At 42.9% G+C, this 72,089-nt stretch overlaps 1 protein-coding gene across 1 annotated transcript; it reads left to right on the top strand.

Moving 5' to 3' along the window:
• Positions 1–37,772: 37,772 nt before the first annotated feature.
• On the top strand, positions 37,773–39,848 carry MARCKS (myristoylated alanine rich protein kinase C substrate). Its single transcript, XM_086461288.1, has 2 exons — positions 37,773–37,871; positions 39,052–39,848. The coding sequence occupies exons 1-2, from the start codon at positions 37,773–37,775 to the stop codon at positions 39,820–39,822; spliced, it is 870 nt and encodes a 289-aa protein (XP_086317414.1). The 3' UTR covers positions 39,823–39,848.
• The last annotated feature ends 32,241 nt before the right edge of the window (positions 39,849–72,089 follow it).

The raw sequence follows: 72,089 nt of genomic DNA, 5'->3' as shown, positions 1-72,089 counted from the left end.
TAACCACTGCTGCTTCAGAAGTTCGGTGTACGTCTGTTTATTGGTGTCACTCACAAGGTTGAACTTATGTCAACATAAATCCTACTCACTCCAGAGGACTCCATATCCTCACCCACATGGGGAACATGCTCAGATGTTTAAATCAGGTGCCCATGAAAATACAGCAGTAAACCACATGTTCATAAATGCGCTACTAGGTCTCTGGTACTGATGTAGCTTGTATGATGCAATTTCATTTGTATAGAAATGGGGATTTTCTTTAAAATAGGTGATAATAACTCATAAAAACAGTGATAGGGTGCTGGAAATGCAGCTCTGGAAATGTTTTGTGTTTGCAGTTTACTTACTTCAGTCTCTGTTAAATGTTAAGCTCTTTTTAAATCCTTTTGACTCCATCTCTCCATGTAGTTCTCACAGACTGTATGTCTCTGGGGCTGAATCAACACATTCAGCTCAGAGAACTTCCCTGTAAGGTTTTGACACTGATGAGAAAGAAGCAATTGCATCCTGTTGTTTATGTAGATACTCAAATTTTCCAGGCACTGTAGTCAGCAGTGGGCAGGGGAATTATGCCATGCTCTCTAAACTTGTAGGAAACACAAGACTATTCAACATCCAAATCAACACCTAAGCTCTACAAATGTGTCTCAGATGGACAAATAAGGACTTTTTTTTTGTGGCTTGTTTTGGTTTTTTTTTAAAAAAAAAAAACGGTAAAAACATTGCAGCTGATGTGTTCTTTATCAGACTACAAAGGGCAATATGAATATTTTAATCTCAAAAACTCAATAGCCCTTCAAGATCCTCCTGGCCTATCAGCTAAAATGATGATTCAAGATGTAACCAAAATGGATTTGGTTCAGTGTACCTTGCATAACAAAACTCAGCTTGCTATATGTACTTTAAATGACACAGATGCAGACTTCACTCTGGGATCTGTGCTGGGGAATACTGATACTGCCCTGACAAAATTGCTAGAAACAGTCATTAAGCAGTGGGAGTTAAGGGACAGGAGTTAAGTGGTATTCGAGAGGCTTCCGTATCACCTGCAAATGCAAAGCTGAGTAACACAGACCCAAACACTGACCTTAACAGGTTAAGAAAGGGGCATCTGACCCAACCCATCTTCCTGGTAATCGCTGCTGCCAGTGTGTGTAAAGTCACAAAGAGAGACTGAAGTTGTAGTGGTACTGCTGCAGTCCCTGTTAACCATCCCTCAGGTATAGATATCTGCATCAGAAGCCATAAACTCATGCCAGCAGAAGCAAAGGCTCTGGATAGGCCATGTTTTGCTTTTTTTGGCATATTTTGAATTGGAACTGTTAAAATTCTCCTTGTTCTCCTAAGTAGCAAAGCATTAGAGACGTAGGGTGTCCTTGTGATGCACATAAAAGCTGATCCAGCTAAACAAAACACTGTTTCAATAAGAATGACAGGTATTCTGGAATGTAATGATAAGATGCCTTAATTCAGACCATATACCCACTGTAATCAGAGAAGTACCCTGGGCTGGCAAGCATGCCCATGCCCATCACCACGGCTGCAGTCTTACAAGGAGAATGAAGAGTTGCAAAGTTCATTTGCACTGCTGGGGCATTTTTAATCTGCGTAATCATATGACTGGGGCAAATAATTTGTTTAAAATATTGAAAAGAGGTATAAAAATCATCAGGTTTTTCTTACTTTAAAGAGGGCTTTTTGTTGCTATGGCTTACAGCACTGAATTAGCAGAGAATACGAATAAAAGTTATGTAGGAATATATGCAGTATATTTTGGCCTTGGAAAAGGCAACAGAAAATCGTAAAAAATTCTATCCATAACTGAGAGGGTTTTACTCTGTTTCTTGTGGAAACTATTTTGCAGCTGCTGACCATTTGTCTGAATTAACAACAGACCTTTATTTCTTCTTGGTCTGACAGATTGTGTATGCTGGACTGCTCCATAGGATTTTTCCTATGCATCGTGGCAGTGCATGTGCACATTAAATTTTTTAAGGGGGAGGGGGAAAGCCGGTCAGATATCATTTGTTGAATACTATATTCAGGGAATTTTGAAGAGTTCCAGCATTACAGAACATTTGTAAAGCAACTCCGCTGACTGCAAATTTTATTTTTCATTTAACTGTTCCATGAACATCCCAAGGAAACAACTGGCAGCCTGCGGAGTGTCAGATTAAATGACTGGTATTTAAGCTTTAAAAATGGTCATTAGACTTTCCCATTAGCATTCTCTATTAGTTCAGCTGCACCAGGCCTAGCAGCATAGGGAATCCTAGGGTAGGCATGTTGCCATAGTACCATATTTAACATTAACCATTAATATACTAATTAAATCTGCCAAAAGTAAGAGATTCTACCAATTGATACAATACTGAGAGTGAAAGATGAAGCAGGCCTCCCAACACTGGTAACTGTGATTCCGAAGAAGTGGACATTTTACTGTGTATGTGGTGTAGATAAAGAATCTGTCACACCACCACCCTGACTCATCCCCAGGATATATAAGTGGTAGGCTCCTCATCTGTACTGGACAAAACAAAAAACTGTATTCAGTATTGAATTTATGTGCTGAAGTAAAACAACTAGTCCATTTCACACATCTCACAACGGCACAGATACTACAGTGCACGAGTATTGCCATAATCTACTAAAGCTCTAACTTCTGTAAAATAGCACAAACCATTCCTCACAGCCTTTGCTCAGCTCTGCACTGCAGTGTTTCTTCACTTGCACAGACTCCTCGTCTCCTTGGTCTTTCTACTCTTCCCATTCTTTCACACACATCCTTTGGCAGAGCTATTAGAGACCGTTGTTAACAAACTCGTACCCCGCCTGTTTTACTGTGCCTTTTTGAATAGCCCAGCCTGGATTCCAGTTTGTGTCCCACACCATTGTCTCCAGCACAAAAAAATATTGCAAGGCAATGGAGATTTGTCCTTAGACTTCTAGCCCTGAATGAGGAGTAGGGCATTAAACCCCGACTCACAACAAATTACTCAGTTCACTTGTGTTGTCAGAGGATGACTTCTGCTTATCCTTATTCGGAGCTGGAAACATGTGTCTACCTCTTCCCCAGATGATACACGCCAAGGTTTTGGCTGGGTTAAAAAGAGACAGTGTAGTGCCTCTCCTAGCCAGAGGATAAGAAACACTGAACAAGTTCACATCTACTTGCAGAAAACCTCATGGCTACTACCTCACTCTGTTTTACACTTGCTGTCTTAATTTTTCTTTCTTTCATACCCCGCTCACTTATGCTGGTCTCTAGTATCCTTTTCTCATGCTGATCCTTTCCCATTTCACATATATTGTAGTTGGTCAAGATACCAAAAGTCCCAGTGACAATTTATTTAGTACATTAAGCAATCATCTTGTGCTTTTTGTCATAAAACTAAGTGACCCTGCAAAACATCTAAAGGTTCTCACTCACATGTGGTAGGGGATTAAAGTCAGATGGTTGAAAGATGCGTGATGCTGTCATCTGTCTCATCCTTTCTTGGAGGGGTGCTGCCCTCAGAGGGATAGCTGAGTAACTCTCGGAGCAGACCTGGAGCTGTTGTAGTGTTTATAGCCAATTTATCAAAGCAAACTAATTTCTGCTATGGGTAGCAACCTCCAACATACAAGATGGGCAGATGAGCTCACCGCTTTGTCAATCACATTTATAACCCACCACAATGTGCAAGCTAAAATCCTCAGTTGAGTACTATGGAAAAATGTAACCTGGCACCAGTCACACGTGCAGGTAAAAAGCAGCAGAATAACACCTCTCTGAGTACAGGTAATACCAGCAATGACATGAAGAGCGCATATACATTGCAAATTAAGGGGATGATGGTATTTCCAGACTGTAAATCACGTCTTACATAAAAGCAGGCAAGAACTCTATGTCAGAGTGGAAGATTTAATTACACAAACAAATAACTAGAAGGAGATGGGACACAGAGACCCACATCCTGCCCATATGGGAACACATGCTGGAGCCCAGAAGAGAGGTGTGGTTGCCTCATGCCAGCTACACGAACCATTCTGCTGGGGCAGCAAAATGTTTCAAAGCAGGAAATTCAGAGCCAGTCTCAGAGGTTTCAGCAGGCAACTGTAGAGCATGCTCCACAGAGCCATTTCCCTCTGCTTCTTTGATGAAAACTGAGCAGCATGTGCCCCCGGCTGAGACATATTGCTGGCAGTAGCATATGCATTTGATAACAGCAGCTTTATCGTCCAAGCAGGGAGAAAGGGATTTTTCCAATCCAGGAAAATGAATGCAATGTTTGTTTCTCTCCCGTTTGGGATGAACACAGAACTTTTCTAGATCTTTAAAAGGAGTGGAAAGGATGAGAAGAAAAAAAAAAAACTCCTCTCCTGAAACGGTCAAAAATTAACAGTTAGGACACTCACCTGGAATGCTACCTTAGCTGTCAAGGCCCCGAATACATACGGCACCTAAATCCTAGGTGAGAGCCTATCAATCAATCAATATAAGGAAAGCAGGTATCCTATGGGACATGTTGCATTGTGTACACCACATGAGAGACAGTGGAAAAACATAGCTTGGTGTTCAAGGCGTGGTGGGGGAATGTGAGAGAAGCAAGATTTTATGTGTAAAGGTCCCAAAAAGAGACATATAAAAAAAGATGAAAAGCGTGGCAGCATGGCCCTTTCTAGCTCCCTCTCCCATCATGTTTTGTATCCTTCCCCCAGGACAGAGTCTGGCACAAGGACTCTGAATGCCTGACTCTATGTTCTGCAGAAATACAGCTAATTACTTAGACATGAGCAGCCTCATTTTTGAGGCTGAGCAGGGAACACTTCTGGGTCCGCATGCATTAATACTGCTGCACGTACTTCTGCAAGACAGGAAGCCAAGGTGGCTGAGCTCGTCACATTCCTGAGTACCAAAAATTTCTGAGCAGAATCCCAACGGGCCTGAAAGGCCATGTCCTTCTTTTAGACCGAGAATTGTCAAAGCAAACCAGTCCTTGTGCCACCAGTGACTCCAACAATCCATCAGTAAACTAAATGACAAAACCAAGACATGAATTTAAGGCTGCTAACACTGCTTCAGAAGCTTGTGCCAGGGATCCAGATGTTGCGGGAAAAGAATCTGGAATTTTTGATTGCCTTTAAGAACGAGTATGAGGAGAATTGTGATGTGGTATGAAAAATAGCCTGCTGCATAGTTTTTGGATTAATGACAAAATTATCTCCTTTAAAATACTGTAAAATGTAAGAATTTTCACTCATATAGGATGGCTTAACAGTAAAAAAAATATACATTGTATAGAAGTATGGAAAACCCTGAAAAGTTTCCAAATATGACATACATCAAACATAGAACCTGAAAGAGTTTCATAAGGATATTTCAAGAAGAAAAGTTTCCTTTCTATCCATAAGCAAAGAACATGCTTTTATAGGAAGGAATGGGCGGAGGGAGGAAGGGAAAATAGGGACAACTCAAATGAAGCAGCCCTTTGCAGTTAGAAGCAAACTTTAATGTATACATTGGGTGTCCCCTTGATGTTGGTCCTGAAAGTGTAAATCAGGAGTAGGCCTGGCCATAGGTCATTTCTGCTGCTCTAAGATTTGTTTTGTAGATGCCCAAAATGCCCTATTATATGTACACCAGGACAAAACAGAGACGTCTGAAGAAAAAGGCAGTAAAAATTTCCTCTCCACCCTTCCACAAAGCTGGTGCTAATGAAAGCATGTGTACTGTGGGGAAAGGCGGCAAAAAATGAACCAAAGCTTTCTATGGTCCTCCCACCACCCTCGGCTGTTCTGAAGGAAGGGCTTTGCCCCCAGTGACAGCTAGAAATCCTAGCCTGTCCAAAACAAGTACCAGGAATCACATTTAGAAATATGCTGTGCCTTGTAATTTAAGTTAGTGGGAGCTGCACTTTGAACATAAAAAGTTTTGTAAGGCACTGTCAAAAATCAGTTCCTCAGGAACTCTATCTAGACACCAAAAATCAGTGGATACTTTCAGTTTAATTTTTCTGTGTTTTAGCAAAAATAAACCATCCGACTCCACAAGCCTGTGCTGAAAAAACAGTCTCACAGAGCAGTAAGGGAAACCCAGATGGAAATTAGTAATTCTGCCTTTAGAGGAGGGTTACAAAGCATGCAGCCACACACGGAACAGCCACCCAAAAACAAGCCACAGGCTGTCTGCCTGCGCCGTGAGCGCATCCTGCTCCAGGACTGCCGAAGAAGCCCTTCGATGAAAAACAGAGGCTGTAAGCCATTAATTACTCTGCAATAATGTTTGTGCATAAGGGAACTGGCTCCAGTAACAAAGCAGTTGCAGTGGCAGTACGACCTAACTTTCAAATTTTAAGAATATTCTTTCAGCATGGCCTGTTTTGTCATCCACATGTTCTGTACACTATCTTCAAAGAGCTACACAGAGTAGAAAATAGTAGCTTCAAGTAACCTTTTCAACTGTGGGAAAGACTTCTTCCTTCAAGAAATGAACTATAGCACATTTTGCCTTTCTAAACAGTTTTTACTTCTTCCACCTACTTGGTGCAGTTAATATTCAGTAAAGCATGTCTTACCCACCACACTCAAACTGAAAACATCTTTTTAATAATAAGAATCACATTTCTTAAGCAATGAGCATCTACTGTATTTTTCTAGTGTTCTGGGAGCAGCTCTCCTTGCCATGGCCAAATTCCTTTCTTCTCTACAAAAATTTTTAACAAAAATTTAAATAAATACATTTTCTCACTTATTTTTCTTGTCCAGTCTGTGGTTATAGATCTGCCCCAGCTACTGCCTTGTCTAGCATTTGTCTGGTGGGAACACGCTGCTCTTCAAGATTTTGAAACACATTTCAATACCTAAAGATGCGGACAGGAATCCAGGCAGATTTTATATGTCCTACTACATTTGTACATACTATTTCTACTCACAACAATTATTTGTCATCTTCAGGCAAGACAGAAAGCACTTTAAGATCATACAACAGAACTTTGCTGCTTTTTTCACCCCAGCAGTACCTTAATTATTTTTTGAAACCCTGTAATGTACTTCTCTTCATCTTAGACATCTAAATACTTCTGTAACTCTGACTCCAAGTGACTCTTCTGACTGTGTGAGATTGAGGCTGATCTTGCTTAATATTTTCACTTAGTATGGGAAACAGAAGGATGATGATGAAATTTGCTAGTAACACACAAAATTAGGGACAATCTCAAAACAGAAGAGGATGAAGAGATCAAGCAGAAGTAACTGGATGATTTAAAGAACTACAGTAATAAAACAGGGTACGTGTAAAAGGCACTAAATGCAAGGCCATGGATCTAAGAGCAAGTAACAGAAACATGCTGTAAATTGGGAGGACTTCTGAAAAGAGGAGGAAAACCTGGGAATACTCACTAAACAAAAGGCTCCCCAAGAGCTGCCAGTGGCCCAGCTATGAACAAGACAATTATGAAACCTATTACATATACCTGTGGTCAGAAAAATGCTCATGTCAGTGTACAGATGGTCTACTGATATGTTATGCACACCTCAGGTCAGATTTGCTCAAGGGAAGGGTATGACACCGAGAACTTGTTGCATGGAGAAGACTTCCAAGATAGTCAGAAGACTAGAAAGCTTGTCTTCTGACATGGACCCAGAAAGGTTTGGCCTGCTTAGTCCGGTGAAGGAAGGCTGAGAGTGATGATGGCTGATTTCTATAAATATAGAGAAGGGAAAAGATAAATTATTATGCAATTTAAAAACCATGTTGTCACAAAAGCAAATGGATAAGCAGTGTCTCACAACAAATCTGAGCAGAAAGTTAGGTTCTAATCACAAGCAGTCTGAGCTCCTTAAAGAGCCTCCCAAAAAGAGTATCAGATGCAAAAATTATAACAATTTTAAATGGAATTTGAATGGTTTCGAAAGAATCATATGCTGTAATTTGCAATTGCTTGCAACCGCAGAAGACCACACTTGCTAGGTGGACCTTTGGTGGAGCTTCTCTCATGATATATTTCAGTTGCTTAAAAAAATAAAGAAGAGCCAGACCCTTACCTGTGATCAGTGTAATTCTGTTAATTCCACTAAATCTGTGCCAGTTTATGACAACTGAGCATCTAGCCTTTTCTGTGGATTGTCTCCATCTGTATTTTAACAACAGATATACTGGTAAAAGAAAGAATTTTGGTTAGTGTTATGCTCCCTGTTACAATATAATTTGTTTAAACTTGTTTCAGTAACTTAAAGCAGAGCAAGATTTAGCAGACCATATAGAATACTGCTTTATTCCATGCAGAAAGATGGGGTTAGCTGGTGTCTTAACAAAGCAGCTACATCTTACCAGAAAGGAAAGGAAAAGAAAAAAAAAGATGCTACATTTAGTTGCTTACATAGTGCAGACAGGACCTAGCTGTCTCTTCAGATAGTGCCTGTGCTCAAAGAGTAAAAATCTAGACGACAAACTCCCAGTGAATAAAATTCAATGTCACAAAAATGTATTCCTCGAGCAGCCACTGTCCTGCCCTCACTGGAACACGGGTGCTGGCAGCATCGCACCTCCCCGGCGGACCTGATGCAGTGTTGTGCACACCTCTGCCTGCTCGCATTGTGTGAGACCGCTGTTTATCAGCTGTCCAGTTCGCAACAAGAGAGGTTGGAGAGCTCCTTGTGAGCTTGTTCATATTTACTTGTGGAAACACAGATGTAGCAACAGTACAAGACATAAAGCAAACCCTCCTGTCTACAATGGGAAAAGTTTGAGCAGCTGCTAGATAAGCATTACTCCTCCCTTTACACCTAACTTGAAGGAAGAGTGTATTTCTATTTTCAAATACAGTTGCACTATACAGGGTAAGTAGACATCATCACTCATCAACAGCTGAAAGTGTGAGGGTATGTCGTAACCTTACAGCCAGGCACAGACTCCTGTCTCTTTCCTTGTGCTGGCTTTGGTGCCTATTGGTCCTTTCTGCGAGTTGACCTAACCATGCTGAAAAGTAACCTATCAAATATATGTAGTATTATATGGCAGGGACTAAGAAAGGCAGAAAGAAAAAGGATGAAAGTGGGAGGAAGAATAAGAAGCATGACTCATATTTCAGCAGGAGTGAGCAAAATACTACAGACCTCAGCTGAAGGATAGAACCGTAGCCTTCGAGAGACTGCCTGGACCTTGGCTCATGAGGAGGTGTTAAAGGTCCTGGTGAGTTTTGCCATTCTGATAACTGTCATTTAGGAAAGTCCCAAAACAGTTAGCCATAAAAAAAAACCCACAAAACAAACACTTAATAATAACAAGCTTGGTAACCAATCAGTTGCAGCTTCTTAGATCCAAAACAGATCTGTAAAAAAAAAAATGCTCTGTGTATGTTCAGGTCACCATTTCCCAAGGCTTTGGTACTACTACTACTACTCCTACTACTACTCCTCCTCCTTTGATCCAAGGGTCTAGCTATTTGTAGGTGTTTCCAGCTAGGCAGACAAACTGTTGATGAACTGGGGTTGTCTTTGATGCAACCTTATTTATAAGAAACAGCATGGAAAATCTTCCAGATCAGAACATGATGGCACTGTATCTCCACGCTTTTGGCCAGAGCCTTACGCAAAGTGCTCATATTTGCCCCGGTCCCCCTCAGCTTACCTGTCTCTCATGACTTGACACCTCTTGCTTCTCCAGGTAAGCTGTTATTTCCACAGACATACCCCAGCAAAGACTCCCCAGGGCCTCCCCCAGTCATTTGAACTCCTAAGCAGCTTTTCATTTCGCTTCATTTGGAACACAAAGTATGGGCTTAACTGACTCCTGTAACTCCTCAGAGTGAACCACAATGATTAAAACTCCTGATGCTTCAGGACAGAGTTCTGAAAACAGCAGTGTCACCTCAGATAAAAATGTTGTTTTGCCATTTGCGGGCAGGGGAAGTGATGACTCGTTTTTAAACATTTGTGAAAGTGGAGGCAAGCCTGTTGACATCTTGAGACTTCCTGGTTCATATTCAGTAGCATGGCTAAGGCAACGTGTTCCTGTAATGCTTGGGACACTGGAGTGCTCATTAAAGGGAAAGCATTTAAGAGACTCAAATGGCTGTTGTGCTCTCAGAAAACAGAACTTCGGTAAATCTGTTATTTATTAACGTATATGTCAGAACTGAAACGAGTAATGAAGGTCTTGATGTTTCCAGTTTTAAGTCTTTGCTGTTTTCCCACATCATGATTTCTATTAACACTAAACATCTGGAAAACCCTCCTTAACCAAACCTTAGAATTGATTTCCATTTTCCAGCCTAATAATAACTCTTCTGCCAATCCTGTTTACCCTACAAACTCACCTCAAATTGTGTTATAGTTTCTATCCTGCCCTCTCCTGCCAAAACCTTGTACTCCTCCATACATCTAATAACCCCATCTCTCTGACTCGGCATCTTGATCTATCAAACTATACTGATGTTAATAACATCTCTAAAAGAGTTATAATCAGACTTCTTCTGCAGCAGTTAGCTTCACAGACACCTTTGGCCAGTAAGAAAAGGCCCATGAGAAGTTTTGGGAGGAAGCAGAACACAAGATCATAGGAAAGTCACAGCACCTCCTCTCTGCATTTAGGGTGTAAAGCATCCTATGCCATAGGATGTTAGCAGGAAAATTACTTTTTGCTCCTGCAATAAGTATTTTATGGTTTCTTGGGAAGTCACACAATCAGCATTCATTTCCCTGTTTGCACTCAAGCAAAGCACAGAAGCATCTGCTCTCAGTGAGGTCGTCTCACATCAGTCCTGAGGGCTGGTTCCCCCAAGGGGTGAGGTACATTGGCCCTCACCAGAACAATACCTCCATGTCAGTTCCTAGGACAATTAGGCTCTGAATACAAGACTAGTAAAGCTAGTTTATAAAAAGTCAATGGCCTCATAAGAACATTCACGTTCACTTGTTAGCAGAGCAAGAAACAGCCAAATCTAGTCAACAGGAACTCACAAGGGAAGGATTTGTCTCAAATCCTACCTTTCCGAGGGTTTTATAGACCCTTAGTCCTGAGCATCATCCAGGGCCCATGGACGACTGAAATTAACAGCCCTGCACTCTCTCCTTTTTAATACAAAGTGCAGTAAAATGGGTATTACCATCTATCTTAGCCCAGGCAAGGGAGGAGTGGAGAAGAAACTTATGTCTCTTTTTATAGAAGATCCTGTGTATACATGGGGCTGTAGCTATTCAGGGGCCAAGCAGAGGAGCAGGGTGAATGTTTCTAACTCCTGTTTAAACTGTAGCCCTCTGGAAAAAAAAAAAAAAAAAAAAAGAACACCAAAAAAACACCCAAAGAAACAACCAAAACAACCACAAAATAAACACCCGCAGATAAATCAGGATAGAGAGAAGGCAGGAAAAAGAGTGAGACCTTCTGTGCAAGTGATTAGGGCACTTATGTGAGGCATGTAGCATCAGGCCATTTCTACTCCAAAAAGTGTTAAACAGTGGGTGGATAAAATGCGTAAGTAGCTCACCGAACGCATAGTATGTCTAGAACCCTTTGCAGTATAGAAACCTGTGAGCAAAACTCTGAACACCCTTTTTCACTGTTTGAGCAATTAACTTTCCTTTGCTACAGGCAAGATGCACAGCCACCTGGATCCATTGGTATCTCATTAACCCACAGTAACATCTCCTTGTAACTTCGCCTTCAGTCATTCACACAGTTTTGAAAACAGGTCTCCTAATGGCTCATACAAAAGTCAGTCTCTTTCTGTAGAGCCAAATTCTGTTCCTGGTCATAGCAGTAATCCTCTTACTTAGCTTCACTAGCAGTGTTCATACACACAGTATCCAGCCCATAAGTGTTAGTACTTAAGCAGTGAAAGGCAGTCACTGCAACAGCCTTACATAATTATCTAAAGGAAAACAAAAAAAAATATTGCTTACAGCAAAGGGGAGAATGTGCTTGCAACAGTTGTACTTGTGTGCTGTGAATATGAGAAGTCTGAATAACATATTTGATGAATAAGAACTATATTTAAAAAACAGTCTATTCCAGTTTACTAATCTGTGTGAGAGTGAAATTGTGGGAACAAAAAATATTATGCTAATATGAAACCACTTCAAGAAAGAAATCAGAAAATATGTGTAGTTAATCTTCCACCCAGGAAAATGAAAGCATGAGAACAAACACTAACTTTTCGCAGAGACAGCTGATGGTGTAAATCACTCATGCATTAGTATGTTATTTTCATTTAGAATTATGTACTGAGCTGTTTATATAGCCTATGATTCCTGTTCAAATCTATTTAACAGTAATAGTCATGAGCTTTGCTACTCTTCAGAAACACAGTACAATGGAATTATTCTAGTGCTGCAAGATGGCTCATTCTTGCTATGTAAACGACTTCTACATGCACTAAATCAGGCTGCATTAAAAAGAATTGATGAGAAGGGCAACATCTCTTCCTCTTCTTCTCCGTCTCTGCCCCAAAATGAAGAGGAGGAGAGAGAAGGGAAGGGGAGGAGATGTGGAGTAAAGCTGTGGTTTTCAAGACTTACACCTGCAATTCAGGTCATGTATTCTACCCACCTGAACTTAGGCAGGAGTGACTGTACCTGTCTGATCGCGAAAAAAGAAGTCAGAAATTTTTAAGGGGACTTCAAGTGTTCTAGAGTTCATTCCATTCCTTTGATGGACTCCAATAAAGTTCCCAGGGACTTAGGAGGCAAATTCTGGACTACCAGAAAAAAATTTGGTCTTGAAGTTTGTACAATTCTCTTGAGATAATGAACTTTACCCAAATTTACAGAAGTAATAGTTACATCAATCTGAGTCAAAATGCTTGCTATAAATAAAGATATTTTCCACTTTTACAGGCTTTTGTGAGTTGCTGTTAAATTCAACAAGGTACTGCAGATATCAGACAGAGGAGATGGAGAGCATGGGAGGAAAAGGTGGTTTTTTTAATCCTCTTAATCTAGTTTATTAATCTTCATTTAAATATTTTTAGGTGAATGGGTTACCAAGAAAATGGGGTTTTAAACTCTCACCTATCCTAGCCCTTGGAGCCAGAAAAGATGTCTCCAGAAGTTCCCGCAGTGCTGGAGGGCAGGGAAGAGATCAGGCAGACTGAGCAGAGGAGCACACACCTGTCGAGTCACTGGTCCCACTACAGGCTCCCTTCCTTCCTTCAGCATCTGGACCAAACTGAGCTGTGCTCTCTCTCCCAGCTGTGTCCAGCGCATGATATCATGAAGAGGAAAAGAGACTGCATGGCTAAAAAAAAAAAACACATTAAAGCTGCAGATTGGCAGCACTTTGCCCTCTGTATGCCCTGCACACAGTAGCCTCCCTGGTTGTGTGACCCAGTCTGTCACTGTCGCTAGGACCAGAGAGGTGGCTGCTTCAGAGGTGGAAATGGGCAGTGTTGATGGGCCATTTAGGTGTAGACACACTTCTCAGCTTCTGTGGCTACTTCTTGGAAGAAAATACAAGCCAAGTGTCTTCTTCTTCTTTGTTGGCACTATGATGTACAAAGCAGGGTTAAGCAGAGTGGTTTGATGGTGATCAGGGGACTCAGCTGCTGAACACAGCAGCCTGACAGCTCCTAGCTTCTGGAGGATAGCACAGAGCAGCACAAAGGTTTTCCTAAGTCTTACCATGGGCCAAGCCAAATGCATGGGGAAGGTACATGAGGGATTCAGAGATATGAATCAGGTATTTCTGGGATGTGATCCATGTAACTTGTGTTAAATATGTACCACAGGATGGGAAAAGCTGTACATAAAACTAGCCTGTTTTTCTCAGTTGATAACTAATACCACAAAAAAGTCACTTGACATTAAGCCCAGCCACAAAATGTCATTCTAAATAACTTTCTGGAACTGGGAACTGGAAGTAACTAAGATGAGATATTCAAAGTCTCAGAAGCAATTTTTTAACCCTGCTTCATATCCACTCCCTTTGGTAATGTGATCTCTTTAGCCCATCTGGAAACACCAGTGTCTCAGCACTCCCTTTTGTCTCCCTGCAGAGATGGTCTGAGACGAAGGAGGTGCTGAGGGCATGCACCAACCTGGAGGAAACCATGAGTGGCCATGGCGAGGGGCAATGGCAACCAGGGTGCTCCTCCATGCTGGGGAACTCCAAGATGCCTGACATGGATCTAGAGGATTTCCCCAGAAAAGGAGGTATAACGCGTGACGGTTATTACCGTAGAGGAGTGATTCACAGGGGCCATGCTGAGGAAAATTGTCCTATAATTGATCATTTGAAGACCAGACATATCCCCTCTTACAGAAGCAGACCACAAAGAATGACCATGGAGCAAAATAAGTAGTAAGGAATTTCTTCAAGGATCATATTCCATGAAGAAAAAGATCATATAGTTTCATATTCCATGAAGAAAAAGATCATATAGTTTCAGTCTCCCTGACAAAAAATAAATTAAATAAATAAATATGCACATGCGTATATATGTTTATATGTATTTATATATATATATTAAAGCAGGCACAGTAATGTCAGGTACTTACAACTTTTTGAGTAAGTAGTAAGGAAATTTTTCAGGAGCAGCAAACAAGTAGATAACAAGAAAGGCAAGGGCCTGCCCGTGAACAGGTAAGGCAAATGGGGCTATATATGAACTTTATACTCTCTCCCTGCAGCCCTTCCTTGTATCTTTGCTACCCCCAGTTACCATGCTGGGGAAACTGTGAGTCAGAATGTTTACTACTGCGTAATCTAACCTTCTCCAAGTAAACTTGCTAGGTACTTTGTAGAACAAAGCGGCAGTTTATTACTAAAGCCGGTGCTACCACCTGCCTATAAGTTTAGTCTAATTAAGATACAATTTTGTAGCATATAAATTAAGGGGGTTTTGCACTTGAAAAGAAAAAGCTTTTACAAACTTTAGTGATTATTAACCTGTTTCTGATCTTTTACATCAGTTTGCCATTCTGCATTACTGTTTCTCAAGCAGCAAAAGTGTTTCCCACTGTCCTTCAGTTCTCACTTTCCTCCCAAACTCACTTCTATCCCAAAACAACGTTTCACTGTCCCTTCATCTGTGGCATGTTCCAGGGCTACACTGACAGAATGTCCTATGAAAAAATCTGAGCTAGGTATTTTTCTTAAGCATCCACAGAGGATGATTTTGTTGCCGTGGTTGTTCTGTTCTGTTCCTTTGTTAATCAAATTGTTTCATTAAGAGATTCCCACTTTCCCCTGTCCTTCAACACAGCAGTTGTTGTTTGCTTCCTTACAAATGGAATCATTTCACTAATGTGGTTTATTGCACAGCCCTATAAACAGAACAGTAAGAGCAATGAAGTGAAGACTAGAAATAGGAATAAGCATTTAGGGCTGGGGAGTTCTTCGATCGGGGAATTTCTTATATTTGCTCTGTTGCCTGAGAGAACGTTGCATGGAACAACTGCCTTGCTTTTTTTGTATGTCTTGTGGCTGAGATGATCATGAAGGTAAACTTCAGCTCTGGATGTGTCTGAACTTTGTGAAAAGTCGGACTCAAATCAGTATTTCCAGCAAGTTTAACCAGAATGGTGCTTCAAGTGCTAGGAGTCCTGCACCGTTAGGAGTTTCAAGATATTCCTTTGGCAAACGCTCTGTTCTGGAGGCTGGATTTCAAAACCAAGTTGCAAATGTGGCTTACAGTTTGGACTGAAATTCCATAAACACTTTGAAGTTGGAATAAGTGGTCACGATCACCGAAACTACATTTTCACAGCCTGGTTGAGCTGATCCAATTGCTGAGGTTGAGCTGTGGCCACGCGCATGTCGCTCCTCTGCTGCCCTGCTTGGAGAGGCAGTCCTGCTCCTTCATGTGCACCGGCTCTGCCGTACACCTGACCCTACAGTAAGCCCACGCTTTAGGGACTGAAGCAGGGAATGACCTGTTTGCTCTGCCACATGGGTCAGCTTTCTGTAAATTTAGGTTTCCAAACTGACTCACTGTAGAGTCACGTGAGTGATGCCAAAGCCAATGTGAGTCTTGCAGAAAGACTTTGAGGCTTGACTGGGAGACATCACAAAGCAGAAATCCATCTTCTCTTTGACTGTCTCTTCTGGTGGTCAATGGCCCTACCTGAAGAATTGTGCCATATTTCCAGTTTCTCCTATCCAGCCTACCTCATGGCCATTGATTTGCACTGTGATCATGTCAAAAAGTACTCTGAATAAAGCTGTCCCATATTTTGTCAAAGGAAGGGCTGTGAATAAGACTAAGGGAATGGGTTTTACCTCTGCGTTCAGTATTCATGAGAACCATAGTTTATTCAAGGTTCATAGACAATGTTAAATTTGGAGAAGATACTGAAAAAACCCACAAAATTTGTTTGAGGGCTGAATAAAGGGGTTTTCAGTGAGAAATCCAATCTATTTAGTTTATCAAAGATTGAGAGGTACAGTGAGTAGGTTTCTTCATGATGAGATAATACTAAGAAGATCTTTAATCTAGTGGAGAAGCGCATACCAAGAATCTGTGGCTGAAAGCTGAAGCCAAACAATTCAACCTGGAATGAAAAGCCCTTTTTTTTTTTCTTTTTATCACTCTGAGAGTAGTTAATTAATGGGGTGGGGGGAAACTGCCAAGGGAGCGGTGGATTTTCTTTTCTTGATGTCTCCAAATTGAGACTGAATAACTTTCTGAGGAAGTGTTTTTGCCAGACACCAGTTAATGAGCCCAGTACAAGGATAACTGGGTGAAATGTTCTGGTTTGAAATGTACAGGAGGTCAGAGTAGATGATCTAACCATCCCTTCTGGCCTTAACTTCCATGAATCTATGAATTATCCTAGATTTGTTGGCATGCAGCAGGATTGAAAAAGCAAGCCTTTGAGGAAAAAACTGTTTGCAATTTGCCTCAGGAAAGTAATCTTCTGGTTCATGCAAAGGAAACCAGATTGATCTGTATTAATGGTGTCTGGCAGAACATTTTCTTAGTTGCTTGCCAAAGGTTTGGTGAGGGTTTTGTTGCCAAATGTAGGAAGTGATATGAATTGATATAAAATATACAAACAGCTCGATAACCTTCTCATGGGAGTGAAGTATATATGATGAACATAATTTCTTTACTTTTGTTCCCCTCAGAGAATTCAGGAATTTGGCTCTTCCCAAAGTGTAGCAATCATGCCTAAGCATTTTATAGACTTCTAGTGAGAAATTGCCAAGCCTTAGAGACTTGTCAAGGGCAGAGGTTGGATATTAATCTTCACCATTGTCATTTTAACTGCATCTGAGCTCCCTCTTCTGACGTTTAGATTTCTTTTTAACCCCTTATAGGGACTGTAAAATAATCCTACCAGGTATACTCCCTGGAGCATGTACTGCAAGTAAGTCTCATCAGAGTGTTGTGGTCAGTAACACCTGAATAGCAGCTCCCTTGACTGCAGATCCACATCCTTTCATTTCAAGCAGGGATGTCTGATCCTTTCTCAGCAGTGTAAATACTTTCTTGGTTTTTTAACGACAACATTTTTCTGCCACTATCTTTTGTGCAAACCTTTCAGGTTATTTTTTTCAAATACAATTATACCAGGAATTAAAGTCCCCAGACATTTCAGGCACTTCTCCCTGATTTACTGTATCTGGATAGCTTCCTGGGATGCTGTCCAGAACAGACACTGATTTTAAAGCTTGCACAATGTTTAAGGGAATCAGTTCTTTATTATCCTCAGAGGTATGCACTCTTCTTTAATCACATCACAACTCCTATTGTAGTTTATATCTAAGCTGTCATCCTCAGAGGGCAACATTTTATTACTTTTAAATACATAGACCCATATATGAATAAACATTTCCTGTCTTTTTGTCTGCCAGGGGCTTGAGAGCATTCTTACACTTTTTTTTTTTTTTTTTAAAGTTTGTGCTAATATTTATCTCTTTGACTATAACTTTTTTTAACATGTAAAGATTGTCTGCAGTCACACATCCCCTTAGACTTCTCAGTCACAGACGTATTTCAGCATCTCCTCCAAGTCTCTTCAGTGTATCTGAAGTTTCATCTTTGCCAGGCTTTTTTTTTTGGCAAGAAAAGGACTCCATGGTGGCTGTTAGTTCAGCTTTAGCACGAGAACAAATAAGGGAAGTCTACAGTCAGTTAATCAGCATTTTCACTTGATGTTGCACGATGTTGCTATTCCTACTTTATGCTTAGAGGTTTTAGTTACACTTTTTTGGCCCAGGTGAGTGGTTTTCTAGCATGGTAAAACTTCACTGCCCAGAAAGTATTCATTTTACTTAATAGATCTTGAGCATGTCTACTGCACTCCAAAGTATGCTTACCCCATAGGAAAGAAAAAGGGAGAAGAAATCCCTCATGGTGGTTGATTGTCACCTTTTAGGACGTATTTTCTAAAAGATACAATGATGATGGGCTGGGCTGTGAGGAACTGGTTTCATTTCTGCCAGTATGATCAGATATTAAAATTCCACTTGATCCCTAGGCTAGCAGTGAAGACCTGGTGAAAAATCAGGGAATTAATTAACAGTGTCCTCAAGACTTTTCCTACCAGACTACAGTCCTCTGGCCACCTCATCTTCTCTCAGCAGACCTGCTTGATAATACCTGCTTCCTAACATGGGTACCAGCAAAAGACATGAGCTAGTGACAGCAACGATAAAAGACTCATCAGAAAATGTTGAGAAAACAAATGAAGAACAGCATATCACGGAACAGCCTATACAACAGAAAGGATGGTTTTAGGAGGTCATTGGTGCACATTGAATACAGTTTGACAAATGCTGACCGTTCACAGAGCATTAATGATAGCTAACGGGCAATTTTGTGCATATTTTCAGTAAAAACTAAGCATTGAATTATTGTTGTTATTCAAACTGATAAAAGTTTTACTACCTGTTAAACTTTTTTAGATCTCAATTATTTGTCTTTTTCTACCTATAAGTACAAAATTCTACCTATAAGTACAAAATTATTTATAGAGTGGGTTATATGCAAAAGGAAAGACTGAGAAAAAGAAGACGACTCCCCACAATTGCTTGGCATGCTGGAATCTAATCTTCCAGCATTGAGATAAGTACCTAGGATATGATGCTGCAGGCTACAGAGGGTGAGGTTCTCGTCTGACAATAATATCTGTCTCTGTTGATACCACAGAGTCATCCCAAACAGTATGAATTTCCATCCTCATCCTCTTTCTTTCACTTTCATTCTGACCATAAATTTCATCCTGAACTGGAAAGTTTCTCCATCTGAAGTCAAAATCAATATGTTCATGGGAAAAATTTTGGTTTCAAACTTTCATTTTCAAATGAAAAATAATTCTTGCCAAAGTCTGCAGTCATCTCTATTCAAGTGTAGTAGCTGCTAATGACAGTTGTGCTGCAGGATTATACACTATATATCCATGAGGACTGGTGCTTTGTACTTTTTGTTTGTCTTGGATGTATTAGTCTTGTCTTGCTCAGAACTCCTCATAGCTGTATTACAGCTCCACTGGGCACAAGGAGGTAGAAGACGAAGATCAGACAAGGCTTATACAGGCTTACCATTCTACCGCTGTGTTTTCTAACCCCAAGGTTAGCAGGGTTAGATAGTCAGTGCTGAAAACAACGGCCTAATTGAAAACAATTCCCTAATCTGTAAAGCAGCTTCTGTGAATGCTGTCACAACTAGAGACTCAAAACTCTGAGTGTAGACACTGACTCTCCCCAGCTCATTTGCTTTGCAGCTGGTATATTCAGGCACTGGCATGACCTCTTTATGCCTTTCCCTCTATACATTTTTATTCTTGAGTGCAGAGACATAAATGTATTATTATGTACTCCTTTTTGTGGTAACAATACTGATTACACTTGAATGTACTACACTGGTTATAATGGCAGAAAAGTTTGTGAATAGATGCTATTTGAAGGTAGCTACTGTTCTGAGAGGAGAAGATAGTTGTGATTAGAAGCTCTCATTTCTATGCATGATTCTGTGACTCCGAAAAGAAGCTAATACTAAAGCCTTTCTCCCCTGATGACGGAACCAAATATCTGAGATCCTAACATGTTTTTATTCTCTTGCCAGGGATCACAGAAACAATGATAAGAGAAAAAAAAATCAAAATACTATATCATGGTGGACAGTGCTTTACGGAAGAGAGAATCAGAGAAATGTGATCGACAATTTGGTAGGCTTTTTAGAGACTAATAAATTAGGCGAAAATAAAAATTAAAAAGTTATAACATCTGGAAGATTTAAGACTAAGCAGAAGAAAATTAAATTATCTAGTGTACAAATATTCTCCTCCAACTACAGAAAAAAAAAATAAATAAATGGGAGTTTCAAGTACTTCTAGGTTATGTTGACTGTTTATATACATGCATATGTTTAAAAAAACTCATTGTGAAAAATGTCAACAATACTTGTGTAAACTAGCTATAAGAGAGTATTCATTATTTTGAACACTCAAGTCTAGCATTACACAAAGCCTCAGTTGTGATACCAGCTAACAGGACACAACTTGATCCTGCAGTGATAAGGCAAATGATAGGATTTGCAGTGTTTTGCATGGTAGGCTGCTCTTTCCAATGTAGTGATAAACACGGTGTATACTTGTCTACATGGTCATCGAGCAATAACGATTGAAGTGCAGACCTACAGACAATGCTCAAAGTATGAGTGAGAAAATACAGATAACTGGACTATTTAATGTCGATACAATATCCTGTCCTTTTTGCAGATCATCACAGATTTCTGATGGCATCTAAGCCTGGAGAGCCCAAATGAGTATCGGCCGACGGCTCTCTTACAGACATATCAGTTGTAAACTAAGTATAAGAACAGATATAGAAGGGATGTGAATTTCTGTCAGGTTAATGAACACATTAGTAACCACTCAGATTCTGTCTGGGGTTCTAAGCCCTGACTTGGAAAACGCAGATCTAAGCCTTGAAATGTCATGCTGATTGAGGCCTCAGGAAAAATGCATTCATAAGCAGCGGGACCCGTATGCAGTGATTTGCTTTGTTCTTGAGGCAGGGAGGGGGGATGGGCAGGGGGCAAACTGAATAGGTCTTCTATGACTCAGTGTGAGAGGAAAAGGCAATAATAAACAAGATCTCAAGAGCATACAACAATCAGTACATTGCAATACAGAGAGCGCATCCTAAAATTCTTTCTTGTGACAAATCGCAAAGTAAATCTATGGGAGAGGCTTGAAATGTCTTCCTAATGAGCTACGAGAGGACTGTGGAGGAAATTCCAGCATCCCAACCTTTGCATCAGCCTCTTGATCCACAGGCTCCCAAGGACAATTGCTCAAGCCGCAAAGAGAGTATGTCATGATGATGCCCAGGGCATTGCTCAAGAGAAAGGGGTGACAGGGCTGTCATTGGGAGCAATCATGTCCACCTCCCATCAGATCCATTGTCCAGAGTAAAGAGTTTAAGCTGCTTCTTGCAGTTTCCCCTTCCCAATACTCAGTCCTTCAGCACAAAATGTGCATTCCTCCAGCTCCTCACACAAACACCTTCCCAAGACCGCTGCTATGGCCAAATAGTCCTAGGGTTGGTGACAAAATGAAATTGTTCCTTCAATTTCACTGTCCTCAGCCTCACTTCCCCTGCAAAAGGCCCACAACTTTCCTCATAATTCTACTGAAAAAGCTCCCAACAAACTCCCCAAGCAAGACCCAGCAAGAGAGCAGAAGCCACATCTTTCTCTCAGAGAGCAATATAACAGAGACTGTGCAGTAGACTTCAGATTCATAAAAATCCAATTTAGAAAATGTGATTTAAGGGATTTAGGAATATAGTTTGAAACGTATGAAGCTTTTGCTGCACAACTGAACCCAGCCTCAGTCTTCCTGGGGACCTCAAGATAACATATTTCATTGGTCGTCTGCCTAAATTCTGCCTTCCCAAGATGGGGATAAAATTTTTCTTCCTCACTATGATTTTGTGAGGATAAAATCCAGTGATGATCACGAGGCACTCAGATATAGTGACACAGACCCTAAAAACAGAACATAAAATATAGTACCAGATTGCACATCTGCCAATATTTTCATTTCAGATGTGAATTCCATCCCATTTGCAGTGCTGCTGTGTAAAAGCTTAGCTTCAGTTTAGGCGCTTCGTATGAGCAGTCGTGAGCGAGTGTGTCCTGTCTTCACTAATCCTTTTTCCTCTTTCGTTCCCTTCCCTTTTGCCTATATGAGAGCTGCAGGGATTTTAGACTTGAAGTGTAGCACTGGGGTCAGGAAAACTAAGCTTTGTTCTCCCCTTTCTGCTGACATTTTTTGTGACCTCGGAAAATCATTTAACCCATTTGTTTCCCCTGCACAAAAAGAAAGTGAGGAAGTTTTCTTTGTCCCATCCACCAGTATGATACAGCAAGTTCTCCCAGATGCCTCCGACTACATTTGCAGACAGTGGACGTTGTCTGCACCTCATCTGAGGCTGTTGAACACCATCATGGTCATAACACAGAAGAGGAGCAGTTAACAGATGGTGGCAGTAATGCCAGACCCCAAGCCGTTCAGAGGACATCCCCCAGCTTTGAGGTTATGAGGAGAAAGGTGGTGCTTTCCACCCACCTTAATCCTACTTCCATATGGCTTTGGGGAAGGACTGCAAAGAAAGAGGAAGACAGCTGCCAGCTAACGGGAATAACAGGAGCCAAACCGGGAAGTGCTGGACATTTGCAACTTCAGAGGTTTTCCTGAAGTCTTTTTTAGCTCTGTGTCAATTGGAGGCTTGCTCTGGCCCTGGCTGATCTCCCCAGCTCCACAGAGCACTTTGTCCTCTCCCTGCCTCCTCCTACCCTGCCCCACAATGTTCTTTAATTCCCTTGGGGTGTCCTCCTCCCTGACAAGCTGCCCCTTTCCTGCTCCCTGAAAAGGGAAATGCTTTTGTGGCTGTTTCTGTTTGTGCTGCTGTGTTCTCTTCCCCATTCCTGTGTTTGTCTTGTCTATCTGTAAACCTCGGGTTTGCGGGGAGCTATCTGCCGCTCACGATTTGACTACCATGCTGAAAAGCCTTGTTGACTCTGCTGCTCTAATAAACATCATCATCAACATTTTTTTTTTCATTTTAATTTATTTTTTTTTTTTGCAACAAGGTAAGGAGATTAACACAGGGGCATAGTGGATATTCCACAGGGCTGTTGGACTTGATTACAAACTGTTCTCAGAAAAGCAAATTTCTACAATTTCCATGTATTCTTTGTTATCAATTATCACTAAAATTAGTCAGAAAACAAAGCACTTTAAGTAGTAATCCTGCTTGAAAGACAACAATATGTATCTACTTGGCATCATTAATAAAGCTAATAAAAGCACAGTGAGGCCATCCGTGGGTTTTCAATAACTTCTTTAGAAACCAAAGCTGGCTTGGTTTTCATCTCAGAAATACCCAAGTATACTGGTGATTTGAGTAGCGCAACACTTTACCTTTCACATTTTCTCCTAATCCTATACATCTGCTGCTTCAGTGGTTAAGATCTGGCAAATACCAAACCATGACTTCTTTAATGAAGTATGAGAGTAACTAAAAATATGTACTGATTTTACCAAGGATGCCTTTCAGAAATCTCATCTACAGCTGACATATGTAAACACACATGTGGAGTTAAGCAGAATTAAAACCAGAACTTGAGTTGCTCTTATCTCTGTTTAACTGCAGCAAGTGTGTGATTCTTGTAAAGGTTTGTATATGAAGAATGGATTAGTGAGTCAATGCATAACATATATATTTCTATGTAGATGTACTTGTAGGTATATATAGATTTGGGTTTTGAAGTACAAAATTTAAGGGGAAAAACACTGTGTTGGAAGACTTCCTCTGCATCTAATTGAATCCACGATCTATCATCAGTTTCTAAAAGTAAAATTAAGAAATACCAGGTCTGAATGCTTTTATTTGTTTTCATTTTGTTACGTTTTCTGAAGACTCTGATAAATACTCAAGTACAACCATGACAGTATCACATTTGTACAACATTTCTGTGGAGCTGCAGATGAATTCCACCTAAGGAAATAAATGGCATTGTAAAGTATTTTATATAAAGAGATCTGCAAGGAACTAAAACCAAAAAGAAAACAAATACAGATCTAAAAATAAAATCACCCCATTTTCTTCATTCCCTTGTCAAACTTGGTGATATCTCTATGTGGCCACCCACGAAGGTTTGAGAAAGAGAATGAAGCAGGATGTTTTGCCCCAGACCTCATTTTGAGGCATCAGAAGGGAAGCAACTCACTGTTTTATGATACATCCAAAGGTGCAGCTTGTGTGAAGCCCACTTTTTGTTCTGAGGCTCGGGGACCTTGTGGTATGCTAATAATTTACTTGACAACCCCTGCTCTCCCACCCATGAGCACAGGACTGCCCACCAGGGCAGTGAGCTGGAGTCCCCCTGGCTAGGGTTTCTGAACAGTACTGTTAGAAACACCTCAGGGTGGACCTAACCCACTCCCCAAGATGTGCATTTCCTACTGAGTGAAATGTCCTGTTCTGAGCACTTCCCCAATCTTAGCAATGAGCTGGAGACCACAGTCTTGTATCACCAGTCTATATCGACACCCAGGCAAACATAAATTGTGTTTCCTACCTTGTCTTGGCTGAAAAAGATGAAGGGAACCCGTAGTTTGGAGCAAGGTGTGGTCAACCTTCCTCCTCTTTTTGCCGTTTTGTTGGCCGGGCAGCTAGGTGCAATTTTTATCTCTGAGGAGAAACAGCTAGATAACACAATTGTTTCACAGTCTCAGGTGCTGTGGCACCAAAACCTCCCCTCTGAAACCTTTCAGACAGACTGGCTTCTTCTAATCTTACACAATGCCTTTTTGAGATGCAATTATCTGCTTCAAAGCACAACCTGATGGTACAGAACAGAGAAAGCTTCCTTTCCTGGGATGATGAGCAGCACAGTGAGGGGCAGGATAGCTGTGCTTGCTAGTGAGGGTACCAAAGGACAATGACATTACAGCTTGCTGATGCTACTGCAGAGCTAAGTGTCTGGGACACGAGTCCCCTACCTCTCCTCTCTGCTGGCCAGGTCCAGCCCAACCCACCTCAGCTCCTGGCTTCTTCACCCTCATCAGCCATGCTCCTCTTTTTCCTCAAGCAAGTGCCAAGGTAGAGTAGTGTTTCTGCATGTGTAGGTTCACCTGTGGACCTATAGATCCCTAGAAGGTGAAGGTGTGGGAACTGGAGTAGGAAAAGAAGGGTTTGTGCTGGAAATGGGGTCCTGCACCCTGAGGGGAGGAGGACAGGAGTCACCCTGTGCACTTCCCTCTATAAAGATGTTATAAATGAGGTGTGAGGTATGAGAGGTGAGATATGAAAACCTTTCAAGGACTGGTCTCTGCTCTCTCTAGGGAGCGATGAGTTCATGAAGAAGAAAGAAACTGTCCTTATCTGAATCTTCCAAGAAACCCACTGACTCCTTGCTCGAAAAGTTTGATAGCACTATAATATGTGTTTATACCTGGAGACACCTTCAGTGTCAATAACATTGAAGACTCAAATTGTGTTTTCCATAAAGAATTAACCTTGCAGACTGAATGCTCTCCATTTCCTTGTTTAAGCCAGGCACAGCTCCATTTTGAATCTGTCTGAATGTGAGTTTCTGTTTGCCACCACCACAGAAGTTGCAGCCGGTAGGAGAACTGTCTTTCTGTATTTGTGGCAAATGTGCAGAGCCTGGAAGAGGATCTCAGAAAGCATGATGCTACCTGTTTCCTTTGGGCACTGAAAAATCCAACTGCACATCCAGCAATAATTGTGTCTTTCCCATCATCTTTAGCTTGAATTTTTCCTGCCCTTGCTAGCGTGGAGGTGCTTCATGCTTGCTGCTCACAGTCCTCCAGACCACCCATGACTGCATCTCAAATGCTATTGAATGTACAGACTTCACAATGCTTAAGGATACAAAAAGTTCCTGTGATTATAAATGTTTCATAAAATTGATACTTAAAGAAAAACTTTTCAGTATTTTTTAGTAATGTGGAAGCAATATTAGGCTTATAAGCATTTAAATGGGTCGGATGCTTTATTAAGTCCATTTCAGAAATTTTTCTTTGTACATAAATGAACAATTTAAAGGCAAACGGTTCTGAAAGAAATAGTGCTGAACACAGCCATATGAAAAGCAATCTAAAAATCCTGACAGAGATTAAGAAAAAGAAATGAAAGTGCCCATGATGTATGGGGGTCTAAGAATGAAAGATAAATTGTTCCTTGCATGTGCTGTGTCAAACCAGCTGTTGCTCCAAAGCTCTTTACAGGCTTTATGCCCACACACCGAGTGAGCTGAACATCCTCCCTAGCACTGCTGAGTAAGATGCAGAAAAGGGAACTCTGCTCAGGGAATGCCAAGATTAAAGCACCTCAGAGGCTTAAATTTGCACTTTTTCTGTCCTTGTGCTAACTGATAAGGCAATGTTGGCCCACGAGGGTAGGCCTGATTCCACAGAGATTTCAGATTCCAAATCACTACCAATAAATCCAAGGAAAAAAAAAATTAAATCAGTGGAGCAACCAGTCATTGCTCTGCACTGATAGGTGTAATAGCAAAGGAGGATTTTAAGGAAGCGTATAAAAGAAGATAATAATACATTTTGCAGAGCTCCTCATAAGCATGAGAGGCAGTATGGCAAAAAGGACATAATTGCCACTTTGATGATTAAAAACTGGATAACAGAGGCCAGCATCATGAGACAATTAGAGGAAGACACAAGATTTCACCTCTCAAATGCATGCGTTTTGCGTAGCATGGTATGCCCAGGAGATGAAAGGGACTGACTTAAATAGAAATGAGGAAGCAGGAATGAGAAGCTTTAAGAAAAGAGAACTATAAATTCTGTAAGAATAGCTGCTATAAAAAGGACATTTACATGCTAAGAAGGAAGAAATAAAGGATACAGCTGAAGATTGTCAAAATAGCTCTAAGCCAAATGTGAAACAGTTTCCAGTAATTCAGATCCCTCATGGGCAGGCAGGTCGTGGGCTCTCCCCTGCAAGGGGACCACTCTGAGGCTGGCGTGGCATGACAGCGTGTCCTCCAGTGTGCTCTCCATGTTTCACATGCCAGCCAGTGAAAAGAAAACGGATTGTAGGGGAAATGGCCATCTGCTTTTGTCAATAAAAGACCGTGTGCATGGCTTGAGCCTAAACAGACTGAAGCCAGCCTTTTATAGCTGCATGGGGGCAAATGGGAGACCTTACTAAAGTGCGAGAAAGTATAATTTAAAAGAAATAAACAAAAATTACTATGACACAACTTCATCTGCTTTATACAGCCTCCAACATAGTATCACAGAAGGCATGGGAACTTATAAAGGCAGGTGTTCACATTAAACCTATGATTTTCTCAGCTTCCTAGGACCTAGTTTCAAAAACATTATTTCAGATATTGTTTTCTCACAGTTTAATGTACTTTCTGCTGTACAGGGGAAAAAAGATTGTAAAGTTTCTGTTTCCTATAAATGTGTACCGAAGGCATTTGTATGCCTCATTCACTGAAAGCACCTCACAATCTTTGGCATACTTATTCTTCCAAGGCACCTAAAAGGGTGTATTAATACCCATGTTCCATAAACCATTTAACTGAGGCACAAGGTCGCAGAAGTGCAACATCTTGATACTGAAGTGAGAATAGGCATAGCTGAGGCAGTACTAAAACCGATACCACACACTGAATCACATAGAATCACAGCATGGCTGTAGTGGGAAGGGCCCTCTGGGGATCATTTGGTCCAAACGCCCTGCTCAAGCAGGATTGCCTAGAGCCAGTTGCCAGGACTGTATCCAGGTGACTTTTTGAGAACTCCAAGGGTGAAGAATCCAACAGCCTCTCACTGGCAACTGGGGGAGTGCTGGCCAGCTCATAGTTGACCAGATCCTTCTTCTTGCCCTTCTTGATGATAGGAGTGATATTTGCTTCCTTCCAACCTCAGGATTCTGCCCTGATCACCACAACCTTTCAAAGATAACAGTATCCTTGCAGTGGCACCAGGCAGCTCCCTTAACTCTTGTGGGTACATCTCATCAGATCCAATGGGCTTGTACAAATCGAATTTGTTTAAATGTTCCTTTCAATGGGGTCCTTCTCCACTGAGGGTGAGTCTTCCTTTCTTCAGACTTTCCCATTGATCTCAGCATCTTAGTGTTCCTGAAGGCTGGTCTTACCACCAAAGACTGAGGTGAAGAAGGCATTGAGTAGCTTGGCCTCTTCTGTATCCTTTGTCACCAGGGTCCCTGCCCCATTCAGCAGCAGGCCCACATTTTCCCTAGTCTTCCTTTGGCTGCTGATGTACCTGTAGAAGCCCTTCTCTTCCCTCACCAGATTCAACTCCAGGTGGGCTTTTGCTTTCCTAACACCATCCCTGCACACCGTGTCTATACTGTTCCTCCGTCAGCTGCTCTGCCTCTTGTGTGCTTCCTTGTTGTGTTTGAGTTCAGTCAGGAGCTCCTTCACCCATGCAGCTCTCCTGCTACCTTTCCTTGACAGTGGATTGGTAGCAGCTTGGGTACAAAGTGTGTTTGGCAAGACAGACACAGAGGGTTCAAGGCAGAAAAATTTTCTTCACCAAGATGCGGAGTCAGTTCATCTGTGCTTATCTCCATGCCTGCTTCTAATATCCACAACAAGACATACTATAGCTAGTGCCCCAGCCTAGCACCCTGGTCTGCAGGGCAGATATACCTGCAGAAACTTACCCCAATCGCATAGGCAGTCTGCCACCGGGCAGCAATATGGACACAAATGTCTCCATCTTAAACGAGTTATTTCACCAATAACCCCTTCTGCCTCTTGTATTACATGTATGTGTCATTCTAAATCAAACAGATGAATTTGTAATGTTAACCCATTTGTTTTAACAACACTTAATTTACTGGCCTACAGCCTTTGAGCCTCATAGCTTTGGTTTCTCGCAATATTGGCTACAAAAATGACCTCTCAGTTGTCCCAGTGGTTACCTATTCAAAAATCAGTGTGTGGCTGCAGGGACATTTATACAGCAAACATCTAAAGCCACTGTTAAAAACCCAAGACCTTCATTACCTGATTCTTACACTAAGAGGTTGGCTCAGCCCCTTCAATGTGCAGACAGTAATTTCTGCTACCTATTAGACTTAAATTGATGGCTTTTGTCCTACATACCCACACTCCTAATGACAACTGGACTCGCTGTATAAGTAAGGTGGACTCTTCTAGGGGTTTGTAGAACTGGGTGTGAACTCAATCTTCTCTCATCAGGTAACTATGAAAAGCAAAGTGCTAAAAGACAAAATACACATAGAATAAACACTTTCTAATAAGAAAATGTTTAGATATAACTTAAACCAAAATAAAATTGTGATGTGTATGTAATACTGGAATGATACCCTGAATAGTCTGACTCATTCTTTCACTGTGCCAATGAAAAGAAAAAAAAAAAAGGTGGAAAGTCTGACATATCTAATATGAAGCATCAATGAACTTGTCTCTCTGTTGAGGGGTTACAAACTGCAGCTAAAGCTACAAAAGGACATATGTGAATTTTGGTTGTCCAAACCCAAACAGAATTTGAAAACATCACTCAGTTACTGAATTCATCAGACTGGACCCAGGAACTCTAGCTTGAAGGTATGATCTCTCATTGCTTTTCAAAATGCTGGGAGGGAGAAGAGGCTAGAGGTGCCGCTAGAGGTGCCACCAGAGGTGCCCAACCAATGGACTGTGTCCCACCTCTATCATCCTGTCTCCGAAGCGCTTCAGAGGCAGCTGCCCAAGGGTCTTCGCTGGGGAGACACAGAGGAGGTTTCTGCATGTGTTGTCCAGAGCAATTGATGCTTACACGAGTATTGACCTACCTTGCATGTGAAGGAGGTCCTGTCATGTGGTAGGGAAGGGGCCATGATAAGCAGACCTCTCTTACCCCCAGCGTAAGCTCTGCAGCTGACCTGCCTAGCCAGAAGCACAACAGCGCCAGGGCATGCCAGCTGTCTCTACTCAGTTTGTTCCACTTTGCAAAGAAACAATTATTTGAGGGCTGAAGAATGAGATAAAAAGGGATCGCGACTGTGTATTGTAGTCAGTGGGTTAGACTGCTAACACTGGGCTCTGGGTGCCAGCTTTTGCTTGCTCCAAGAGCTAGAAACTAGAAAACAGTAGCATTTTCAGAAGAGCAAGGACTCGAGGCAAGCTGTCTCCCACTCCCAGACAAGCATGCTAAAACAATTAAGACTGCAGAATCATGCTCGGGTTTTGGAGCAATTACTGTGTAATTCTCCATGCCAAAGAGTTACTCTTAATTTGTTTGCTGAGCAGCTTCAGCAAGAGAAAATGGAAACATTTGTGCTCTCGCTCCCTCACCTAGAACTTCATGGGAAAAGCAGGGGGAGGTAAATGAAGGGGTTCAAATTTTCTTAGGTGGGAATTAAACCCATGTTTCCTGAGCCCCACCATTGAGCTGCTGGATGAAAGCGGACTGTCTCTTAAGCTTTCAAAGGAGCTAAAGCACCTCACAGCAGGAAAGAGGTCAAAGCGCTGGCTCCGAGTGCAGGGATATATTTCCCTACAACCAAATATAAGGAATCCAAGTCTGAGACAGGCACAAACACTTAGCCTTTCCTATTATAGGTGGCTTTCTGTGTAACCAGGGATTATAGGACCACTGATATCACATCTCTGCCCTACTCAGACACCAGACAGTATAGGTCACACACGTCTGCCAAGTTGACTGGGATGCACTATATCGTGTTTATTGCAGCTACCTGAAGCGAATAGTCTTCCTGAGCTGAGTATAATAACAACAGTAACAATAATAATGACAATAACTCGTATTGGCTTAGCCTTTTTCACCTTGTGTCTACAGTGGATTTGTTCAGGCAGTGAAAATCATAAAAGCAGACTCAGGGTACCAGCCTCTATCTGCCAGCTGGGAAAATAACAGACTTTGGCTCTTGGCTTTCTCCTTGCAGCCCGAGCCCTGCGGAGAGCCTAGGCATTTGACGTGGAGGTCGCTAGGTCCACAACCCCAAGCCCTTCTCTTGCTTCATTTAGCCCTAAATCAGTTTTGGTTCACAACAGCTAAATACCAGGAATCCAAGTCTGAGGCAAGCACAAATGCTTCCTATTTCCTATTTTAGATGTCTTCCTGTTTAGCTGGGGCCATCAGTTTCATTTCACACCTTGTGACACTTTTCAGCATAATTGTGCATGGTTCCACTCTTATTTAAGTCCTGTCCCCACCCCCAGTCTAGTTGGAATTCATAAAAAACACTGTAGCTACATGACATAAAGCACTTGTCATTAAAGCACACGTGGTCTTTCAACACAAATTGATTGAGGCATCACCTGTCAATGCCATTCTAACAAATAGCTGGTTATCGGGAATTTTGTACTTAGATCACTCCTCCCAGCAGAACTGAAGGAGGAGTGTGAAAATGGAAACAAGCAGAAGCTGCAGAGAAGGGGGATTGTGTGAGGCAGTGGTGCTGTTGAAGCAAAATGTCATTGGAACTGCAGCTTAACTTCATGTCGAATCAGGTTATCACCTGCTTGTCATTGCTGCTACTTGTCTGGCCACAACAAGAGTTACAGAAGTAAAAACAGCAGGAAACTACCCTTACACACACACACACACACAAAAAAGGGGGGGGTGGGGGGAGTCGGGGGCGGGTAGAGAGTGAATAAATTTCTGCCAGTTTAACTCTCCAAAACGGCTTATCACGAGGTCAGAGGAAAGCCAGGGCACGCACAATGGAGGGAGTGGAGCTGTAGGGCCAGAGCACAGGAATGAAGGGAGCAAAGGACTGCCGCAGCATTGACTTAGCCCAGGTAAAACTGTTGGGGAACTACAGTCGGAGCAGTATTTATCCTTAGACGGATATAAAATGTTTACAACTCCCTACTGCAGAGCTACTACCTCCATTTTTTGTCCACACACTGACTGATGCAATGGAGCCCAAAAACCCTTTCTTTGCTGCTGAAATGTGGTTCTTTAAAGCAGAATCAGCATAGAGCAGGGACCAGTCATTTGGTGGTATATCCGCACCTTCCCTGCTAGTTGTTGTTTCTTGCTGTGATTGCTCTGAAGGGAGGGGCTTGAACTTTACAGGAGTGTTTTTGCTTTTGTACGATCTAAGGAATTTTTGTTTGTTTTGGGCTGGGTTTGTTGTCGGGTTTTCTTATTCTTGATTTTAGTTTGTGGGTCTTTTCCCCCACCACCACCCTGAAGTAACAAGCCTAATTACTAGAGGCTGGTTATCTAGTTGGTTGGCAGATATTCTTTTATTAGATATGAGAAAGACAAACTGTATGATACTTTTAAAGTATAGAAGTTCTGTTAAGTTTTCAGTTTCCCAGCAAACCGGACATTCAAACAGTCTGGATCCTATTTAACAAACATTGTTGAATGTATTCAGTTAATAAAAGCTTAGCAAATATTAGTAAAGGGCTTGTAATGGTTGTGAGTGACATAAAGGTTAAAAGCTTTTGATAGCATTGCACCAAACTGGAGTAAAGACTGAAGAAATCGAAGTGATGTGTCAGTAAGAAATCTCAGCACTGATAAATATATCATGAAATAATTTCTTGGAAACAGGAAAAGATTCAACTATTCCACAAATACGAATTTAGTTTTAGAATCTGAAACTTTTAACATCATTCGATCATATTGTCCTGTTCTCTCATTATCAGAAAGTATATGCAGATTAAAATAAGAATGAAATTCCCTCAGTGTCCCAGCCTGACAGTTCCTGGGAAAGCAAGATGTTTTCTTTCCTATGCAGTTATTAAACTGTTTCTCCATTATGACCAGGGGAAGAGAAGAAAGGGCTTTGGGGTAGGTTGTCATATAGGCAACGTTACCTCTTGGTGTAAACTTCGATTATTATTTTTTGTTTTCCTTGCTGCCCTCCCTGCACAGAGGAAAGATCTCTGTGCACCCCAGGACACAAGGAGGCTTCCCAGCATCTCCTCAGAGCTTGGATAGCCCAGGGGAGAGGCACAACAGGAACACCAGAAAGCACACGCTGTTTGAGGATTTCTATAAACACTGGATTCCAGCTCCCAAAACCGCTCTTAGATTCACTTTCTTTAAAGGCTTGTCTGGACGAGGATAAAGGTGTATTAAAAAAAAAAAAAAAAGTGTCAGTGAAAACTTTTAATTAACATGTTTTCAAATTCTCAGTGTTGACAGGGTGTGTTGCATTTTAGTGCATTTGCCAGCAAACGTGTTAAAATACATTTGTGTCCCGTCTACACGTGGCAAGTTAGAGCATGTTTTTTAAAGTTTCAAAATTTAACAGGAGTTAAAACATGTTCATGATTGTGATTTTACCTTAGCTGAGGGTGAGTGTCACTGATGAGTTTTCTTGGGACTCCGGAGAGCAGCTGCCATACTGGCAGGGAGCTGTTATTTAGCCACTTTCTCCTTTTCCTGAACTGTCAAATGAAAGTAACATTTAATTTACCTGCCTTGCAAGAATGGATAAAAAGGAATGTTTTATACAGTATTGGGAAGAAAAATAAATTAAAAGCTGGATATTAGTGAGATGGGAGGTTGGGCAGTGGTTACAGCAGTCAGAAGCCATGCTTTCATAGGGTGGCAGTTTGCAGTTTCAGAGGACCAGATATAAGGTCAGGATTTCTGCAGCCACATAACCCAGAGTGTGGCACCGCATTCAGCTGTTGTTCCAAATGCGGCCAAACACTTTGCAGGGGCAACTTTGCCTCAGCTGCCCCTGGGCCAAAAGCCAGCGGCTTTTTTTCTAGCCTCCCCACAGAAGGTCAGTGTAAAGTTGACATAAGCACTATACACCATACTTATACCTGGCTAGCTTGACTGAAAGGTTTGTGTTTATGCCCCATCAAAGTGGTAGCTGTGAGGCACAGGTTCGGCATTAATGATCACGAAGTCACAGCCAAGCATCATTAACTCGGAGCCAGCTGCAACGCTGATTTGCTGGGCAGCACTGTACAAACCATTTCATCAGTCCGCACCTCAGTCTTCCCCCTTATCAAATGGGGAGGAAGAAAATAATCTCAGGTGAAATGCGCTGAAAGGAGCCACATTTTGGAAGCACTGCAAAAAGACAACTTCGTCTGGTGGGTGCAACACACAATTAGAAATCAGGAAATTGGTTGTGGCGGGGCCCTTAACCTTCGGTGGAGCTAGGGGAGGAGAGTCCTGCCATCTCTCTGAGAACAGCTCCCCAGCCCTGTCTCTTCTTGTTAATTTTTGGGCTACTCAGAGCTGTCTCTCAGTCATGGCTGTCATGTTCTTAGAAATATTGTCACCCACACCACATCGGGGGATATAATTTTTTTGCTGACACAGCTATTGTGGTAAAAGCCCTAACACAAATACACTTAGCAATGGCACCACTTTTTTCAGACACTATATCTCCAACAGCCTATACGCAAGCACCTTTACACTGGTATATCCTTGTTCCTGCCAAAGAAACGCTGCAACATCTTTCTGTGTAGAAGGCACTGTAGAAAATTGGTATTTTCACATTCAGATCTGATTAGTCCTGCTGCAATACACCAATCAGGGATTATTTTATTGTGGGTTTGTTTTTTTTTTTTTTTCTCTCTTTCCCCTCTTGGAAGGAGATGAAAAGATCAGGAACTTGAGTAAAGTGCAAGTTTAAGAACAAGGAATCTTCCCTCCAGCATATCTCTGCTTGGCGCTTAAAGGTGTGGTGTGACAAGGAGCAGCCTGGTAATTGGTGGGCTGAGGAGGTCAGCCAAGGGGTTAAATCTTGTATTTGCACCTCACGTTCAAGGGTTTGGGTTAGAAAGCAGAGATAGCTGTCCAGGTTGTAGTGCACTGGGACTGACACAGGGAGTGTACATATATATTCCAGGTTTCCTGCTTGTCCAGAGACTCTACAGAGGAACTTGTGGAACTAAGCATCTAGAATAACATCAGTCAAGCTTTTTTTTTTTTTTTTTTTTTTCCTTTAAAGTTGTAAAACATTGAAATGGTTGAAAAACATATCAAAAGCACAATGCAAAGCATACGCCGTCAAAACTCCCACAGTCACTCTGTGAAATTTTTCAGAAACACTACTCTGAAATTCAGATGCAGCTACGGTAGAAAGTAAAGCTGCATATGCCCAAGCAGGTGAAACTGCGTACACCCGTGCAAGGTGGCCAGATGACTTTTGATACCGATTGTGAAGTCCTGCCTTGGTCTTCCAGCGGGTCTTCTCAGGTGATCTGTTACAGCAACCGGTGTGGAGAAAAAAAAAAAAAAAAAAAAAAATCCCAAACCACCACCACCAAAATCACGATCTGCTTAATATCCAGAGAGAAAGGAGCAGAGAAGGCAGTACTCGTGGAGTCCCCTCGGGCAGCGGAGGAGGATCACGAAGAAGGAAGCTGTCCCGCTGTCCGTGCCCCGCGGTCGCGCTGCCGCCACGCCGCAAGGTGAGCCCGCCGCAGCGCTCTCCGTCCCCTTCTGCCGCCGGTGCCCTCCGTCCCGCACCGCTCCCCCAGCACGCCCGGGGCAAGGGGGTGGTGAAAGCAGGCGAGGGATCCCCGGAAAGCGGCTCCCGCCACCGCGGCCCCCGGGAGCGGCCGCCGCGGCGCCCCCGAGCCCACCCGCCCCCGCCCAGCCCAGCCCAGCCCAGCCCAGCCCCGCAGCGCCGGGGCCGGCGGCCGCAGGTGACGCCGGGGCGGGCAGGGCCGCCCCCGCCCCGCTCCCAAGGAGCCCCCGCCACCGCCCCCCCGGCCGTCGCCAGGGAAACCGCCCGGCGGCGCGGTCCCGCCGAGGGAGCCCCGGGGCGCGGCGGCAACCCCGGCACCCCCGCCCCGCCGAGGGCGTTCACCCCGGCGGCCGCCCCCCTGCGCCGGCCCCGGGGGGTGCGGGTGTTGCCGGCGCGGGGTGCGCGGCCCCGGGAAGGGGCGGGGGGAGCCCCGCGGGGGAGCGGGAGGCCGCTGCGCCGGGCTCGGCGGGGCGGGCGGCGGCGGGCGAAACAAAGGGAGCGGCGGCTCTGGGCGGCGGGGGAAACTGTGCGTGAAACGCGGCGGAGGGAGAGGCTGCATCCCCACCCCAAAAACCACCCAAATGTGCTTATTGCCCCCAGGAAACGAATTCTTTCCCTTGAGGGGTTGAAAAAAAAACCAACTCGCCTGCCCTCGCCGGGGTTACCGAAAGGCGGCGGCGGCCGCACAAAGCCCACCGGCCCCGCCAGCCGCGGGTAATCCGCGGGGAGAGGAAGGTGGGCGGCTGGGCCGAGCCGCCGCGCTCCGCAGCCCTTCGTTATCGGAATAATTTTAACATCCTTGTTTATAAACAAGAGGCGCTTGGAGGAGATTACCCGAGTTTGGGAAACGAGCGTTCTGACGCTCGTTTCTGCTCCTTAAAAGGGGGTGGTGGTGTTCGGGGGGGAGGGGGGATGATCTGGGCCAGCCTTTCCCGCATCGCAGCGCGGAGGGAACCGGCCGGCTCCCCGCACACGCCGCCCCCTCCCCCGAGAAAGGAAATCCATCAGCTCCGTGATATTGTCACCCCCCCCCCACACACACACACACCCCCATCGCTGCTGAACGCCCGAGATCACCGTTAATTCGCGTGCATTAGTCTCGGGTTACGTCTTATTCGAGGGTTTAAAATCAACGTAAATACATACTCGGGGCTGGGGTTTGGGAAAGCGCGAATGTTTCCCTGATAACGTCGCTTCGCCCACTACTTGAGTGCATGGAAATGTAATCTTGAAATGGGTCACCGCCTCAGAAAATACTTCAAAAAACACAAATCAGAAATAATCAGACAGCAGAATTTAATTAAAGCCGTAGGCTAATCACAAAATATTTTATTCCAAGCCAATATCACTAGGGGGGAGGGGTCCGTTTCTGCTTCGGCAGCGGCTCCTGCCGCCGCTGCTTTAGCGTTTGCAACATCTGGCCTACAGACCTACTAATTTCGACTCGTGATCTCGTTTGGCGAAACCCGATCTACGTGGTTCAAATACCTTCCAAATTGGGGGCGATTTAACAATCGCGACCAATTAAACCCAGGGAAGAAAAGAAAAAAAAAAAAAAAAAGGAAAGGGGAAAAAAAAAAAAAAAAAGAGAGAGAAGGCAGCAAATCCCCTCCTTCCCTCTCCCCCCGCCCCGGGCTCGCACACACTATCTGTTGCTCTCTCACGGCGGCAGCGGGTGGGGGCGGGCGGCGGGGCCGGGACGGACTCACACTCACTCGCACTCCCCGCACGCCCCTCGCACCATTGTCCCTGCCCGCCCGCCCCGCTTTTTCGGGGGTGTTTTGTTCGCTCCCCGGCGCGGGGCTCCGCGCGCCCGCCCGCGCCGCGCCGGAGCGGCACATTCATTATCGGCCGGGGGCTGATTTCAAACCGCTGCCATCGCGGCTCCATTGTTCGCCGGGCGGCCAGGCCCCGCCCCCCTTTGTGTGGCGCGGCGGCGATTGGCCGGCGCCGGGCGGAGGGCTGCCGTCACCGCTCGGGAAGCCCATTCATCTGTGCACTTGGGCGTTGGACTCCGCATCTTATTAGCAACCAGGGAGATTTCTCCATTTTCTCCTTGTCTACAGTACGGCTACAAATCTGGGATTTTTTATTACTTCTTTTTACTAAACTTGGGCTCCTTTTTTTTTTTTTTTTTTTTGCTCGACTTTTTCCTCCCTTTTTTTCCCCTCCCTCCTGTGCTGCTGCTTTTTGATCTCTTCAACTTTAAATTTTTTAAAAGGAGTGCATTATAATCGGTTCTGTTCTCTCTTCTCTTTTTTTTTCCCCTCTGGTGTGTGTGTGTGTTGCTGCTGCTGCTGGTCGCCCAGTATTTATACCAACCCAACGCTCTTTGTTTCCCCTCCTTTTGGATCTGTTGAGTTTCTTTGTTGAATAAGACAGCATGGGTGCCCAGTTCTCCAAGACCGCTGCAAAGGGCGAAGCCTCCGCCGAGAAACCTGGGGAAGCAGTGGCTGCATCTCCATCCAAGGCGAATGGACAGGTAACAAAAAAAAAAAAAAAAAAATTAAAAAAAATTAAATCTACTCCTTTTTTTAAGCCAACTTCGACGGACTCTCTTTCGCATCCTGTTTAATTCTTCTTCCTTTGATGCCCCAGTGGCACATTCAATGGAGAATACGGTCAATCCTTTTATCTTTGCAACTCGAGGCAAAGGAATAATTTCTTTTTTTTTTTTTTTTTGTAAACGGGCTCGGCTTTGAATGATTCGTTCCTTTATCTTTCCTACTTGGGGGGGGAGGGGGCACATCTTTTTCCTTTTTTTTTTTTCCTTTTTCTTTTTTAATCCCTCGTGTATTATGGTGAAGTGTCCCAATGGCTCGTAAACGGAAGGATCTCACACCGCTTGGCTTTTCTGCCCGCTTAACCTCCTTCTCACGAAGACGCTGGGCGACCAGCGCGGAACGCCTCTCGTGGCAGCAGGATGGCTGTGTAGTAGCGGGGGCCGGAGCCTCCGGGCTGGGGGGCTCGGCGGGAGCGCGGCGGCGGCCCCCTCGGGCAGGAGCGCGGGGCTGGGGCAGCTCCGCCGGCGGGTCGGTAGCCGCGGGGCACGGCTTTCTGTCACCCACCCCACCCCACCCCCCCAACGCGTGAGCCGGCTGCCGCGGCTGGCCGTGCCCCCGCTGCCCCCCGCGGCAGCGGCGGCGTTGCGGGCGGGCACCCCCCGCCGCCCCCGCAGCTGCCGCCCGGGGCAGCCAGCCGCGCTCCGGGCGCCTGAAAGATGCAAATACGGCGCTGGGAGGGGGAGGGGGGGGGGGGGGCGGGGGGCAAGGGTGGGGGGGGGTGCCTCACCGCACCGCCCGAGCGGAGAGGGGCAGCGGCGGGCGGGGGGGCCGGGGCCGGGCGAGCTTTGTTAGCCTTCCCCCGCCCCACCGCCGCCGCCGCGGCTGGACGGGGCGCGCCGGGGGCGGGGGTGCGCGGCGCCGCTGCCGCTGCGTGGAGCCGCGGCGCCCTCTGGCGGTCGCAGCCCGTCCCGCCCGCCGCTGGGGGCGCCCGCCGCGGCCCGGCCCGGTGAGGGACGGCGGAGGGCCCAGGGGTAATAACCGCGGAAGCAGAAAGCGGGCGAGGAAAGGCCGCTGGGCGGGGAGGGCGGCAGCGCCCCGTGTGTCCCCCACCCACCCGCTCTCTCGGCACCGCCGGTAACGCCCGTCGCTGTCTTGCAGGAGAACGGCCACGTGAAGGTGAACGGCGACGCCTCCCCCGCGGCGGCGGAGGCGGGCAAGGAGGAGGTGCAGGCCAACGGCAGCGCGCCCGCCGAGGAGACGGGCAAGGAGGAGGCGGCCTCGTCGGAGCCCGCCTCCGAAAAGGAGGCGGCCGAGGCCGAGAGCACCGAGCCGGCCTCCCCGGCGGAGGGCGAGTCCTCCCCCAAGACTGAGGAGGGCGCGACCCCCTCGTCCAGCAGCGAGACCCCGAAAAAAAAAAAGAAGCGCTTTTCCTTCAAGAAGTCCTTTAAGCTCAGCGGCTTCTCCTTCAAGAAGAACAAGAAGGAGGCCGGCGAGGGGGCCGAGAGCGAGGGCGGCGCCGCCGCCGCGGCCGAGGGCGGGAAGGAGGAGGCGGCGGCGGCCCCCGAGGCGGCGGGCAGCGAGGAGGGCAAGGCCGCCGCCGAGGAGGCCTGCGCGGCCGCCGCCGGCAGCGCCGAGGCGGCGAAGGAGGAGGCGGGGGACTCGCAGGAGGCCAAATCGGACGAGGCCGCCCCCGAGAAGGCGGCGGGAGAAGAGGCCCCGGCGGCGGCGGAGGAGCAGCAGCAGCAGCCGCCCCAGCAGCAGCAGCAGGCGGCGGAGGGGAAGGCGAAGGCGGAGGAGGCGGTGGCCGGCGCCGCCACGAGCGAGGCGGGCAGCGGCGATCAGGAGGCGGCCCCCGCGGAGGAGCCGGCGCGGCAGGAGCCCCCCTCCGAGAGCAGTCCGGAGGGACCCGCCGCCGAGTCGGCGGAGTAAGCGCCGCCGCCGCCCCTCGCCGACGGACTTTTCTTCCCCCCTGTTTGTTTGTTGGAGTGGTGCCAGGTACTGGTCTCGGAGAACTTGTCTACAACCAGGGATTGATTTAAAAGATGTCTCGTTTCTTTTTTTTCTCTCCCCCCGCAGCTCCCATCTCAAATCGTTGTGTGTTGCCGCCATTCCAACGGGCGGAGGGGGGCCCCCCTCCGCCCTCCTCTCCCACCCTCTATATTTTGGTTTATTTTGTTGGTTTTTTTTTTTTTTTTTTCATCAGTATTAATGTTTTGGTTTTGGTTGGTTCGGGTTTTTGTTTTGTTTGGTTTATTTTTTTTATTATTTTTTTTTCATACTTTGCAACTCTCTTCATATTATTAAACTCTTCCCGATCGGTCTATGGACATGCCCATATATGAAGGAGATGGGTGGGTCAATAAGGGATATCAAATGAAGTGACAGGGGCCGCAGTGGGGAACCCGGGGCGCGCAGCCCTTGCCGGCAGCGTGCCCCGCCAGAAATGATGTAAGGGGTTAGTCTTTTTTTTAAAAGAAAGTTATTACGATGTATTTTGTGAGGCAGATGTTCTATAAGGTTTACAACACTACAAGTCTTGATTAAGAAGGAAAGGAAAAAGGAAAAAAAAAAATAAAAATCAATACCCAGATAAAGAGATCATAGTCTTAGGAATTCATTTAAACCATAGGAACTTTTCACTTATCTCATGTTAGCTGTATCAGTCAGTGATTAAGTAGAAATACAAGTTGTATAGGCTTTATTGTTTATTGCTGGTTTATGACCTTAATAAAGTGTAATTATGTATTACCAGCAGGGTGTTTTTAACTGTGACTATTGTATAAAAAAAAAAAAAAACAAATCTTGATATCCAGAAGCACATGAAGTTTGCAACTCTTTCCACCCTGCCCATTTTTGTAATGATGCAGTCATCTTGGACCTTTTAAACACAAATTTTAAACTCAACCAAGCTGTGATAAGTGGAATGGTTACTGTTTATACTGTGGTATGTTTTTGATTACAGCAGACAATGCTTTCTTTTCCAGTTGTCTTTGAAAATAAAGGAAAACTCTTCAGATGCAATGTTTTTTTTTTTTTTTTGTGTAGCATCTTGTCTATCATGTTTTTGTAAATACTGGAGAAGCTTTGACCAATTTGACTTAGAGATGGAATGTAACTTTGCTTACAAAAATTGCTATTAAACTCCTGCTTAAGGTGTTCTAATTTTCTGTGAGCACACTAAAAGCGAAAAATAAATGTGAATAAAATGTATAATTTGGTTGTCTTTCTTTTATGGATACTCTGGTAGCCTAAAGGGACTAGCCAGTATTGCCTAAATTTGTGTAGAGAAAGTCGTGTGTGCTGTTAGCACTAGCTTTGAAAACTACCTTCCTAGATCCTGGACTCTGTAGTACTGTGCATCTTTCAAAGAAATTGGGCAGCGCACCAGATAATTTATAGGCTTTTCTGGCTTTAAAAAGAAGATGAGAAGGCAGTCTGAGCATGTACAGTGTATGTTTCTCCTGTCCAGGCTCCATCTTGCTTTTAAGACCAGAGGTATCCAGCGTATTGAGTCTTGCCTCTTGAGGAAAGTAAGATTTAATTCAAATTGCTTAGGGTGGGGCACTGAAATTTTTACGATGAGTTGCTTAAAAATTAAGCTCTTGAACAGAAGTCCCACTTGGTACGCTGGTCCTACTTGGGTACCTGGTCGATTGGCTTGAAATCTTTAGCCTGGAGGGAGAAAGGGGGAATTAACACTGCCATTCTGCTCAAAGTAGTTAAAAGCAATATTCTCTTTTTTTTTTTTTTTTTTTTTTTCTCTCAAGTGCTACTCCCAAGTACAGGTGAGTTACGAAACAGATTTCAAAATTTGTCTATAAAAATAATCACTTGGTGCTTGCCTTTAATTGTTAGGCTTTTTGGTTAATTTCCAGCATATTGCTCAGGGCATATTATGCCTTAATAAAACAGTGGGCTCATGCAAGAAAAGCAGCAGTGGTATTTGAAGGGTGGAAATTGATTCAAGAAAGTGTTGCTTCTAAGTTTATAGGAGAAAGTTTAGCGTTACACTTATTTGCTTCCACCTAAATTTTCAGCAGCGACTCTTTGGAAGCAATTATGATTCATTTTATGAGAAAATGGCACGTTAGCACCTTGTTCCCTAAAGAACAAAGCCTAAACTGAATGAAGTATAGTAGATTTCCTGCTGAATGCATACTTTTTTTTTGTTTTTGTTTTTTTTTTTTTTTGGTTGTGGTTTTGTTTTGTTTTGTTTTTAATTCAGCTGTCTACCATTTTAACTTTGGCTTGTATGTACTCTAGTTGCCCTGGAATTTCTCTATAGCTTTAGAAATGTATTGAAACTATGCTATAATTGCTGAGGGACAAAAATAAATGGATGTAAAACAAGATCCTCCACACCAGTGTCATTCTTGGAGTACATGTGTTTGAAGTCTAGTGCATAACTGCTTTGCTAAGGGGTTTTTATAACATGGCTGTAAAAACCTGTTCTGAGACGCATGATGTCTTGGCCATAGAGTCAATGTCTCTTTTTAATAAATATATATATATTTAAATCCAAGGATTCTTAAAGACAAGTCTGAATTTCTTCTTTCTTATTTTTTTCTTTGTCAAACTGTATGTGTACGTATGAAGAAAATACTCGCTAGTAAAGTTCTTTTTCAGATTTTTCCCAACCTGCTCTCCTCAAACTTTCGTGTTCTTTCCTCAGCTGGTGGTGTTTTCTGAAGCGCTTCCAGTTCCTGGGGGTGCAGAATTGCTCCTGCCCCTGCAGCCAGGCTCTTGGCCTGGGGCTTCATCATTCCATGGGTTGGCTTGATTTGAAATCACTTTCCAAGTGTTCACACTAGTAGAGTTTCAATACAGAAGACCAGCTGCATGATCTACTCTTCTGGTCCTGGCGGTCGGGTGAGATTTGATGATACCAGTTTTCTGCTGTGCGGTTTAAGAAGGTGGGAATCAGAAGGGGCTTGGAAGAGTGGAAATGGACGAGTTTTAAGCTGCGTCCTCCTGCCAAAGAATTGTGCAAGAACATCCCTCCACCCTTGGTCCCCGAGGGACTGAGAGGTCACTCCTGTGCAATTGTAGAATATCCTTGTTTATGTAGAAGGAAAATGAAGGGGCTGGGTGTTAGTGACTGATGAGATGGTTAATCTTCTTACTGTGAAAGCTTTATATGTTTTTTTATTGCCTTGGTTGCCTCGGTGAAAATGCTAATTATAATAAGTATTGTAATTTCAACAAATTCTCTCAGAACTGGAATGCATGTGACTTCAAAATGTGCGATTTCAAGCTGATTTTCATATCTTGTGGGTTGCTGTGGTTATTTTTAAGCAGAAAGTTGTTATTGCTACGAACAAAGTAACTTCTGTTGTCCTGAAACAATGTCATATTTTTAGGTAAAACTTACACTGAAATCTAATTTTGCCTGACTGGGGGCTCTAGAGATTTACTTCTTTTATGTTTATTTACTTAGACCGAGGCAACAGTCTTCCTTGTTCAGGGTCAAAACTTGGTTGTACAAAAGTCCTTTCAAATTTCAGGCCTATCTTGGTAATATCTAAACTTAATTTCAGACTCTCCAAATCGCAACGTCTGACCTCAAGTACTTGAGTTCTGTATCTGGTCCTGATAGTTATTAATGTGAAATTGTAGAGACTTTGCCTTCAGGCAAAGAATCAAGGCAAGAAGAGGGAAAGGCAAGCTGGATGAGGAAAATGGAGCCTAGGCTTTGTCTTCTGCTGGAGTGTGTGCAGCTTCCTGCTTGCGTACACAACCATTCTATGCAAATCAAGTGTCCGCGTATCAACTTCTGATATACCTAAAAACTCCCGTTGGCTGTATTTGATGCAAAGGTTTCATGTACGGGTATTTTACTCCTTTCTTACAAGGGAGGATGTTGTCTGTTTTAAGAATGTTTTTTGTTATCTAATACTGTTTGAAATGGCTAAGTCTTGAACTTCACTTGCAGATGATTAGATAAAGGTCAAAGGTTTTCATCTGCTTCGACTGTTTGGGGTTTTCCAAGTAGCGACTCCTTTTATACTGCTTTTTAATAAAAGGTCTAAAACAATACACATTCTAGTCTGAAGCTGTAATGCCAGTGAATGGTTTCCTGCGAAATCAGTCCCATGAATTCAGTCTTTATACTGTTTGTATAATGAAAGAGTAGTAAAAGGTCATCATTGGTGATACCGGACTCATTTTAGCGTTCGTTTGTTAGGTTTTAAGAGACTGAGGTAAAATATGTTTTCCATAATGACGTAGCTTAGCTGAACGCATCCTGGTTTTAGGCTTTGGCAAATTTATTTTACAATGCTCTAGTCACTGGGATAGAATAAAGCAGGTGCTTTTTTCCCCAAAGTATGCAGCAAGTGAAAATAGTATATTGTGTTACAAAATACTGTAGACAGTGGGGTTAATTTGTCCTCGTTACAATTGTGGGGACCTCAGATAGTTGACAGTGAATGGAAAATATTGTGATTGCAAGGGAATCCAGCAGGACAGAGGCAAGCGGGCCAGGCAGCCTCGCGTTACTCGCATGAAGTAATGTAAGTGGTGGTGCCACAATGAAGTACAAGCTTACTGAAAGTCTCTGTATTAGCTTGCCCTGGGGAGAGTGGTGTGGTGGTGATTTTTTTAAGGCCTGTTGCTTGTTTTGAGGATTTAGAAAGGGAAGCTGTAGCAGCGTGTTTCATGATGCATTTACTGAGACAACTGTTGAGGTCGTTCTGAGGCAGGAACATTGCCTATTGGGAAGATCAGAGGAGGGCCATCAATGGGATCAAAATGATGATTATGGCTAAACAGATGAGTGATCAAAGTGTTGCCCCATGAATAAAGCACAGAGTTAGGAATACATAAATTTGGTCTGTATTATTGAGTACGCTTTCTCTACGAAAGCAGGAGACAGCTACAGAATGCCCCTGTTTTAGGATATGGAAAATGTTATCTGATAGTGGTGACGTAAAACTTCAGTTAATGCTGTCAGAATGTTTTGAAGTCTTGAGGAGGGTTACAAGTATTATTTATACGTCTTTGCCCTCAGTCTTTGTTATAGGAAGACATGTTTTTCCAGAACAGGACTACCAAGATACTAGGTGAAACATGACATTAATACTTGCAGTTAGAAAAATGCAAACAAGACACATGGAATATTAGTTCTCAAAGCTATGATGAATTTAGATAAAGTGGCAAAGCCATTATTCAATTAAAAGGGATCTTTTCTTTTTTTTTTTTTTTTTTTTTTTTTTGATGCCTTACACAATTTTGATTTCAGAACAGAAAGTAGGGGAAACGTTGCTGGTAGTGTATGTGTTGTTATCACCAAGTAGGTAAATGTTCCAGGACCTAGGATTCTTAGGTTAATTCTTGCGTCCATGTACGTGATAGCCTGCACTAGAAGAGCACTGGAGAGAAATTGTTTTGAGCCAAGCAGTGCTACCTTCTGAGGTCCTTTCCAGCACCACCACTGATACTGTTGGTAATAAAGTATTTGATAGTTACTCTTAGCAGAGACCACAGTGACTAGAGATTTATTTTTAGGTACAGTCCAAATTAGACTCTGTCTCCTGAAGCTCACAGCTTAGTTTCTAGAAAAGAGAGAGAAAATAAAATACCTAGGAATCTACTGGTTAGGGAAATTGTACTTGCTGAGTAGCTCTAATAGCTGCGAGAAGTGACTTGCTAGCCTATAATGGAGTAGTTATCTCTCTGGAACTTGGTATGTAGACCCACCTGAATTTTTTAAATTAATTTGATAACAGAAAAGCCATGCTTACAAGGGTGACCTGCTGTTCAAAGGAAACAAAGCCCATTGTGGAGCTGTTGCTAATAGGCTCCTTGCTGGAAAAGAACTGTTCTGAACCAGTACGTGAAGACCTGCATCAGCAGGGCCTTTACAAAAAGAAAGCGAGAGGAAAAAAAATCGACCAAACTTTAGGAACTAAAGGAAGAAATTGCTTTTTTTCTAGCCCTCTGGAGCAAGGCTGTCATAGGTGTAAAGTACCTCTCTTCTGTCTTTAAAAAATACAATTAATTACGAGAGACATTGTTTCCACCAGAGTGCAAAGCCACGCCCCTCTTGACAACTACCAAGGAAACAGAGTCCAAAATTGATGAGGGTTACATTTTTCAGGAATGAATCATTAGGCCAGTCACAAGCCCTACATCCCAGTTTAGGAGCCTGTTAAAGCAAGTTTACCAGACACAGCACCTCTCAGGAGACTGGGCAATAAATGTTTTCCATCTTAGCAATCAAACAAAATGGCAGAAATCATGGACTGGTACTCAGAATACAAGAAGGAACATGGGTTCCACCCTCCACCCCCGTTTCTATTTTTGCGTATCCTACATATGTGTTTGGTTTCTAATAATCATCCAGGAAGAAAACTTAAAACAGTGGAGAAAGAATAATTCCAAAATTTTGCTGAATCCATTTCCCTGGATGTTTTTATACAGGTATATTTTAATTCTGTTTTAATATTTCATTCTGCTATTTAACACTTAACTTTATGAGTTAGTGCTTGCCTGGAGAAACAATGTCATATGTATATTAAAACAGATAATTTTGTGGAGGCTTCATGTTGGCTTCATTCTTCTGTCACTGAGAAACATGAGAAGGAAGTTAAGCAATACAAAGTGCTTCTAAAATTGCCCCGTAAATGTTGCTAACAATAAGAGAAATACATTTGACTCTTCTGCGCAGCATCCACCTGCAATCCACTCAAAATGGAGTATATGCAATAAAAGGACAAGAAAGCAACTGTGTTTGCATGAATTAAGAGACTGAAGACACACAGGACCACAGTGGCAAAATGTTTTCACGTGTTGCTGTCACAAATGACAAAAATGAAATGCCACTGGAAACTTATCCTTGTTGTTGTATGTGTGAGAGCTTACACCCTGGGGGTTCACCAGGCCTAGCTTTTCCCCTGCTGCCACCACATGGAGTCTGTCTGATACTTGACATTGAAGTGATGATGCAGAAATGTATTTAAAAGCTTATCTGGCTAAATAATCAGAAAAGTTTGCTATTTTCAGTGTAAACCCAGTAATTTTTGATCATCGTTGATATCCACTGAATGCTGTGTTACCTGGTGAATTTTTTGCCTTTGTGTTGCCTACAGGGAAAGTTGCCATTTCAAGATCATGAAGCTTCTAATGTTATTATAAATTGGGCCAAAGGGGAGAAAGAAGGGGAAAATATCTTTCCAGCGATGTTAGAATAGGACCATCAACTTTAATAAACAGAGAAGTGAGGTTCATAGCCAACTGTTCTCTATTTAAACCCCAGTGCAAATCTAATCTAATCTAATCTAATCTAATCTAATCTAATCTAATCTAATCTAATCTAACTAGGCTTTAGGGCTTTGACTTGCATCTTGTTGTTGTTATTGCATACATGTTATGATAGTCATTAGTTTGATAATCTGTGGGTATATAGAAGTGGAAAAAAAACTAGTGCTTCTGAAGTTTCTCTCCTCCTAAACGCTTCATGGTAGACATACCACGTGTAACTGCAAGAAGCAATCACTAGAAAAATTCTGCGTGGCTCTGTTATGTAGAGATGCAGAAGATGGAAGGGCTAAGTTGTTCCTGAGGATTTTAAGAGAAATAATACTCTTTATCTTTTGTGATGAAGATAAAATGAGGAACACACGTAGCGTAACTCTTTAGGAAAGCAACACGAGTTCAAACGACACTGTAAAAGGGAGCTGAACACAAGATGTTCCCATTGGCACTTGAGTAAAACAACATACATGTAAGAAACGCACCATTTGCAAGTGAAACCGGACATTTTAAAATTTTCCGTGATCTTACTGCAGGCTTCCTTTCTCATGAATCTGCTGCATTAAAGGCAATTGAGTTGCAGATGACAGTGACATGGCCAGCTGGGAAGGAATCCCAAAGGAGGAGCATGGCTGGGGACCACTTCCGAACAGCAGCACAAACAAAGGTTCGTTCCTGCAAGAACTACTATTAGGAAATATTTATATTGTGATACGGGCTCAAGAGGCACAGATTAAATACGAGTCTTGCTTGTGCTGGGCACTGTGTAAACATACATGAGACAGTCTCTGCTCTGAAACAGCTTCCAGGCTAAATGGAGAAAGGTTAGGCTGTTTCACTTCCTACCATTGTTAAAATCACATTTCTATTTGTCTTGGTCAAGATTATGAAGGAGGAGGGAATAAATTACCAACTTCCTTTTTTTTAAAAAAAAAAAAAAAAAAAAAAAAAAAAAAAAAGATCTGTGTATTTACGAGTTTCTTTTCTCACTTCATGCTCTTTGGCTTCATAAAAGTCAAGCTGTGATACTTGAAGGACTTGTCGTCCGTGTACAAGTGGCCAGGCCATTTTCATCGCCATGCATAGTGATGGGCATTTTAAGCAATAATGATTAAGTTAGAAGGGGCTCCTGAGTGAAAAGATCAGGAAGCCCAAAAATCTTAAACTGTAGCTAGAAAGATTATCGATAGCTCTCTAGTGACACTTTGAGGCCGTTTTCATGTACTGAAACTAAAATACGTTTCGCTCGGGCTGGCCGTTTCGTGCGCTGGCGCAATTCCCACCCTGGGAGCAGTGTGGCTTTTTGGGAAGGAGGGAAGAAAAGTGCTTCGTTTAGGAAGAATATTTGCATGTACATATATGATTTTTCTTTGGTGGCTGTTCATTCTTTATAAAATTATGTCCTTTATTAAATATTGGCATGTTAAAAGTACAGAAATGAAGATTCTTCATGGTTTTTCTTTTCTATTAAGAAGGTGCCTCAACATCCTGAATTTTCCAGTTATTGTTCATGATTCCTAAGAGTATTAAGACTTTTGCTCTGTCCAAATTGTATTTTAAAACCACAGATATCAGAAGAAAATGTATGTATTCCAGCTGAATTACTGCAGAAAAATAAGGGAATGGAACTGCTGTGAAATTTTTTCAGACCGATCAACTGAAATGCCATGGGTCCTCATGAACCAGCAGCCCAATGAGCTGAAATGCATGTCTATATTGTGCATTAAATAGTGAAAAAAGTACATTTATTAGAGATTTTTCATATTTATATTCACATGGCATTGAAAGAAAGTGGCCTCGCTGATTTGTAAAATTGATTGTATTTTGCCACCATTTCTAGCACACTGTGCCAAATTTATCAGAGCCACTTACTCGCAAATCACAAGTTTAAAAGCTTCTGCAACTTTTCCTCTAACATAGACAGGAATGGTAGTGCAGGGATTGCCTGATGACATTTTCACCATCATGTTGCATAAATCAGCTAAAGTGGTAAAAATGCTTGTGGTTTGGCTATATTTATGGTCTCTCTATTGCTAACAGCATGAGAGAGCTATGGGAGGGAATTTCCCTAAAATTGTTGTAGCAAATGTAACCTCTCAGACATCTAGCACTTGTTGCTACCAAAGTATTAAACTTGGAAACTATATCTACGATGTACCAAGGGGGGGGAAAGAATAAGTTGAAAGAATCATTAAAAAAAGTAGTAGTCAAAGGATTTCACACAGCATTAGGAAATTAGCTGAACAATTTCTGAGCCACTAGTGAGAGCTTTTGACAACAAAAAGAAATGGTATAATCTGGAGAACGGGAGAAAGACAAATACAATACCTATTTTACATATGGTTTCACAAAAGAACTGGGAAATAATATAGAGGAGTGAGAAGTGGTTGGGGCAGAAGGACAAAAAGACATGGGTGTTACGTGGAACCACAACACTATGAAGCAAGGAGTAGGGAAACTACAGACAAATCAAATGCATTTATAGGGAAATAAAATAGTAAGAAATAGTCAAGATCAGCTTCACAAGAATGAAACATGTCAAGTTAATGTATTTTTCTCTTCTGACAGTATATACAGTCATTCAGTGTGAGTCAGGAGCTGTGGTGGATCTTGACTTTGCTAATATTTTCAGTGCTGTCCTGTGCGATATTCTCATAAGCACAGCCAGGGAAGTAAGAACTGGGAAAATAGGTGCTGAGCAAAGTAAGCTGAAAAAAATAACCTCAAGGTGTAATAGTCAATGGTTTGCTGCCATAGTGGAAGGACTGGAAGTGCACATAAAAGGGGACTCAATTATATTGGACTTCACATGGTAGTAAACTGACATGATCCAAAAATCAAACAGAAGTCCAGCAAAGTGCTATGCTTCAGGAAAGAGAAGAAATCCAGTTCAGAAACAGAAGATGGTGACCCCAGCCAACAGGAAAGGAGCCTGGGGTCGAGGTGTCAGTCAAACATTAAGTCCTCTTCCAAGTGCAGCAGCAAGTGCTCGACAGGATCGTTTTGAACATCTTTTAAGACAGATGCACTTTAAGAACAATCTTAGGCAATACTGAATTTGCACAGGAAGGCAACACACAGGCTTTATAAAGCGAAGAGTTGGGTTTGTGTAAGGTTGTCCAGGTAAGGGAAGGTTTGTTGGGCTAGAGGTTTAGTTTGGTTTTTCAACACATGAAAGGTTGTCATAAAGAGAAATCAGTTGTTCTCTGTGTCAGCTGGAGGCCAGAACAAAAATAATTAGTATAGTTTGTAAGAAAGAGAACGTTGCTTAAGTTTTAGGAAAGGATTTCTAACTACAAGCATAATTCAATGATCTAATAGATTGCACAACAGCAAAGTTGTGGAAAACTTTCTTTCCTGTGGAGGTTTGCAGTTAGAACAGATGACCTGAAAGGAACAGTCTGTCTTTATCCTGCTTTAATGCCAGTGGTGGTCAAAAGTGTAGCTCAAGATCCCTTCCTTAACTATATATCAGAGAATTGTAGAATCATAGAACGATATGGGTTGGAAGGGACCTTAAAGATCATCTAGTTCCAACCCCCCTGCCATGGGCAGGGATACCTTCCACTAGACCAGGTTGCTCCAAGCCCCATCCAACCTGGCCTTGAACACTGCCAGGGAGGGGACAGCCACAACCGCTTGGGGCAACCTGTTCCAGTGTCTCACCACCCTCACAGTGAAGAATTTCTTCCTTATATCTGATCTGAATCTCCCCTCTTTCAGTTTGAAACCGTTACCCCTCATCCTATCACTATATTCCCTGGTAAAGAGTCCTTCCCCACCTTTCCTGTAGGGCTCTTGAAGTACTCAGAGGCCGCTATAAGGTCTTCTTGGAGCCTTCTCTTCTCCAGGCTGAACAATCCCAACTCTCTCAGCCTGTCCTCACAGGGGAGCTTCCCCAGCCTCCTGATCATGGCCCTCTTCTGGACCTGCTTGAGCAGGTCCATGTCTGCCTTGTGCCGGGGACCCCAGGGCTAAACACAGCACTCCAGGTGGGGTCTCACTAGAGCAGAGTAGAGGGGGAGAATCACCTCCCTTGACCCTCTTGATGCTGCCCAGGATGTGGCTGGCTTTCTGGGCTGTGAGCGCACAGAGCCTTTGCCTTCTGCGACTTGGGCAGTGTGGCTGGAGCACTTGTCGGTGAAGACTGAGGCAAAAAAGTTGTTGAATACTTCAGCCTTCTCCATATTCCATGTAACTGGGTATTGCGTTTCCTTCCAGAGAGGGCCCATGTTTTCCCTAGTCTTCCTTTTATCACCTACATACTTACAGAAGTTTTTCTCGTTGCCATTCACATCACACTCATGTAGAAAACCTTAAATACCAAAGGATGGACTGTTCCCATTTTGTTAGGCTAGACTGATAAATATTCAGACAATCTGAAATGCTTCTAAAATATTGGACTGATCATTTGCCTAAGGTTGTATGGCAAATCAGTGGCAGAGACAGCGGCAGAGCACATTTCCCTGGGACTCCACTTCAGTGCTTTGAACACACAACAGTACTTTCTCTTCTTTGTTCCTGCTTTGCTACCTGAATTATAGGGATGCAAGATGCAAGAGATGTCAACCTCATTCTATTCTGATTTGAGGAACACTGCATTGCTGTTTTATTTGCTGATCTATTGCATAAATAACCATGTCTTATATGGTTACAGGCTTGTGAGGGGTAGGTACTACTGAAACGCATGTGCTGGCTGAGGCAGGCACGTTACAAAAAAATCCTTCATGTTTAGCATGACATTATTAAAGTTTCCATTAAATCTGTGTTTGTTAAAAGAAACCAAGTTAAGTTTTCATGTGTAACTTTGTTTTTGACAGTTCCCCAACCTTTGTTTTGTACTTTGTTTGCATTTCCTTGTTTCAGGAGGAAATGGGCTCATAACAGATACATGAAAGTCACATTCCTACGTAATATTTTAGGGGCTAAGTGAGAAATTTTGATGCTTTAAAAAGAAAGAAGGTGAAAAAAGGTTTGTTCTGAAATGTTGAGGCTGATGGCAGTCTGAGATCAGGGAATCTCAGTCTCCACCTTGATCAGACTGTGGTGATTATTGCTCATGGAGTGAAGGAAAGCCACCACATTCCCTGTTGGCACTTGGGTGATTAATGAAATTACATGCACAGGAGCAGGTGGCTAAATTTCCCTTGAAATAAGACCAGTTACACTCCTAGGAGAGTGTTAAAATATATACCCTAGGAGAAAACATCAAATAGAGTAGTGTGTATCCTGGGTAGACATAATATGTAATAAATGAAATTGTGATGGAACACCTAACACAGCGTTCCCTGAAACCCACAAACCTGTTCGAATGTGGTTAGCACAGTGAGGTAAGCAAGATCATCATTGTTGTTGTTTGTAGACTCTCTCTATATGTATGTATGTATATTGAATATATATATATACATGCACACACACTGTGTTATATAATGTGTATATATAAAAGAGTTTATAGACTGTGAAAAGGTGGATCTGTTTTTAGCAGCTGAAGATCAGTCCAAAAGGGAGAACTCCATGAAGAATGATAAGCATGTTATTTTCTGATTACTGCCTACTATTGGTCAGCATGTTATGGACGTCCTTGCCTTTGTGTACAACACATTAGGTTGTGTACATTAGCCATATAACACATTTGCTGCAGGTCTATAATAGATTATAATATCTGGCTATACTTGTAGATACGTAAACTGCTACATTTAGCAGATGGTCCTTGTACCTTTGGTCACCATAGACAATTAATTCAAGTGGTTTAATGCCAGATGCTGAAGGACTGGGACAATCCTACTGGAAAACCAGTTCCTCCTCATGAAAAGAGAATGGCAATACTTCGGTGCTGTTTTGCTTGCAACTCTTTTTCTGTACAGGCTGTAGATTTTAATGGTGATCTAATTTTTGCTGTGAGTGTATAATATCTAACTCAATAGATTCCACCTCTTAGACTGAATAGTTAACAGTAATGTAATATTATGTTATTATTTTATAAAACAAGTGTTAAACCAATTTATTTATTTCCAAAATCTGTTTCTGCTTAGAGACTTTACTGATAACTGCATTAAGAATAATATGTGGCTCTGTTAGGGCATGTGTATTTTTATTTAGTTGGATGTTTATACATATGTATCTTATGAGGTAAATTCTGGACAACTGTTATTGTACCCTCCCTTTCCTGTACACCAGCTTAACTTTTACTGAAACACAAGACAAAGCTTTCCCTGGTCTCTCAAAACCTTTTGGAAATCACTACATTGAATTAAAATTCTAAAGTAAAAATATATTATAATTCTAATTCTATAATTAAGTATAGAATTCTATACTATAATTCTAAAGCAAAGATAAACAAAGGAAAGCACAAATACAGGCTGGGTGATGAGTGGATTGAGAGCAGCCCTGCAGAGAAGGACTTGGGGGTGTTGGTGGATGAAAAACAGAATATGAACCAGCAGTGTGCACTCGTAGCCCAGAAAGCCAATCGCATCCTGGGCTGCATCAAGAGAAGTGTGGCCAGCAGGTCGAGGGAGGTGATTCTGCTCCTCTGCTCTGCTCTGGTGAGACCCCACCTGGAGTGCTGTGTTCAGCTCTGGGGCCCCAACATAAGAAAGACGTGGACCTATTGGAACAGGTCCAGAGGAGGGCCGCGAAGATGATCAAGGGGCTGGAGCACCTCCCCTGTGAGGACAGGCTGCGAGAGCTGGTGGTGTTCAGCCTGGAGAAGAGAAGGCTCCAGGGAGACCTTATAGCGGCCTCCCAGTGCTTAAAGGGGGCCTGCAGGAAAGGTAGGGAGGGACTCTTGATCAGGGAGTGTGGTGGTAGGATGAGGGGTAATGGTTTCAAACTGAAAGAGGAGAGATTCAGATTAGGCATTAGGAAGAAATTCTTTACTGTGAGGGTGGTGAGACACTGGCACAGGTTGCCCAGAGAGGTTGTGTCTGCCTCCCCCCTGGCAGTGTTCAAGGCCAGGCTGGATGGGGCTGGAGCAACCTGGTCTAGTGGAAGGTGTCCCTGCTCACTGCAGGAGGGTTAGAACCAGATGATCTTTGAGGACCCTTCCAACCCAAACCATTCTATGATTCTATGATGCTAAGAGGAATGCAGAAGTTGTGGACCGTTCAGAAAATTTGTTTTTAATAGCTGTGCACTGTAGTTCTCCCTGTATAAGGGAGAATAACATAACTCGCTGACTTCACACACTACTCCCTTTACAATGTGCGGAGAAAGTTAGCTACCTGGGAAAGACATTTTCCATGCCCTGCTTCCAGCTTCCCCATTTAGCTAGTGGGAGACACAGCAAAGAAGAAAAAGGAAGGATGTGGGGGACTTTCTACATATGTTTTTATGTACTTATTTTTACAATAGCTGAGAGTTAGAGTGCTCTTGGGAACTGCTGGCAAGCTTACATGCCTGGCTGTAGAGACTTAAATACCCATCTCACAGAAAAGTCCTCCCCCGCCTCCCCAAAGTATTCAGTCTTGTAGGAGAGGAGTAGGAAAGGGAGAGTTTAATATCTCTCTTGTTGAGGCCGTCCCATTGGCCTCCAAATTATTAGTTACTTAGTGAACCAGAGAATGAGCTACCTTAAGTCTTGCTTTTTCCTGGATTTAAGTACTTGAGTTTAAAGGCTTATTCTTTTTCTAAACACAGGCTTTTTTTAAAGTGGGTTGTAAGCTTTATAAGAATATAAAGCGGGTGTGAAGTCTTAACACTGTTGTAGCAACTTCAGCTTTTGTGGTTTTCTGACTTTTAAGTGGGTATTATTTGTTGAATTTTCTATTTAGCCTAGTTTTTGTATGTTATTTCTCTGTTTTAGATAAAAAGGGCAAGAAACAGTCTGACTGTACAGATGCAAAATTATGTCATTGTACTGACCTAAGTAAGGTCATCAGGTCTGATGCTTAAACTGGTATGAACTGGGAAAGAGAGCTGACAGTACACTTTAAACCTTTTAATCCCTCATACTGAAGCAATGGCATCCACTCTGGCTTTTTTCAAGGCAATTTGCCTTAACAGCTGGGTTCTTGACAAATGTGTCCATAACTGAGATGTCATTAAAGATATTCTTAGTAAATGAATCCCTGGCAAACCCATTTTAAACAAGGGTTTAAAACTAAATTAAGAAAAAGGGAGAGGGGAAACATAAAAGAGGTCTACATAGTATGCAGAAAAATGACAAGTTGATTTAGAACTACTTAACCAATTTTCTTCAACCCAGGAGTGTTTTCTTGAAGAGGCAATATCGTAAGCCAACATAAAGATTTCTGGCTTGCCATTTTTGACTTAAAGAGAGGCAGAAGATTTTGATAGCAACATATGGAAGATATTTTTTTTTCACATTCATTTAGCCGAAACAATTTTGTTCAAGCTTTTCTGACATAATCCAAGAGTAAAACCAAATATGGAAATCCTCAGTCCCAGAAGAATGTAAGACATTAATGAGAGGTGCCAAGTTGAAGCTAAAATGAAAGTTGGCACTGAACTCTACTTAAACAGTCATTAGGATGGATTTTTAATAGAGCTGCAGCCATCTTGGGTACTTCATTAAGAAAGAAAAAAAAAAAAAGACCCACAAAAATCCTTCCTGATCACTTCTGAATCCTTTAAAGGGCAGCCTCACCAAGCTTGTTACTAGAATTTGAGATGTTCCACCAGGCCTTTAAAGAAACACACTTTTACCATGCACAGGTATAGATATATATAAAACTCCATATGTCTTGCAGGAGATGAGTATTGGCACAGAGCACAAATGAACATCAGCTGCAACTTTGAAAAAAACAATATTAAGCATGGCTGCAAACGTTTTGGTGAACAATGGAAATGGTACTTGTAAATGATAACTGTCAGAATGTAAATTGTTAAAGGCATCCTCACTACACCCCCCCATTTAAGTCATGGCCTTATATGTCATTTGTACATAATAAAGGTTTTATTTATAAATTTGCTCTGTATGTTGCCAGTTTTACCAAATGAGTAATACCATTCACAGTGAAAGCACAATTATACTTGTATGAAGCAAATTTTTTCAGTGTAAGTAACTCTTCTCTGTATGGAAGAATGTGAGATGGGGATGCGCTCTTTCGGTGGTCCAAATGCTCTCAGGCAGGGGCAAATGGGGAAGCAAGCGCCTGGGGTCTTGCACCCTAAGCAGGCCAGTGCCTCTCACATGGTGTAACCATGAGGACAACGCTGTGGGCAGTGCCTGCATCAACTGTTCTCCCAGCGTCTGGGGACAATCACAAGCAGACAGGAATGGATGCGGTGGCACCTGCAGCAACACCAACATGTCCTGCAGGAGCAGCATTGGTGGGTAGAAGAGGTGAGGCTCCAGCTACCCTGGCCAGGTCTTCTCCTGGCCACTGCCCTGGCCATGAGTTGCAGCACAAGCTTCCCCCAGCTGCAGACCAGACCATGCCACTCTGGGTGGTGGCCGTGCTTGGACTCTGCTCAGAAAAACCTCTTTGGGGATCTGAGTGCTGCTAGCAGTGTAATGCAGCCTGGTGCTTTGCAGCTGGGGAGAAAAGTTAGCTGGCTTTTAGCCACTTCTTTCACAGGAGCCCAGCGGGGAACTAAGGGTTCCCTCTCCATAAACATAATTCTCTGTGGCTTGCTTGTAACTTGATCTATAGCTGTCAAGAGTGAACGCTGCCTGTACTTACCAAGATGCATAAAATAGCATGTATAAGGACGTCCCTTGTTAAGGAACACCCATTGTTTAACTGTATTAGAGAATGGAACGAATCATGATATTTATACAGAGCATTGCACTAAATCCCTAGCATAAAAATATTTTGTGTGCAGGCGTCAATCGCTAATCGATTTTCTCTTGATGTGCTTTATTCAGCTTTTGCTATGATGGCCTGAAATAAACAGCAAGACTTCAGTTTTGTCCCCTTTTGAAAACAGAATTCTGCATGCTTGCTTCATGGGAACCATCTAACTGACTTCAGTGACAGTATACAGAGCCCCTGCATGCAAGAGGAGCAAGAGCTAATTCTCATGTACAGCACTGTGGTGTGGTAAATGCTGACTTAAATGCAACTAATAATATAATTAATGGCCAGACTGGTTGCTTTTCATTATATTTTTCAGCTAAGCAAACACATTTCAAAGCTCCAAAGGAGTCAGTCAACATCCAGAAAAGTTGATTTATCAGTAACAGGCAGCCAAAGCTGTTCTGTATCCCTTTCAAACAAATAATCCTTTCCAAAACTAAGTAAGTATATGAACTACTTCCTGAAATAAATGTGTCTGTGCAATGAAAAATACGAGTCATAAGATGATTTCTACTGCTTTTTCTCATTTACCCTTTCAGGTTTTCTATGTTGTCAGAAATTTTAAATTTAAAAGAACCATCAGATTGTAAATGATCCAGAAAACTTTATTAAAGCTTCTAATTTTTACCAAACTGGCCATACAAATTTTCTAACATGGAAGTTAAACAGCTACAATAGAAATGTCATGTCATGCTATTGTACAAATAAGGAAGCATCATCAGAAACTGATTTTAGTTCCTTTTTAACTAGAATATTATTTCTTCTTCCAAATTTATGTTCTCCTGTTTAAAAACTCAGTGAAGCACCTTTTGCAATTACTTATATGTATTAAATCCAAAAGGCAAATGCATCTGCAAGAATAGCTTTACTCTAGTATGGTATGTCAGCTCTCTATATGGGAAAAGCTGGCTTTGTCTCCCTGAGATGTTTCTATTTTGTTTTTCAAGAGCTACCAAATGCCATCAGTTTGAACAATAAAGCACTTCTGATGTATTTCAAGTAGGGAAACTATTAAATTAAAATTTTCAAAATCACCAGTCATTTTTTGAAGTATAGATCATTAAGTTTAATTGTCCCTTACAAGAACTGGGCAAAGCAAGCTCTTAAGATTTTTAAAAAAAGATCCAGCTGCTAAGCCTGAGGAAGATATAACTAGTCACATTATTTATTTTTTTATTGCACAGTAGTAAAATATGCTGTGTAGTATTTTAGACAACTGTATTAAATATAACCCTCTCTGGTTTTGAAATAGAGATGCTGTCATTTTCTTAGCATTACAAACTAATTTAGGCAATGTAGATCTGAGTTATTAGAAAACTTTTCTGGACTGTAGGACCTGTAATAATTATCCTTCTTAGGGACAGTATTTTATTTTATAAGGGTTTTAGAGCTGGTGTGCACAGCTCAACAAAAGGCATCTGTGTGAGGTTTTGAAGACACTGCAAGTGAGAGAAGAGATACAGTCAGCAAACTATCAGGTTAGCAATCCCATGACTGTAATGCTGGTTTCCCCCGCACTGTGGGGTCTGCCCAGCTGCTCCATGGATTGCTATGCTGGCAAGGGTGTCACATCAGTGAAGGAGCTTTTCTCACAAATTCTTACGACACCTCAGACTGACTTGAGCAAGACACTGCTGCACAGAATTTGTGTCATCCCAGGCAAAACATCTGTCTTGCAGCTCATTATGGCACCCTTTAAGAAGGCTCTGGGCCTTTACGTTTTCTGTATGCTATCAGTCCTGTGCACAACCCCATGATCTGCTTTCTAGACTGTTCTGATTTTTTTAGCATCCACAGTTATCTCATAAGGCTAGAAAGGAAGAAGGATCCAAATCTTCTTTGATGGCCACAAAGAGGGAGAGGAAAAGCTTTTGCAACGCTTAGTGCCTGACCCCTCTCAGTGTTACACTAGACTGGTGAAACACCCTTTGCTGCACTAAGAACAGGGCAGAGCTCCTGAGGCACACTGCCACCCAGCCTCCTGGGCACTTGGCGTTAGCCCTGCTCCTGGGACCACACTGCCCTCTAGACGTGAGGCGATCAACCTGGGGCTGACAATTTCAGAAAGTAAAAGGCCTCTACATGGCTCAGGGCCAAAGTGAGCTCCAGCCCTGCAGAACAGATCACTCCTTTCTGACCCAACAAGACTGCATGGCATGCTCAGATGCCTCCCCGGTCACCATGAGCCATCCCCATGCTGCCATGCAAACTACTCATATGCTTATGTCCCACACCTGTGTGGTTCGAAGAGAGACGGTGGCTAAATTAAAAACACTTGTCCTCCACTTGCCCTTTTATTTAAAATCTTTAGCAGGGAGGGTAGTAGAAGAGAAAGACTCATGCTTCAGGGGGACATGTCAACTTCCCATCCCACCACTCAAAAGAACAGGTTCCCAAGCATCTTTTAGCAGAATAAATAGAACAGGTAGCTATACTCTGAGTTGGCCTTCACATTGCCTTGGAAGTTCCCCTATGCCTTTCCTTACCCATAAGTATCAGCCTTCTTCCTTCGGCCACTTGGCATGCGTGGCAGAGGCTGGGCGGGAAAAGGGGATTACATTGGATGATCTGCCTCTAGTCCCGCAGGGAGAACAGCTGGCTGCCCCACACTCCTACCACATCTCAATGCCTCTTCAAAGAACATCCTTCACCCATGAGTTATTTGACTTCAAGGACAAGTTCCACTTCCCTAACTTTCATCCTTTCTTTGGCCCCTCCTAGGTCTGTGCTTGGAAGCAACTCTTCTCCAGGCAGTCTGTAAGCCAACCCCAGTGTTTATAGCATCTTCTAGAGACAGGGCATGAAAGGGTGGTGTCTTCACCCTGCATGGGATAAAGAGGAGGGATAGGCCTAAGGGCCTTCCCAAACAGCAGTTAGTCCTGAGGAGACACACTGTGAAGTGCAAAAATACTCTATTGTCAAGTGCAAACAAATTTTATTGGCCTCACACAGAGAGGCTGCTGGCAAGGAGTAAGCTCTGAAAGACAGTCCATGCTTGATAGCCTTCCAGGGACTCTCTGCCCCACTGGGACACTAAAAGAAGAGAAAATATGTACACACAAGCCAGGCTTTCTAACTAGGCTCAGCCTACCTTGCAATGTTCACAACCAGAAAATAATTTCAGATAGGCCACCCTTGTTTATGGAGGCCATTTGGATAGCCTCAGAGTCATTCAGATTAAATGTACACAGAGGTCCTTCTCAGGCGGTGGCATAAATTGAGTTATTCCGAGAAAAACAAACATAACACTGACAGGTTATGTTCTGGCCTGTCCCATAAAAGCACCAGAAAGACAGAAAGACCCCATCCTTCTAAGGACCACACATCCTTAGAAACAGAGTAAACAAAAGCAAGTGCCAATAGCCCTTCCCACCATGCAGATCTGAGGAACAAATCCAGACAATAGGCTGTCTGTCTGTGCACTCATTAAAAAGCATCTGTTATTATAGGCTATGAAAATATAGACAGGGTGCTCTGACCCTAGAGATGAAAGCAGCTAAAACCAAGAAGCCCAGGAAGAGAACTTTACATCCCATGGTGGTCCTCTAACACCCTTTTACTGGCTACCATGCTCATGAGCTCCTTTGCTCCCTGCAGCTACTGTTTCATCTGCCTCTGGGCAGGGGCACACACCGCCAGCATTCAGAAAGCTGCAGTCTCTCCTACCGGTGCTTGCAGAGCTATAGGCAGTCCCATCACTGCAGCCGCCTGCCAGATGCAGAGCAGACATGCTGTGAGGCTCCAGCAGGACAATCCCTCCTCATAGCAATTCTATGGTGCTCTACCCTCAAAATACCCCTGTCACCACCCCTCTCCTTGCTCCCTGTGATCACTAGAGACCAAGGTCACACTTTTCCCACTTAGTCTGCCCTTCCAAGTGGCCTGGAGAAAGCGCTTGTAGACCCATGTAACATCGACTTTCTGGAGGCAACATTTGAAGCACTCTCCAGGAAAGAAAGTGAACAAGGCAATATCTGTGCTGCTCCTATCCGTGCTCTGTTTATTCAACAGAAATGGGATTAGCTAGAAAGGACGGCGTGAAAATATGTTTTTGAGGGACAGTGTAGAGACAGCTTGTCCATCTCTTTGTATTGTGTGCCTTAGAAAGGAAAAAGAAGTTAATCCTTTCTTTGGCTGTTGCAATTACACAGCTTGGAGCAGTCAAACTGTCTACCTTCCTACAGGAGACGTGACAGCTCCCAGCGCCAGAAAGCTGCATTCCTCTACTTTGAAGAGCAGACTTATAATTCATGAGCAGTAAAACCTAAAGGGAGCTATAAAGGTTTTCTCAAATAATAAAAAAAAGAAACAACAGCTACAGCCTCAATTATACATGGAGGCTTTGGATCTGTTTTTAGTATTTTCACATGATAAAAAGCATCAGCTGAACCAGAAAAAGATGACATGGGCCAGATGTTAGGGTACATTATAGAAGATTTTTGTCACTGCCCAGCATCAAGCTGTCTTGGCCATCAGCAGACCCATCCTCGGGTCAGGGAGGGTTCTGCTTGCTCCTTCCACACCACACCCTCAAGCAGGCAGCGTGGCAAAGGCGGGTGGGAGCTGCAGCCAGCCACTTCAAAACAGCCAGAATCTCTCAGAACTTGGCTTAGCTGGCCCAAAACAAGGGAGAGCCCAAAGACATCCGTTTTACCTTTCTTCCTTAACTGCCCCATTTTATACAAATCACGTTACTGTGTCTTTTCCAGCTCAGCTTACAGGAAAAAAGAAATCTCCAATGATGTTCAAGAAAAGAAGACTCTGACAGTTGTCAATGCTCAAAGTTTTTCTCCATACAAATAATGGAATTGTAGATTTTACTATTTTTTTTTTCCAAAACAGCATAGAAAATTCATCAGTCAGTCACAAAATCCTCTCTCAGGATGTTTTGCTTGTAAGGGCAAATGGCTTTTAAAAATGTGGGGCTGAAGCCTAACAACTGGAAACATTTTAGCTTGAACTAGTGTCTTGTTAGTAGTGTACATGCGCAGTTTGAGGGACAAATAGAGTCCTTTCCTTCCTCCCAAAACTCACTCCTTCTAATGTTTTGCCTGCCTGTTACACTAGTGACACAACAGGCTTTAAGCTTGACCTTTTCTTAACGACCATGCAAAAGCTCTATAATCTTTATTTTCCTAATGAAAAAGCATGCCTATAGGGAAGTTCTTGCTGCCTCAACATATGCACCATGTATAAAGCCCCCACTGCTCTTTGCCCTCCTCCAAAGTCCCATGGGATCAAGCTCTTCTTTGGTCCCTGAAGGTTTATCTTCTCTGCCCCCTCTTCTTCCCAGAACCATCGAGGGCTTGCTTGGGGAGGATGGATGGAGAGAAGGACTGGTCCTCCCAGTCACTTGGCCCCCTCCTGTTTTTTCCTGAAAGCATGTAAAATAACAAAAGGTGCCAATAACATCAACATCTGCCCTGGTTGCCGACAGCCAGAAAGGAAAATTAGAGTAGCTCAGGCACATATTCCATGTCAGGTAGGCACCCCTGTATTTTTAGCCAGAATTTTGCACACAAGACCACACGTACTTTCTCTGTATAGCACAAGCACAGGGACTTCAGCCCACAGAAACACCCCACACACGTTGCCTGCCTGAATCCTGTGCATCAGGAACACTGCTCTTCATAGCTGTGATTTGTCCAGGAAAATGACACAAATATTCATAAATCCCAGATAGTAGACAACTTAAATTCTACCTAAACATACTTTCCATTTTTTTCTGGAAATACCGCAGAGATCCACTAGAGATTCCAATTCAGGAGCTGAGTGAAAAGCAGAAAAAAGGGCCATATATTCCTATTTTCTGATTTCCCAGCTTGTTAGTAGTTTTCTTTTTACTAGTTTACACAATTTTGCTTGACACGAGGACTCCTCAAAGCAGCATGCTATCACAGGACTGCCTCCATTGCAGCTGTTTTTTAAGTAGCCATTTGGTCAGAGACGGGGAAGGTAATTAAATCTTTAAGTATTTCTTCCCAGATGTTGACAGCATCTTATCTTTGTGCTCCAAGCTGAAGGGAAACAGCCGCAAATTAAATCTCCTTTTCCAGGAGGAAGAAGACTAGACTTTTATGTCAACTGCTCAAAGTCTTCATAAGAGATAAGACCTAAAAAATAAGGTACCATATGGGTGTTAATCTGTAGTACAAGAACTGGCAAGTCTGTAGTACAGTTAGTACAAAGTGCCTGCGGTCCCTGGGTAAGTCTTCTCATGTGGAGGTGTGTCTGAGAGAGATTTTAAAGACCAGGTGTAATACTCATGATCGGTATGGCTGAAGAAGAAAACACAGACGTAGATTTCTTATAGCAATTTTCCAGGCTCAAGGGGATCTGAAACTGGTTTTGGGGCATTTCTGCAGTGCCTACCATCACACATGAGTGCGACACAACCTCCCTGTTGCCTGCCTCCTTGTTGCCTGCTCCCTCCATGGAAGCTGGAAGGTGTCTCCTGGTCTCTTTTCCCCTTGGTAGAGTGTTTGCTGGGCTGGTTTCCTGTTGGTAGCTTTGTGAATGCAGCACGTTGGCTGGGGTGAGTGTCTACATGCAGCAATGGCCTGAGGTTGTCCTTCATGTGTGTCCCCTGCAGCTGACATTGATGGCTTTAACGCAACATCATGCAACATGTGGCTTTAACGCAACATGATGAAAGGTGAGGAGAGCCCTCCGCAGTGCTTGCTGTGCAATGCTAGCATGATGATGGAAATGATGTTCTTATTGGTTTCACTGCCTGACACCTCAAGACAGAACAGATCCTGCCTCTGCAGTTGTCCAGTGCACAAGGAAAGCCCACATCTGTGTAAGCCACTATGGGTGGTCCAGCCTTCCTCACTCCACTGAGGCTGGGTGACCCGATTTTCTGCCTTTTGTTACAGTTTACTTTGTAGATGTGGATGTCCCTCAGGAGGCAGTGCTAAGAAGCACCTTAATGCCCTTGACTTCAGTGACTGTGCCTAGTCTCTCAGGTGAGCCCTGCACAGGATCAAAATAATTATGGTGTTAAATGCCAATATGAGATGCAAATGCAAGCAAAAACATAATGGAGACTCTAACATATTCAGGCAATGTTACCTGCTCACAATCCCTTCTCTCCAGATACTATTTTCATTCCTGCACACATTTCTGTTGTGAGTTTGTTCCTGCTGAAATAGATATTTTCAAATTTGGGAACTGAAGACCTAAATTTGCTGATAATCGCAGAACTCATGAGGCTGAAACTGTTGCTGCTCTGGCTCTGTGCTGCCAAGCCACTGCATTCCCCACCCAGCAGCCAAAAGAGCTCTGAGCTTGTGTCCCAGAGAAGATTATTGCCTTTTTGCTGGGAACATATTATTGTTTGGTATGTAGCCATAAAAGAGAACCTGAGCCCTAAAAGCGTGAGAGAGACTGAAAGATTCCCCTCACACTTAAGGTTAGCTCTGTTTTCTAATTACCATTTCACTCACATAATGCTATTTATTAGACTGGGGCAGAAATAGATGCAACCAAGATCAAAATTTGGTTCTTATTAAATGTCTGCAGCCAAGGGAGACAGAGTTTGTGGTCTCAGAGGACTGAGAAGGGATGGTCATGGAAACAAAAGAGTAAAAGCTGGGTCATAAAATAGCCCAAAGAATTTTTGTAGTTTTTCTTGAGTCATTCAAGGACAGGAGGATGATGTGCATAAGGAAGAATGGATTGAGACCTAGCTGAAAGAAGGGCATTTAGTCCATTCTACGTCTCGAACATGTCATCCTGGGAAACATCTTCATTGGAAAGGTATCTAATCTAAGCCTCTATGTTTTTGATGAAACTGTTTACGCAACTTGCTATGACAAAATCCATCTCTGTGTAACTTTACAGATGAATAGTTCTCCATTTAGGCTATTTTTTCTCTGCTGCTGCTTTAACCTCATTATTTCTGTTCTGTTGTCATTAACTAATGATATGAATTTGATTGTAGCCTGTTCTTTCAGTATCTCTTAAAAAAATCAGCAACCACGTTCACTCCTGCTTCTCCCATCAAAATAAACCTTCATTAAGAGGTAATTAATATCGCTCAAGCAATATGCCACCATAACAACAATTGAAAGGACAGACCTTTCCAGGTCACCCTGTCCCCAATGGTTTTGGCTAGTCTTCTCTGGAACACCTCATCTGCATCCAGTGCCTAGACCTTGTAGGCTTTCTGTAAGACCTTTCAAACTTTGCATAACGGCTCTCAGAAAATGTCATTTTTGAACTGTCTGTAATGATGAACTCGTGAAGTTTTGAATACAAGTCATGCACAGCTTTGAGTTTCACTGAACAGCTATTGCTAAAGCCTGATATACTAGCACCAGAGGCCTGGCACTGCTAATGGACCTGAGTAGCTGTGTTGGTTAGTGCTAGTAAAACTCCATGAAATTAAGCTGAATAGAGGAACAGTTCTTTGTATGACAAGTTCTTGCATTCCAATGTAGCACAGTGTAGCGCTCATGTCAGTTTAGGTTGGATGAGAAATGTGCCTGCTGCTTTCCATTTTGAGGTGGCCAAAGGCTTCCTTTAGCAAAACCTTATTAGAACATTTGTACACTTAAAAATCTACCTTGACTCTGGCTGTTCAGCAAATTCTGTTGTGGAAACTAGAAATCCATGAAAAAGAGGATTTTATAGGAAAAAAATCCCATGATTAATAGTATTGGCTTTGTATTTTAATGTATTTTGTATATTTAATAGATCTAGTCCTTCCTTGTGAACATTTGGCACCTACAGTAAGAGCTGTAATTGCCAAATTATCTGCCCAGCACTAATTTAGCTGAGTACCTAATTTTTTGGGGAAATAGAGCTCCTCAAAGAGCCTATGCTTTTGCTGCTGGACACATGAATAATATCTTGACCTCAGCTTTGGCCTGAGGTGCCTAAAGAAGGACCTTCCACAGAACAGAAGTGTTAAAGTCCTGTTCTGGATCTGTTCCTGAAAAGGACCAAGCTTAAGTCATAACCATCTCTTTCCATCTCCAATCAGCTTGCAGGTCTGCACCCCAGTCTGCAGACTGGCTTTTGTAGGTCTGATTCTCTGAGCTCCCAGGGGCTGTGTTTCGGCACCCTAAATTCCACCTAAGTCCATGTTTCCTCATGGTAGTGCTAAGCTCCCAGAGGCCTCTTGTTGACAAGAAACTGTGGGCTCAGGACAAGGCTGGAATTGAGGCCACCTGAATACAACTCTGATGGCTTCTTACTACCTTAAGAGAAGGGGATGCCTAGAAATTAGGCGCTGCAATGCCATTCCTACATCACCCTTGTCAATGTATTACCTCCTTTCTTGCCAGATGTCTAATAAAATAGTCTGTGGAATGATTTCCCCATAGATCACTTTTAAAATAAAATAAAAGTCTCGTGTTCTAAAGAGGAAAAACCTCAAAGCTGTTAGCTAGTATTACAGAAAATAAGAACCACACAGTATTATAGCTAGGGAGTATGTATGGGACTCCATATCAGAAAAATTCTGGATTCAGCAAAAAACAAAAATAGATAATGCTGGAGACACTGTATTTAGCACTTTTATTGTTCCCTAAGAGAAATACTTCGATAATCATCCTTTATCTGAATCCTGTAATTCAGAGAAGGACAATTTTCAAGATAGGGTAAAAATAACGATCTGCATAAGTTGTTTCTGAATCCTTCTTGTCTCCAGGGAACCACAGGTAATGCACAATTACGTGTACTCTTCCCTGCAGAAAATTCAGTGGTAGATTACTGATGGAGAAAGGGAAACAAACCCAGGCTTTAGAGAGAATCACATGGCAAAACTTAAGCCAACTGAAGTACTTCCACTCTTTACACACATATTCCTTCTGGAGCAGTATATTTTTATTTACCTAAATGCAGATTGTTTGCCTTTCCCTTTCAAAATTACAGACTTTGTTTCTTCCATTTGCAATTCCTTGTTGCATACTTTGCAGTGTTCTTTGTTAGTTGGTACTTCATTGCCTAGACCTAAAAGACTAAAAATTATCAACCACGAGATAAAATGATGTTAGTATCGATCAGATTGCCCTGTATATTTTAAACAGAGCACATATGCTCTAAGGGACATCTCAGCCTCTCAGATAATCAGAAGCTTCTGTAAACACAGTTCTTTTTGCTATAACTATCAAAACATTAATTCAGGAAAGCTGGAACTGAATAAGTGGAGTTAACCTGTATTTGCCCTTCTCTTTACACATACATATATTTACAGAAAGTTTCTGTCTCTTCTGGTTGTGAAGATAACCTTTCAAGTATAAACTGAGGGGAATGCTGGCTTGAGTCTGGAGCCAAACACATGGAAACAATAACACTAGACATAAGCTGCCTTCATTCATCTCAGTGGGATGCTAGCAATGAAGTCTGCTTATGACAATGTAAAAGCCAGACTTGTTAACTATTTCACTGCTATGCTTTGGTAACAGAAAATCTAATGCAGCTTATCTATCCATCATAGCCTGACAGTCTTTTCCTTTGAAAGGATATGCCACATAATATGGCTATGTATCTGAAATATGTACATAACCCATCTTTATTTTTGCCTTGACCAGACTACACTTTGTTTGACTTTTAATAACTGATGTTCTGCATGTTAGAGTCTACTCTGTACTAAATGCAGAATAAAATCTTTTCTTGAATAAGTTTTCTTTTTTTTTTTTTTTTTTTCCCAAAAGACAGTTGTGGCTGAGCAATCCAGGGACTAAACTTAATCATCTTAAAGGCATAGAGACAGATACATCCGTCCAAATGTCTGTCTGTCCTGTGTTTTTTCCAGAGAATCATGTGTCAGTTCATACAGAAAGGGAATGAACACAGTGCAATCAGTCAGCAAACAGGGGCTCAGTCAAAAGACGTTTTCTCTGGTTCCTTATAGGATTCGCTAACAAGATCTGTAGGATCTGAAATCAACCTGCCTTAAACCTCTGTTGACTGGGATCTTTGGCTGTAGCCACCAAGCTGGGAAGAGTGAAGTATGACAAACTTCATGGCCGAGCAGGAAGATCCTATATTAGAAAAGAAATGTTAGGGCAATGTGCTTTGTAAAAGAAAATAACTTCTGTTTACAATGGAGAAGCAACTGCCTGTTATCCTGTCTCTGCTGTACGCATAGAGGCATCTGTTCTTTCCCTCTACCTGCCTCAACTGGAAGCAAGGGCCCTGGCTGGACACAGGAGCAGTGGTTCTTCTTATCGCCTCTCTCCAGTTCGTATCGAGATTGACAGGAAACAAATGTATTTACTAATATCATCCTTTTATGTTATTTACTCTCTGTTGCTGTCTCTGTCCTCTTTCCTCTGTCCTTTGCAAAGGAAATGAAGCTAAAAGGGAATGCGATAGCATCACTCCAAGGACTGGGCTGGGTAGTAACATCAGAGGGACACGAGAACTTGGTGTCGCTAATGCTATAGTAGGTTAAAAAAAAATGCATCCTGGATTTCTAAAAGATGCTGACCCTTCTTAATGATGAAGAGTCAATCCTGCATGGTGTCTTGGAGTTTGTTCCTAAGAAATCCTCAATAATCCTTTGCTTCATTCTTGGAGATTGTTTCCAGTTGCATGAAATGTTCCATCCAACTCAGTCCCACTGGAAAATGAGGGGACGTTTTCTTGATTTCAGTGGATTTGTGATCAAGTTTGTAACGGAGATACTAACAGCTGTGTGGAAGTCTGTGCAAAACCGCTGGCTTTTTCTGAACTGCATGAGGCTGAACAAGTCGTAGCAATAATAGTACAAAACATTTGAAATTACTTAGTCTTATCAGAGACATCTGGTACACTGGGTCTTTTTTCCAAAAGTTGCAAATTCTTTCTTCAGAAATCTTTCTCCAGGAAAACTGCACTTTCTCCCCATCAAACTGTTTAACATAACTCTTAATGATTACACATAAATGTTGTGGCATTCTCTTTCTCCAGCTGCAAGCTGCTGTATTTCAGAAAGTGTTTAGGTTTGTAGCAAGCATTTATAGAAGAAGTTTACTTTCTGAGAAGTTTCACTTAATCTAATTGCTTTTTTTCAAGCACAAAACATAATTGTGATCATTGTTTAGTTCTGGGTTTGTGTTTTTGTGAAGGCTGCTCTTGGTAGGCCTGGAGGAGGTTCTTCAGGATGGATGGGAGGTTTACGAGATTCCCTCTTCTCTTCTTTTGGCTTTTGGTCTTTATACATTACCCTCTGAAGATACAGCCCCTGAATCCAGTTTAGCACACTGCTTTACACACATTAAAACATGAATGCCTGGGTGACTGGGGAACATCAGGGAGGTAGGAATGGGGGTATGATGCCTTCCTACACTAAGGCTAGTTAGACCCTACCACTCCAGCAATCCACTCAGAGCTTTTAACTAAGTGAGGGCTCTTCCGTAGCTTATGAGAAATATGTAGGATGAGCTCAGACTAACTCCCAGGGGAAATATGTCTATCTGAGAAACACATGCTTCTTTTCATTCCCTCCCTCAACACAGACGGGCAGCTCTCTGGGACAGGGGGCTGTAAGAACTTACTTCCAGCTGTAATGTCTGTATTGGGATTGTGGGTGATCCTGTTCTCAGGTTGCCCAGGGGCTGGTTGCTCACATGGAAACTCGTGGAGAGGAATAGCACGTTTACGAAACAAGCTGAAGCAGACCAAAAATAGCCGGTGTTGAGCACAGCCTGCTGAAAGGAGAACACAGGTATACTGACGGCATGGACAATATGGATTTATATCTATTGTTTTCGTTCAAATACCTCCCAGCACTCTAGGTGGAGAACAGAAACTGTCATTTCATAAACATTAAAAACCTATTCTTCATTTAAACGGGTAAATGTAGACACAAATATCAATCCTAGTAGCACAGACTTACTAGCCTCACACCATGTATAAATAGTTTCACACCATTTGCAAGAAATATTGTATTCCCTGAGTCCAGGCTTCACTATTATGATTACTGTTATACACCTAGATAAAGTGCCAGTGCTGACAATGTTGGGAAGGTTCATACCTGTTAAACTGTCAATCAGTAAGTGATTTTCTTGTCAATCTGGGTGCTGCTGAAAAGAGCCATATCGACAGGCTTATTCCATTTCAGCTTTTTTTTTTTTTTCTGTTTTGTACTCTCTCAGTTCTTTTACTGGGTTTATAGGAAATTAAACTGTAAACTTGTCCACCTAAAAGGCTTTCTTCTAACACTGCAGTCCTGGCTGAAAGAAAAATTTCCAATGTGATTGTGTTGCGAGAGCAGCATGTGTGTGCACACATACAGACAGACAGATACACACACGGGGACACACACATGCATTTATGTGGATGACTAAAATCTCATCCATAATACTGTGTTTTTTCTATTGCTGTGATGGGAATAGTAAAAACCTTCAACTTTCCTCTAGACCATTAAATAAGGTAAAGGTAGTAATGTGGTGTTTTTCTTTGGTCTCTCCACCCGTGCCTGCAAATGTGGTTTGTCCTCAGCAGTGAAACACCTACCACTTTCTCTCAGGGTGGAAGAATTTAAAGCTCTGGAAGTTTTGGAGCTGTTTTTCTCAGGAAGATGACCATCATCAGAGGGAAGTACTTTCCTTTCCAGCATAACTAGGTTTGGCTAAATTAGTTTCTTCTGCTTCTGTCCACCTCAGCTGCTTGGGTTTCCATCCCTTCTCCAGCACTGACATGGACATTTTTACCCCAAAACCCAAGCTCTTGTGACTGAATGATCATTACTTTTACTTTTATGTTGGTACATATCTTAATTTGTGATTCTCTTGAGTGTTTCCTGGTGCTCATAACTTAGGTGTCACTATGGGGCTTTCAACACATGCATTGCAAAGAAACTGTATTTCCTCAGACTAGAGAATGCTTCCAGGGTTTACAAATCCACCAAGTCACTAAATGCTCCTATAGCAAAACTGAATGGAGCAAAATTGTATTTCATAGGGTTAATGTTTATTAGCTCAAGGCCTTGTTACTATATGGTATAGGAACTGTCATTTATGCTAATAGCTGTGGGTATGTGAGGGAACATCATTAACTGAACCACTTCAGAAAATGGTGCATCCACAGGATCCACCATAGTGACCATGTTTCTATAGAAGATTTTCTTCACTGGAGTATCCATGCACTGGTGCTGCCCACCTGGTGAACTCAATCACCTCAAATCAAAACTAGTCTGGAGTTACAAACAGCACAGAGCAGTTCCTGGGGCCACTGGGCGCATGTGTGCTGATGGACAAGCAGCAGCTTTGGGAAACTGCACAGAGTGCTCTGATGCAGGGCATAGTGATAGCACACCATCCTCTGAGCAAAGGCTCCTGTAATGGCCTTGGGGACACTTGCGTCCCATCGTGAGAATGCTGTGAGCTCCCAAGGCTGGTTGCAATGTTTGCTTTTTTTTCTCCTGTGGATACAGGAGGAAATTGGGGAAACACAAGAGTTATAATGGGGCAGGCTGTTTGCTTTTAACCCATTTAGGGTTAGCTTCTCCATACGGCTCTGCTAAACTCAATCAGAAGCTTCCAGTGTGGTCAAACCACACTGAAACACTTCTGTAAAAGTCAAAATCTCTGCTGCATGCTTTAAAAACTAACTTCCCTCCCCCAGCACTCAGGTTATAACATCGCTGCAGCTAAGGGCGAGACCACGAGCAGGACTGAGCCCAGTGTGCTCTGAGGCCTCCTGACCACTGGGCTGCCTTCGACTGGGCTGCCCGGCTGTGCCTGAGAGCACCCAGAGGTGCCTGGCAAGGTGTGGGAGGGTCCCGGCACATGGGGTCCCGCCTGCACCAGGGTATGGCTTTGGCTGTGCATGGAGCCAGGCCTACACATGGCAGAGCTCTTGGGGCAAAATGAAAAAATATTCACTCAGGTTTTTTGTTTCAGTAAGGAGAGCACTTTTGAAAGCTGACACTGATTTAGTTGCCTTGAGTTCTCCCTTTGAGCTCCTGGCACTCTGCTGGGGAGAAATCCAGCTCAACAGTCACACATTGCTTTGCAGAAGGGGTTGCTGCCTGGCAGGAGTATGCTGGGGGACACTAGGGGCACAACGGTGGCACCAGGACCTTCTGCAGATGTTACTTCCACGGGTAATATCCACCCCCTGATGAAATTAAAAGCAGGAAGATGCAAAAATAGGCTGCAACGTATGTAACTGAAGTTTTTAATAACAAACAGGCATTTTCCAAGCCTCTTGTGCTAATGGTGATTCTTGAACAAGGGAGTA

Source organism: Leptosomus discolor, chromosome 2 (genome assembly GCF_034619465.1).
Source record: "Leptosomus discolor isolate bLepDis1 chromosome 2, bLepDis1.hap2, whole genome shotgun sequence".
Classification (NCBI taxonomy): Eukaryota; Metazoa; Chordata; class Aves; order Leptosomiformes; family Leptosomidae; genus Leptosomus; species Leptosomus discolor.
Note: the sequence above shows the minus strand (reverse complement) of the source record. Positions and strands in the feature narration are given on the sequence as shown.

Bases quoted from the DNA above. Each gene is read 5' to 3' on its own strand.
- MARCKS (XM_086461288.1), top strand. From the start codon at position 37,773: ATGGGTGCCCAGTTCTCCAAGACCGCTGCAAAGGGCGAAGCCTCCGCC. The intron at 37,872-39,051 runs GTAACAAAAAAA...GCTGTCTTGCAG, and splicing joins CATCCAAGGCGAATGGACAG to GAGAACGGCCACGTGAAGGT.